General features: G+C 37.9%; 1 protein-coding gene across 3 annotated transcripts; it reads left to right on the forward strand.

Annotated features, from left to right (window-relative positions):
- Nucleotides 1-14,872: 14,872 nt before the first annotated feature.
- LOC131041817 (uncharacterized) lies at nt 14,873-47,282 on the forward strand. Of its 3 annotated transcripts, none has more exons than XM_057975035.2 (3): nt 14,873-15,360; nt 46,479-46,712; nt 46,913-47,282. In XM_057975035.2, the coding sequence occupies exons 2-3, from the start codon at nt 46,521-46,523 to the stop codon at nt 47,057-47,059; spliced, it is 339 nt and encodes a 112-aa protein (XP_057831018.1). In that variant the 5' UTR covers nt 14,873-15,360; nt 46,479-46,520; the 3' UTR covers nt 47,060-47,282. The 3 variants fall into 3 exon arrangements, with proteins under 3 accessions (XP_057831018.1, XP_057831016.1, XP_057831019.1); XM_057975033.2 differs by having other exon boundaries at nt 14,875-15,367; XM_057975036.2 differs by lacking the exon at nt 14,873-15,360 and adding an exon at nt 15,368-15,501.
- Nucleotides 47,283-72,089: the final 24,807 nt, after the last annotated feature.

The following is a 72,089-nucleotide window of genomic DNA, read 5'->3' on the forward strand; positions in this document are numbered from 1 at the left end:
TAGACACCCATGTAGAAATTTCTCCCAAATCATACTTTTGCTTCACGAAAATAGTAGCTTTGAATGTAGATTCTGACTTAGGAAGAGATTCACCAAATTCACTCAACTCAAAGGCAACAAGCTTGCCAATCAACATGTCTCTAGTCACATTAGTTACCATATGGATCTCCTCAATAGCAACAACTTTATGTTTGTAAACAAGAGGCAAGGATCTCAACACTTTAGCTACAATCTCTTATTCTTCCAACACTCCATCGACACATCTGACATTCAACACAAGCTCATTCACTTTCTACATAAAGGAGGTAATATTCTCATCTTTTTCTTTCTTTTTATTTAAAACAACATCATCTCGACATTGTGTCAAAGAGGGGCAAATGTAGACACCTAAAAAATGTCTCACTAATCATGTACTAATGATTCTTCTAACTAATTAAGTTATTATTTAATTAACCTAATTATTTATTCTCAATTGGCAATCATCATCATTCAATATTGTAATCATTCAATTTCTATCTATTAATCAAGTCATCATTACCCCCTTTCTCAAATATTAATTAAATATTATTTATTTAATTAATCATAATTTATTCCTTAGTTTTTTTGGTTTTTTTGAATAAAAGGGTAAAAACTTTATTGAAAATCAGAAAAAAGCATTACACAGAAAGGCAGAGACCCGAGGCCCCAGAGAAAACAACCAACCCAACCACAAATCAACCAGCTTCATAACCATCCATGTCCTCAGTGAAAATCTTCTGCGATTCCTGACAGTAGTCCCCAGAGAGATGCTCCCAACCTTCCACTTTCCAATAACTATCATGATCTGAGGCCCACTTGGCCAAACAATCCGCCAGTCCATTCCATTCGCGAGGAATATGGATGAAGGACACCTGCTCCATTAAAGAGCTAATTTGGAGAATCTGTTGAACAATCCCTGCCAATTGCCACTGAATCCCACTCACCTTCTTCTCAGACAACAAGTTAACAACAATTTGTGAATCCAATTCACAAATCACCTTCCTACAACCTAACGCCAAAGCCCGCTCTAGTGCATAAAGAATCGCTAAACCCTCCATAAAATTATTAGACTGCCATCCTTTATGCACCGAAAAGAAGAAAACAACCTCCCCCTTGCTGTTCCTGCCAACACCCCCTACTCCAGCAGGGCTTGGGTTACCCCTAGATGAGCCATCAGTGTTAATCTTGATAAACTCATCCTGAGGGGGTATCCACCTTCCCACCCTTTGCACCTTCTTAATAGCCCATCTACCTCTCTGGACACAAGTAGAGGTCGGAGATAGCTCCTGTAATCCAAGCCTACTCACAATATCTGCCTCATCTCTACCCAGCCAGAAGTTCACCTCACACTTAGCTTCCTCTGTCTCCTGAATCATAACAGTGATCCTATTCCAAACTTGTTGAACAAACAATTTGGCCTCACGGAAAATCCTCCTGTTCCTTTCGAGCCAGATTTGCCACAAAATGAAGATGGGCCCAATATACCAAACAGTTTGGATGAAGGAGGACGGAATAGGAGGTCTGCCCAAACTGCTCCAAAATTCCACCAGAGAATCAACATGGACACAAGGATGCTTCCACACCCCCCACCAATAGTGCCAGATAAGCATAGAGAATGGGCATCTGAAGAACAGATGAGAGGAATCTTCCTCTACATTACCACATAGAACACAGATAGAAGGCCCCAAGAATCCCCGCTCGCGGATATTGTCCCATGTAAGACATCTATTCCAAGCTAAAGTCCAAGCAAAGCAGTTACACTTCGGCCAATAAGCATTATTCCACACCTGTTTCCACCAATTCACTTCCCTTCCCTCGAGTCTTCGGCTCATCAATTCCCAGTAACCACTAGCCACAGAAAAGACGCCCTTAGGATTTGGGGACCAAGCAAGCCCATCCTTACCCTTAAGAGAGCTATAGTGTCTATTCATCAAAATGCCCTGCAGCTCAGCACATTCTTCCTCCATCCCAACCAGCAGCCACTCATTAGGATTCTTCCACCGCTCCAAATCCAGCTGACCGCACCTATAGACAACCTTAAAATCACTCACCCTTGACCATCTCACGTCCAAAAACCTCTGGCACAGGTTTCCAAGGTTAGGAAATTGTTCAAGGATGGGAGGGTAACCATCCCAAGAGTCCTTCTAGAAAAGGACCTCTTCCCCCCTTTTGCCAATCCAAAAAAGCCTTGCCTTAATGAGAGAAGCCCCCCTCTTTAGCGTGTTCCAGATCAATGAGCCCTTTCCTTCAAGCAGATATCTAGGGATTTCCTCCAACAGGATCCTCTGCATATATTTGTTGGCCAGAGTCCTGGCCCAACCTTGATCCTGCTCAACACACCACCTCTAGTATAGTTTAGCTGCAAGAGCCTCCCCAAAAAGAATAGACTGCCTTAGCCCAAGCCCCCCTGACTGCTTTGGGCTACACACCAGGTCCCAATTGACCAGACTCCACTTGGAAGAGGAGAGATTTCATGCCCATAAGGACTGCCTAGCCAGAGAGTCCAAACCCTTCAAGAACCACTTAGGTGCCACCTGAAGCATATATCGATAGGTCGGCAGAGCCTGACCCATCGACTGAATCAGTTGAACCCTCCCCACAAAGGATAACCATCTATGGGTCTAGTGATCAACCTTCGAATAGAATTTATCCAAGATCCCCTGCCACGACTCCCTAGGAGGGTTGCCAGGAGAGATAGGAATTCCTAAATAGGTCAAGGGCAGGGAGCCAATTTGGAATCTCAGAATAAAAGCAATCCTCCTTTGGATATCTTCTGGAGTGTTGAAAAAGAGGATAGAAGACTTATCCTCATTAATCAACTGGCCAGACGTCGCAAGATATACATCCAGGACCTTCTGCAAATTAGAAGCTTCGTTGATCCGAGCTAGCCCCATAAGGGTTGTATCATCCACAAACTGCAAGTGAGACTGCGGCTACAAATCATTGCCCCAATTCCAACCTTGAATATTACCCAAGCCCACATTATGCTTAATCAGCCTCCCCAGACCCTCAACAAGAAGAATGAATAAATAAGGGGAGAGGGGATCCCCCTGGCGGAGACCCCATCAAGCCCCAAACAGCTCAGTATGGTCCCCATTGATAAGCACCGAGAAAGAGGTGGATGTAACACAACTCATAACCCACTGTATCCACTCATCAACAAAACCAAAAGCCCTAAGGATCTTCTGAAGGAAGGACCATCGAACTCTATCGTATGCCTTGGCCATATCCAACTTGATAAACATAGCCTTTTCCTTGGAGGTTGCCATAGAGTGAATGGTCTCTGTAGCAATGACCACCCCATCTAGAATTTGGCGGCCTTCCACAAACCCACTCTGCTCCTCCAAAATAACACTCCCCAGGCACTTCTTCAATCTGTCTGCTATCAGTTTAGAGATGATCTTATAAATCGCATTGCAGAGAGAGATGGGGTGGAACTGGCCTAACCGGTTGGCCCCTTCACACTTGGGGATCAGAGCAATGAAGGTCGCATTCAAAGCCCTAAGCATCTGCTTATTTCTCTGGGACTCCTGGACAACATCCAATAAATCTAGATTAATAATATCCCAGAACTCTTGAAAGAATTCAACCGGGAACCCATTCGGTCCAGGAGCCTTCCCTTTCCTCATATGGAAGACAATCCTCTCAAGTTCTTCCATCAAGATAGGACGCAAAAGTTGCTCATTCATCTCCCTCAAGACAAGAGAAGGGATGCAAGCCAGAACCAGATTCTCCTCCACTGTTTCCCCCTGAGATTCTTCCCTAAAGAGGGACTGGAAAAACTGAAGGGACTCCCTAGACATCTCCTACAAAGATAAGCACTGCTCACCTCTATCATTAACCAGAACAGGAATGGAATTTTCGTGTCTCCTTGCTTTCACAGAGTTGAAGAAGAAAGTCGTATTCTTGTCCCCCTCCTTCAGCCAATCAATGCGAGCTCTCTGCTTCCAATAAATTTCTTCCCTAGTCTCCCATTCCTCAACCACCTTGACAGCCTCGTCTTCCTCTCTAAGCAATTCCTCCGACAACCCATGCTCTCTAATTTCCCTAGTGATCTCACTTAACACAATTTGGGCAGCTTTCTTCTCATGAAAGATGTTCCCAAACCCCTGACGGTTCCACTGTTTAAGCTGGCGCTTAACAAATTGCAGCTGCTTGGCAAAAGTGAACATGGCAGTGCCAAAGGCCGGCCTGCCTTTCCTCCACCAGTCCGCAACAAGATCCTGTAAAGAGGGGTCCCAAAGCCACATAAGTTGAAATTTGAAAGAAGGCGAGCGGGCAGCCCGAGCTGAGGATGAAACCAACTTGATGGGCCAATGATCCGACCCTCTCCAGTCAAGAATCTCAGAAGTTGTGGACCACCCCCCGCCAATCCAAAAGCAAGAAATAAAAAAGCGATCCAATCGTTCAACAATCCAATTCTAAACCACCCTCCTATTGTTCCAAGTGAACAAGCCATTGCTAGGCTTGATGTCAACCAACTGCAGCCTAGAGATACTATCCTGGAAGAGGACTGAAGACGGTTCCAACCGCATAACACCCCCCTTCTTCTCACTCAATTCCAGAATGGCATTGAAATCTCTTGCCATAATCCAAGGATGAAAAGGGGCCAACCTTCGCATACCAGCAACATGAGACCATAAGTTTTGCTTACCCTGAAGATCAGTGGGAGCATAGATATTTGAAAACAAGATGACTTCCCCAGTCTCGAGACTAGATAGCACTCCGGATATCGAGGATCTAGAAGCGGCCCACCAGACAGGGCGAAGCCTTAAAGGGTTCCAAAGACAGGCCACCCCTCCCGAGGAACCAGCTGCCCCAACACACTGACATTCGCCTCGCCCCCACAGCTTTGGCACAAGACCCATCATAGTCTCCACTGAAAGTTTAGTTTCTTGCAAGAAAAGGACATCAGGTGAATGATTCCTAATCAAATCCTGAACAACTTTTTGGTTAGGGCCGTTGTTCAAGCCCCTTACATTCCACGAGAGTACAATCATTTGGGAGGGTTGGAAAAGTGAGAATCCAAGGTCTTTACTGACCCTGACTCAATCAAATTCTCTCCCATCATTTTGATTTTATCCACATCTTTCTTTTTGCCAGCCTTTGAGATTTTTTCGGAGGCACTTTTCTTAATATCCTTCTGATGAAGACCCAGGTGAACAGAAGACTTACTAGTCCTAGCTCCAGCCGGTTCCAATTTCAAGGCTATCGGGGACCCCTCCCCCCCACCCAAATTCACCTCCGAACCAGGAATGAGTCCCAACTCAGCCCCTACAGCTTGCTCCATCTCCATTTGTTGGTTTCCAGTCACTACCAAGGCCTGGGAAAAGTCCTCCCTAACTCTTTCTGGTGCCCCCCTTGAAGCCCCCTGATCCAAAGGGGTTAACCCTAGATTCACTTCCTGTTGGCTGAGGTCGTCCAGCGCTTCAAATCTGTTAAAGGTATCCTCCTCCTATCTCTCCTGAAGGGACCTCTTCTAGCCTCGATTTCTGTTCCTTGTCTTAACTGGAACAAAACCCTCAGCACCCACAACATCAGTCACCATAGCACTTTTGCCTTTATCAGCCCTATTTTGACCCTGGGCCGGTTGTTGAGGTTGGTGCACCACTGGTTTATATCTAGGGCATTTACGTTGTAAATGACCATACTCATGGCACAGACGACAACGAAAAGGTAAAGTCTCATAGTCTAGCTGTTGAACCCATGAGTAAGAACCCACACACATATCTACAACATCTGGTAATGGTTTACTAAGATCAATTTCAACACAAATGCATGAAAGGTCATTACCTTTCTCCCTAGGGTTTGCGATGAAGATCCCACTGGTTTCCCCAACAGTGCTGCTAGCATCCGTAACACGTCCTCTCGACAACATTCCACTAGAAGACGTGGTAACCGAACCCATACAGGAACCCTGTTTGGGAGCTCCTTCGAAGGGTTAAACCCCACATGCCAAGGTTTGATGAACAACCCCACCCGGTTGTAAAAATATGGGCCTCCTTCAAAAACCCTATTTCGGTCCTCCATACAGTTGAAAGTAACCATGAAATAGTTGTTCGCCAGCAGCATAATCTCCATTTCCCCATCTAGTGCCCAAGACCTCTGCACCCAGTTTTCCAAGAACTACAAGGAGACCCTCATTCCCAAAAATTTGCAGTAGAGCAAGTGTTTTGAAAAGTACTCAAAGTCTTCCGCTATCATCTCCGGAGGAATGACCAACTTCGGCCTTTCACTGCATCTCTCCAGACACCCATTAATCTTCATAAGGCGAGAATTACCAGAACTTCCAGTCCTTGGTTCTGAGGAGAAAAGATTATTGGAAAATGTCTTCATATTCTGAGGTGGGGGTTTAGAACCCACCGCAACACGAAAGTCCATGGCTGGAGCCGCATGAGAGGCCTCACCACCAAAACCCGACATCGGAGCTCGAATAGATTTAAAAGGCGACAAAGGGCAACCAAGGACCCCAACCCGAAGAGCCCCTTATGAAAGCGCCACCCCTAAGGCTCCCCCCTTCCAAGCTCCTCCAAAAGATGCCCCCAAATGGACCCCCAAACCCCATGGGAGTCCCACCAAAAGCCCACTGCCCGCAACAGTCCGGAGCCCTTCCTCCCGCTCAGCCACCCCTTACTCCCGTGCAGCCAAACCTCCCCCCGACGACCGGCGCAGCAGCTCTATTCCCCCAGCCGCTCTCCCCCGACACCCTTCACTCCCCTCCCCCTCTGCACCTGCAATAAAAGCCTCCCGCGAGCTAGGGCTTCGAAACCCTAGCTCGACCGCTCGAAGACATCTGCACGCACGCCATCCTTCCAGGGTGATTGATATTTAATTTATTCCTTAGTTAAATAACCTTTATTATTTAATTAATTCTATTTCTAATGTTTAAATAATCTAATTTAAATTATTTAAATTAATTAATTTATTCCTCCAATTCCCCAAATGTGGATTTTCAATTAATTGCATCTAATTTCATTCTCTCAAATTCATATTTCCCCAAATGTGAATTTCATTTCTTCCAAATTCACATTTCACCAAATCTAAATTTCAGTAAATTTCATCATTCGAAAGTCCAAATTCAAATCCACATCGAAAATGAAAATCAAATTCAATTTCAAAATCCTACAACACATGTTGAAATCATAACTAATTGATCAAATCAGTTGACTAATTAGTTAACTCAGTTGACAAATTAGTTAACTCAATTAACTCTTCAATCACCCCTTTTCACTCCAAATCACTTTTTCTGACTAATCAATCAATCCACTTATCTCTTCAATTAATTTAGTCTTCTAATCCATCTATTCAGTCAACTAGCTAGTCTATTCAGTCTACTAGTTAATCAATTGAGTTCACTCTCCAATCAACCCTGTTAACAGACCAATCTATTGAGTTAACAAATCAATCAAGATGAGTTCACTAATCAATCTAAATCAGTTGGCTATCAATCAGGACTTGAGTTCAAATCCTCATCCCTTACGTGTCAATGCATGCGTGACCCCTTAGGACCACATACGACCCCTTAAGACACTATGTGATGAACTAAGAGGTATGTCGTTCACACTAGGATTTTATAAGGGGTCATATGCGGTTCTAATGGGTCAAGACCACATATGACCCCTTAGGACACTATATGATCCTAAGGGGAATGCCATATGTACAATAGGATGTTATAAGGGGTCATATGTGACCTACTAAGGGGTCACGCATGTGTCAATACATGTGTAACCCCTTAGGACCACATACGACCCCTTAAGACACTATGTGATGAACTAAGGGGTATGTCGTTCACACTAGGATTTTATAAGGGGTCATATGCGGTTCTAATGGGTTAGGACCAGATATGACCCCTTAGGACACTATATGATCCTAAGGGGAATATCATATGTACAGTAGGATGTTATAAGGGGTCATATGTGACCTACTAAGGGGCCACGCATGTGTTATAACACATGCGTGACCCTTCAAGACCACATATGACCCCTTAGGACACATAGGAAATGTCATATGTATAGTAGGATGTTATAAGGGGTCATATGTGACCTACTAAGGGGTCACACATGCGTCAATGCATGTGTGACCCCTTAGGACCACATACGACCCCTTAAGACACTATGTGATGAACTAAGGGGTATGTCGTTCACACTAGGATTTTATAAGGGGCCATATGCGGTTCTAATGGGTCAGGACCACATATGACCCCTTAGGACACTATATGATCCTAAGGGGAAAGTCATATGTATAGTAGGATGTTATAAGGGGTCATATGTGACCTACTAAGGGGTCATGCATGTGTTATAACACATGCGTGACCCCTCAAGACCACATATGACCCCTTATGACACATAGGAAATGTCATATGTATAGTAGGATGTTATAAGGGGTCATATGTGACCTACTAAGGGGTCACACATGTGTTAATGCATGCGTGACCCCTTAGGACCACATACGACCCCTTAAGACACTATGTGATGAACTAAGGGGTATGTCATTCACACTAGGATTTTATAAGGGGTCATATGTGGTTCTAATGGGTCAGGACCACATATGACCCCTTAGGACACTATATGACCCTAAGGGGAATGTCATATGTATAGTAGGATGTTATAAGGGTTCATATGTGACCTACTAAGGGGTCACACATGTGTGACCCCTCAAGACCACATATGACCCCTTAGGACACATAGGAAATATCATATGTACAGTAGGAATGTCATATGTACAGTAGGATGTTATAAGGGGAATGTCATACGTACAGTAGGAATGTCATATGTGATCCTAAGGGGAATGTAATATGTACAGTAGGATGTTATAAGGGGTCCTATGTGACCTACTAAGGGGTCACGCATGTGTTAATGCATGCGTGACCCCTTAGGACCACATACGACCCCTTAAGACACTATGTGATGGACTAAGGGGTATGTCGTTCACACTAGGATTTTATAAAGGGTCATATGCGGTTCTAATGGGTCACGCATATGTTAAGACACTATTTGATGGACTAAGGGGTATGTCATTCACACTACAATTTTATAAGGGGTCATATGTGGTTCTAAGGGGTCATGCATGTGTTATAACACGTGTGACCCCTTAGGACCACGTATGACCCCTTAAGACACTATGTGATCCTAAAGGGAATGTCATATGTACACTAGTATGTTATATGTGATCCTCTATGACCTCCTAAGGGAACGTATAGTGTCATCAGGGCATATGTGGTCTTAAGGGGTCATGTTGTGCATGTAATAGGATGTGAAAATGGGTCACATTGTAGAGGATTTATTTTGTCTAATTTGTTTAAATTTGTTATCTAAATTTTCTAATGTTTATTTAAATTAAAATTTATTAATTTTTCTAACGTTTAATTTATTATATTTATGTTTGTGACATTTTTCTAATTTTTTTTTTTTGCTAATGTTTTTCTAAGTTTTGATTTACTACCTTAGTTTTCTATGTTTTTCATTTAACAATTTTTTAAAATGTTGAAAAAAATATACATATATACAATTATGTAATTTTAAAAACAAATTGACACATTTCAGTCAAAACATTAAATTATCAAACATTTTTCTAAAATAATGAAAAACAATAAATTATCAAACATTTTTCTAAAATGTTGAAAAACAATAACTATATACAATTATTTAATTAAAAAAATAAATTAACAAACAAATTGTTTATTAATTTAATAAAAAAAGACATTATTAAACCAAACAAAGGGTTATTTTGTGCACCTGATATAATAAAGGTAGAAAATTGAAATATGAAAGACGCTAGCTGCTGCAGACAATTCTCGGGGACGTGATGCTGACGACTGGTTCGATCCAACCCCCACCAGACAGAAAAAGACAACTTTGATAATGACCCTTTAACTGTCACTTTCGCTATTTATAAAGGTTTTAAAAAACTCTAACTGAAAAATGGTTCGAGGGAAGGGGGGGTTTGCTTGAACCCATTAAGAGCGAACCCAAAGTCACTTGCGGTTTGAGCGAACCCAGGTCCGCAACGTGGTTCACTCGAACTCCCAGGGGTAGTTCGAGCGAAGACCCCTATTTCACTCGAACACCTAGAAAATCGAACTTCCCACTTTCGCCAAATTCCTTCGTTGGCAAAACTGGGAACCAACTTTGTGAATTCACCCACAACATCATTTTCACAAATCAGTCTAGAGTCACAGTCTTCAAAATAATTGTCTATCTTATGCTAAAGTTCAGTGCAACACCTGAGAGCCAATCAAACCAACAATTATGGAGGAGAGCAATGGAAGCCTTGTTACATCAATTGAGGGAGTTTAATTAGATTTAATTCATTATTCAGTTGATTTATCATTATTTCATTGTCATTTAGGAGTTAATTGTAATTGGGTTTAGAGTTGTGATTCACTCTTTGACATTTGATTATCTTTATGCTTAATTTACCTCTAAGAAACAACAATATTACATAAAGAAATTGGTTTGTAGTCCTTGATTGTAGCACAAGAAGCAAATTTAGGAAGAAGGGCAATAACCGTATTATTTATGTCTTTTACATACTTTTTATGTTTGTAGAAATCCTCCACCAATATCCATATTTCATTGCGCATAAAATGCCAGCATCTTTGAAAAAAATTGCCAGGAAGTCATTCGGTCCAGAATGCAGTTTTTAAACTCCTCCAAAGTTATTGGTTCGCAAAGCATTCTGTTGTACTCATCTAAAACCAGCCTTAGTATGTGGTTAATAGTTGTGCCAGAATCCAAATGTATACTACTATTTTCCATAATTCTTTTAAAGTGTTCCACTATTGCGAAGCCCACCTCATTGATACCTAAAATCAGATTCCCATCATCTGTGCTAATTTCATTAATTTTGTTTGTTGCTTTGTGGGCATTGGCAGAGGAATGAAAGAATTTTGTGTTTGCATCTCCCTCCTTTAGCCATGTTTCTCTAGATTTGTCCCTCTAATAAATCTCCTCTCTCAATAGTATCTCTTTAAGTTTTGCTTTCAATTCCTTTTCCATATCATAATCTTCCTTGAACATGCCAAGCCAGATGACCTTTTCATTTAGAGTTTCTAATTCTTTCTCAATTCTGGCCTTTTTTGTGAAAATGTCATTGAAGAGAGTGTTGTTCCATTCTTTAAGTTTTTCCTTGATGTATTGTAGCTACTTGACAAATTTGTAACTCCATGGGCCACCTATCCTACATTCTTTCAAATGCTTCAATAAGGACAAACAACTTACTGTCCCACCACTACAAATTTTTGAATTTAAAGCTTGTTCGTAGGCCGTTCAAGTTGCCACATAGAACTAGCTCCATTGGCTAGTGATCAGAAGCATAGAAAGGAAGAACCGTGTCATTTAAGGGAATAGGACCATTCATCCATGTCGAAGATACTAGAAAATGGTCTAATTGTTCAACAATGTTTAAAAAGTCCCTTCTAGGATTGGACCAAGTCTACATATACCATTTAAAGTTTGGCAATCCATTAGTCTTGAGTTTGCCACAAATGCACCAAATTCCCTCGTGTTATGATTGGGTCTGGGGCAGCCACCCAATTTTTCTATTACATCTACGATTGCATTAAAGTCACACCCCATAATAAACTTGAAACCTACATGTTTCCCCATTAAATCCAAGATGACCTACCATGTGGCTATTTTCTCACATGTCTACGTGGGCCCATACACACACAACACAATGAATCTTTCATTTAATGAGATGAAATATGTTTTAGCAGCAATCCAATTGGGGAAAGCCTCAATAACCTCCACATTCAAATCCCTATCTTTCCACAAGATACCAATTCCTCCTGCAAACCTTGAAGAAAGATGGAAGACACCCTTCCACCACTTATAGTAAGACAAGAATTTTGCACCCCCCTCATGATTTTCTCTTTAAAGAGGAAAGCCAAGCAAATTACATTTCTTTTTGAAGGTAGTCCGCTGGAAATTGTGAAAGAATACAAATATCTTGGCATTGAATTTCAAAGTAAACTTAGTTGGGAAACTTGTAGAGAGAAAATGATATAGGGGGATGGAAAGTGTCCTATTTACTTCAAAATAGGTGCAGAAAAGATGAGTCGTGGGATTGGAAAACCAAGAAAACTCTCTTCCGTTTGCTGGTCACACCAGTTGTTCTATATGGATGCGAGGTTTGGGGGGGTAGCATGTCAAATTATGGGTGGAGACAGTTAGAAAGAATTCAAAAGCACTTGATCACAAGCAATCTCAAAGTTAAAACTTCAGTGCCTTATGATATCCTTTTAGCAGAAGCAGGTACTTTTACGTTGGAGGCATCGACTATAATCTGATTAATAAGTTATCTAAAGAAGGTTGAAAACATGAGTAACCAAAGGTGGCCCAAGATTGCGATGGAAGAGGGTCTTAACCGTAGGAAAAAAACTTGGATGAAACAAAACAAAAAGTGGTTGAACAAATAGATGATCAAACTGCATGAATGTCCTAATACTAATGGGGAAATAAAGAAGCGCGTCATTGAAAAGTTTCAAACCGCCATGTGGACTAATCACATTGGTCGTAAAAAGGCTTATTACATCAAAGAGTTCAACCCAACTGGAGAACATGATGAGAAAGCATATTTAGGGACATATATTAAAGGGAAGGCAAAGCTGTTACTTGCTCAACTAAGGACTGGTTCACATCATCTCAGATGTGAAACAGGTAGGTGGTAAAGACCCAAAGAGGTTTGGGAGGAGAGAACTTGCTTGTTCTGCAAGGCGGGTGCTATAGAGACTGAAAGCCACTTTCTCATTGAGTGCACTGCTTACGATGATATACGTGCTCAATATGAGTTTATCTTGAAAGCCGACAACATGTATCATTTATTTGATGAGGACAAGATCAACCAAACTGCTAGCTATCTGGTCAAGATTCATAACAGGAGATATGACATGGAAAGGAATTCAAAGGGTCTAGTGCTATGATTTTCTTGGTCCCATAGACTGATCAGTCTCGTGGACGTCAATAAAATCATTCATTCATTCATTCATCCAACAATTTCGTTGGCTAAAGAAAGATTAGGTCAACAAACATTGAATGAATTTGGCGCTTGATTAGACGTTGCTTATCAGGGGCCTTGACATTCCAAGTAATTATCTTCATTGTTTCGTAAGGGAGGTCTCTCCTCCCTTGGTACTTGATAAGGATTTTTTTGATGTTGGTGTAGTTTCTATCAGAAGCCTCTTATTCCATAAGTTCCTTCAACGAGTTTTTACCTTTCCATTTCTTTTTGCGTTCCACTTTCGAGAAACCCAGTGATTTGGTTGTGGTTTGCGAGATGCATCTATCCTCGATGATGTTTAATTGATCCGCTGCCAAGTCCACTTCAGAATCATCGCCCAGCTCTACCATGTTATCCCATATATCGTCATTTTCCTTGGCCATGGTGGATTCCACCTGTTTCTCCTCATTTTGTGAATCTTTCATGTGATCTGAAGAGGGATCTTTATTCTGGATGATTGTGTCCACATGTCTACTTCAGTTCGTGGATCCCGTCCCTTTGGCAACATCATTTTTACTAGTTTGAAAAGGCAAGGATTTAGGGATCCATTTGTCTTTTGTCTTGGGGGAATTTTACATGCCTTGGTTGAGTGATTCCTTTTGCCACAACGCAAGCAAAAGAACCTATCTTCTTCTATCTCTATCAACTGTATCCAAACTGCTCCATGAGCCATCAATTTGATTGCCTTCAAAATTTTCCTCACAACCGTAATTTGCAGTTTGGCGTATAGGTAAGAATCACCATTAACATTGTTTGCATCAATGTCAACCAGAGTCCCCAAAGATCTACCAAATTTTTCTAGGGCACCTTTCAACCAATATTCCATTGGGAGATTGTTTAATTGGATCCAAACTGGTTTATTGTAAGGTTTCGAGTTTAAGGGATTGAAATTTTGTTGCTATTTTTGCATGAATATTGGGTGCGACTCAATTTCCTAGAGATCGCCTGTCAAGATTCATTCCCTCTCTTCTTCCGATCCAAAAAGAACAATGGAAAATCCCTTTGGGAGGAATTTAGTAATATGGGGAGTTCTCCAGGTTGTCTCAATTCATATTAGGATTTTGGAGCTTTCGAATCTTGGCCCAACAATTCGACAGATAAAGGCTAAGTCCTCAAGAAGACCTCGATCTTCCTCGACTTCCTTCGAAATCTCCATAGTCGACATTTCTCCTTTTGAGCGTTTTCCTCCATTAAAAATTAAAAATTAAAATTAAAATATATTTATAAAAAAAAATCACTTTATTTACAAGATTAAAAAATTTATTGAAAATAGACATTTATTTTTTAAATATAAAGAAATCTGAAAAAAAAACTATAAAATCTATCTTTTTTTTCTATAACACTAATTTTTTTAATCCAATCATATTGTGATGGGTACAAAAAATAACAAAAATAATAATCACTATTAGTTGGTGAAAAAATTGATTAATTAGACTTAAATTAATGCAATAATATTACTTACGACACAGCTAATTAGTTTTTAAATAATTTTTTCTTTATAGAAATTTAAAAATATATTTATTTTAATATTTTTTTATTTTCTTTTTTTAAAACTTAGAAAATAAAGATGAAATATCTTAATAAAAAAATAATATTAAAATAATTTTTCTATTAAATTTTTTTTGAATATTTATTTAATTAATAATATTAAATATATCTTTATTTAATTATTATTATTATTTAAATAAATATAAATTTAAGCATACAATTGAAATTAATTCTAAAATCTTAAATCCTTCTCCTGAATTTTAAATCGTCAACAAAAATAAACCAAAATTTTACCTTTTCCACCATGCACTCCTTTTCGGTGTACCCATTGCACACCTAGTGCAATTTCTAGTTAAATTTCTAGTTAAATGTTTAAAGGCGAATTTGCCCAATGCCGAGGACAGAATAAGGATGCGTGGGGTTTTTATGTATCATCGTGAGTTTTACCGGACATTTGCATATTGGGTCTAAGGTTTATCGCAGAATATAGGCGCTTTGCTGCCTGCCTACCCTACGAACAGGTCGTCGAAAGAATGAGCACATTGCGTAGGTATTCCAGGTCGCCAAGACAGGAATATTGGAGGCGTCTGAGCAGAGTATGATCTGCTACTCCTTGCTAAGTGAAAATACCTCCATTTGGACTGACGTGAGGATCCTTATAGGAGGGTTGAGAAATATTGCTGAGTGTTTATCAGCTCTTTGTTGGACGTGGACTTCTGCCAGCATTTCTTGAAGTCGTGGGTTTGATATCTGCCTGTGGGAGCCGTGGAACTTGCTTGGTCATTCGTTGACATCTGTCGCTGGTCGAATAGGAGATTCTGCTGTCTGCATATTGCTTGCTAAGGGTTGTTGCTGGTAAACTGTGAGTCTAAAATTGTGGCATTGTAATTCAAACTGTTCCAGTTCAATGCATACATATTTCACTCTGCCCTATGTGCAATATTTGATGTCAGAGGCCCAGCAATTTTCTGCTGTTCAATTCCGTTATTATTATTGGTAAAATTGTGATTCAATGAACAAGGATTTCCTCTTGTTTTTCTGAAATTTGTCAAAGTATCTGCTCTGTAGTTCTGAAGTTAATATTAGAGAAATAAACATTTATGAAATCTGCAAACCCTGAAACAAATCTAATCAAACCAAATATTATCAGATTCAGAAACAGACAAACACTTGACAACAAAATTGGGTGTCCAAGTGGGGAAAATTGCAGTAGGGATCTCACATTACAATTTGTTATTCCATCAAAATTTTGTTTCAGAAAACGTTCCCGAGGTGGCTACCATTTGGCATTGGGAGCTGACTTATTCTACTTGCCCCTTTAAATTAAGAAAATCTTGCATTTATTTAGCATGGAACACTCTCACGATTCATGAATTGGTTCTTTTCGGGAGTTTTTTCCATGCACAGTAAAAGGAATCAAGATATTATGATTGTCCCCTTGGACTAATAGGTTTTAAGAAAAAATTTAAATCAAGTCATTGAGATGTTTGGATTGTTCCTAGACCAATGAGTTTTAAGACTGAATTTAAACCCACGAGAACCTACTTGCCCTGCATTGTCATCTGCATTTGCACAAAACTTTGTTTGTTATAACAACCGAGTATGCAAGTATTTAACTTTTGAGCAAATGCAATCGCTGGAATAGCTGCAACGAGTATAATGTGTTATGTCCATGCCAAAGCAAATTTTAGCACCAATCCTGCGGAGAATGTCTTTTTGTTTCAATAAGTTAAGTTGTAATATTCAACCCTCGTCAAAGAAACCGTGGAATGCACTGTCATGTAGGGTTTGAATTTCATAATTCTCTAGTCTTTTTTAAGTTTCATAAAGTAAATTTTCTTCATCACAATTTATTAGAAAATCAGATATTGATTCTGAAAGGCACTGCTTTATACATTCCAACTGGAGGGAGCAGGTGCAGATAGAAGCGAATCAAAATGCATCTTATGGATCCCGAACAGTGCTCTTGGTTTTAGTGGTTATGGAGAATCCTTCATCTAAACGGCCTAGGTCTTTTTGGGTGACCCTACCCATTTATCCCTCCCTTCACATAATGTCTGTTCAATATTTATAATTCTCTGTAGACACAACCACAAATACTTTTGGGGAGATCCTGCCACCACCATTTTGACCCGTTTCTAACATATCTGATGTCATCAGGAGCATCAAGGTCAGGGGTATCTGAGTTCTTTTGGTGGGAGTCTGCCTTCATAGTTAAATATTATTTACAGGGCAAACACAAGCATCCCCTTACTGCAAATCAGAACACTTCCTAGCTAACAGTTAAACATAAGAATTTTTTGATTGATTTAATTTCTGTCATGAGCATGAAATGCTACCAGCATAAACATGCGGATGATTAATAATAATGGTGGCGCACAAGCAGCATGGTTGGAATTTCTAATCCTACAGTATGCCTACTTTTGTAATGCAAGGAGATCTTCTGTACTACCACTAGAGGCTACACCTTTAAGCCTAGCCTTAAACCTGTCTTTTACTTAGATACAGGTAGCAGCAAACCTCAGCTGCCTCAGTTATTCCCATTTGGATCAACTGCCTCTAGCTTGGTCAAGGAAATGATGCATCAGCAGCCATACTTAAGAAAATTATACTTGGCAGGCCTAAAATCTCACTCAGACTAAAGATTTGGAAAAGCTCAGGGAAATTTCCAAACATTAAAAAACAAATAAATCTATCAAATAATGTTAACAAACATGCATAAAACAGTAAACTGAATATACAGAGGTCATAAGTTGTTTTTCCTTCTGTAGATCGCAAAATTGACGAGATTGACAAGAGGACAAGGATCGATGACAAATCGATCGCAAAATGACAAGATGACAAATCGATCGCAAAATGACAAGATTGAAAAGGACAACGATCGATGACAAATCGATCGCAAGATGACAAGATTGACAAGGACAACGAGCGATGACAAATCGATCGCAAGATGACAAGATTGACACAAGGACAATGATCGATGACAAATCGATCGCAAGATGACAAGATTGACAAAAGGACAACGATCGATGACAAATCGATCGCAAGATGACAAGATTGACAAGGACAACGATCGATGACAAATCGATCGCAAGATGACAAGATTGACAAAAGGACAAAACCCTAATTTGAAAGCGATAAAAATGAGGAATGCAGGAGAAAGACTCGATGCTCGCAAATGATAAAGACCAAGTGCGCGACATAGAAGAAATTTTAATGCGACGCAAAAACCCTAAAATAAGGCAATGCGCAAATGTTAAAGTATGACTCCGCAAGCGTTGACCATTTTTAGATGTCTACATTTTGCCCCTCTTTGAGACAATGCAATTCTAAGCGTTGTTTCAAAGAACAATAATGAAAATGCCCCAGACAATGACAATGACAAGGATGGTTAAACGTCGGGTTCACCAATTAATGTAGATAGGAATTCGGAAATCATCAAAGCAAGTAAATAATAGACTAGCTCAATCACAAAACCAGATTGCAATGATAACAATCCTAAAAACATTCAATAGAAAACATGAAGACAAGATATTCAAAATGAAATTAAAGCAAACCAAATGCAGATATCTCCTCCATAATTCTCCATTGTCCTTCTTTCTCCTTCAAATTGCTTTGTTTGTGGATCTCACCTACAAGTGCATAAGCATAACATGAAAGCAAGATTGACAAGACAGCATAAAGATACTAGAAGCGTGATTGATTGATCGATGGGGGGGGGGCTATGATTGAAGAAATTCATCCAATTTATAGATAAATTGGAGAAAAGACAAGATTAGCATGAAGAGATTTGAAAGGAAATTTCAAATCAAGAATGACAAATATGACAAATTATGACAAAATTGACACTTTCTATGCAAGATTGATTGATTGACAAATTATGACAAAAATTGACAAAGTTGCTATGCAAAATTGATTGATTGACAAATTATGACAAATTATGACAAGATTGCTATGTCATTCCCATGAAATTAGGGGAAATATAGGAGAAAATTGATGAAAATTAGAAAATTAGGAATTAGGAGAAATTAGTAAATTGGAAAATTAGGTAAATTAATTAATAATTTTTCATTCATTAATTAATTCACAAAAAAAGGGAGGAATTAGTTAGCCAATTAAATAAATATTTAATTGTGACAAGAAGACTTAGGATAAATAAATAAATAATTTAACCTAGAGGGAAAATGACAAACAAGATTAAATGAATAAATCATAAAACCTTAGAAGATGAATTAGAAATGCAAGAACGACAATTAGGTCTTGACAAAAGATAATTGATGTCGATTCGATCATGATTCTGATTAACAAAGGACCAATGCTGACGAACGATTGAGATTGGTTGACAAATTGACCAATATTGATAAAGAGACCAAATTGATATGCGCCAATTGACGAGGGACAATGATTAATTGATCCAAATTGACACGATTGAAAAGGACAACGATCGATGACAAATCGATCGCAAAATTGACGAGATTGACAAGAGGACAAGGATCGATGACAAATCGATCGCAAAATGACAAGATTGAAAAGGACAACGATCGATGACAAATTGATCGCAAGATGACAAGATTGACAAGGACAACGATCGATGACAAATCGATCGCAAGATGACAAGATTGACAAAAGGACAACGATCGATGACAAATCAATCGCAAGATGACAAGATTGACAAAAGGACAACGATCGATGACAAATCGATCGCAAGATGACAAGATTGACAAGGACAACGATCAATGACAAATCGATCGCAAGATGACAAGATTGACAAAAGGACAAAACCCTAATTCGAAAGCGATAAAAATGAGGAATGCAAAAGAAAGACTCGATGCTCGCAAATGATAAAGACCAAGTGCGCGACATAGAAGAAATGTTAATGCGACGCAAAAACCCTAAAATAAGGCAATGCACAAATGTTAAAGTATGACTCCGCAAGCGTTGACCATTTTTAGATGTCTACACCTTCATTTATAGATAAATTAACCAAGTTCAATTCACATCATAGTGTAACATGATTATAAACTTAAAATTACACATTGTCTTGAAACCAAAATGGGGGTTTGGTGTGGCAGTACTGTTGTGACCATTTCACACATCGCCCCATCAGGATGGGGACCCCCTCTCTTTTTGTTGGTTTTGCTTTCTCTTAGCTGGGGTTTTCTTTGCTTGCTAGGTGTTTTGAGTGAGTTAGTGGTCGGCTGGGCTGGGTAGATTAGGGTTTCCTTTGAAAGGCTCATCCTAGGGTTTCTTTCAGAACTAAATTTAACTTGGGCTTGTGTAATGAACCTTTGCTGTACCTGCCTTGCCTTCTTGATAATTAGGGCCTGATCTATCCACCGAAGGTTGGATTTAGGGCCACAAAAGGAAATTACGGTTTCCTGCAACATTTAGATATTTTATTTTATATGTCAGCAGTAATATTAGATCAATGGCATAATTATTGCAGCACAAAATACATAGACGACCCATTCTAGATTTTGAGGATTTTCCAGGTTGGCTGGGCTACCCATCCAGACCCATCCCGTCGCTTAGGGCTAATAGGGCCACCCTGAGGATGGGCCCAACATACCCCTGGCTTGCACTCATTATCTTGAATGTACCAACAAACAGAGGATATCAGGAAGATAACAAATGCATACAGAAAACATAGATTCATGACTATATTACTTGGTTAACATTTATCCATTATATATAAATTTGTAGGGATTAATTCATTATATTTGTGCCTAGTTGCAGAAACATGACTATCATTACTTAGCATTCCTTTTCTTTACTTATTAGTTGTGTCTGAAAATGAATGAATTATTTTTATTCTATCTGTCACTAAAGTGTATTTTAATGCAACATACTAAACCTGATATTGCAGGTTACCTATCTGGCGTGAAGATAAAGTTCATTTTACCCTTTTGTACATTACAAATGTGCTTAGTTCATTTGGCAAGACATTTTTTAGGCATGAAACCAATTTAGCAATTAATCTAGGCCACTACTTAAATTATATTCATTACTGTTATATGAGGAATGAAAGCAGATTTAATACAACTTGCACAAAGACATACTTCATCATTTCGACATTTAAGCGGATTGGCCTGGGGACATACCAGCCTGTTGGCGATGGGGAGGGATGCTTACTAGGCGTTGTTCCTTCATCGCTGGGAAGAACCAGTACCTAGCCCTTTCATATCGTTTGCTGACTGATGCGTTCCCAGGGCAGTCCTCATGGTTGTCTAGGCATCATAAATTATGAAAACTGAAATAAATATTATTACTGAGTAATGAAGTTACCTGCTGGATGCTTCTCCTTGCCCTTCTCTTCTTGTCACCTCCTCTTCCATGTTTCCTTGGGGTATGGGTTTATACCTCTTTGAAACCACGCGATTCCCCTTGATATTAGAATAATATCTTTCTCTTTGTGTTATTAATGATCATTTAAGTTGTTTCTAATTTCGCCTCTAGTTAACGATTGTTTCTTTTGGAAACATCGTCTTTGTAACTCTATTTAAAGGAACTTTGTCTCCTTGATTAATTGAACAACATTGATTCTTTGAAATCCATTGCGTGTCTCGCACTGTTTTACTTGAAACATGGCGTCTATTCCGGAGGTGGCTTGGGAATGGACGCATCCTTTCATTACTCCCACTAGTTAAAATAAAATGTATTTTAAGCGATAAAAATAATTTATGTATTGAAAATATATATATTTATGTACATGTATTGTTTAATGTTTCTAATCATTGCGTGCTGTCTACATGGGAATATGACAGCTTGGGGAAGTCGTATGTTGTTTGCCTTGAACCCTAGGGTTATCTTAAATGGATCTTACCTTTCAGGAGATTGAAGATGGATAAATTGTGCAAAAGAGATAAAAGTCTCAAGTCAAGGTAGGTCAGGGTTGTTGGTTTTCATGTCAAAGTCTTGTCTTCTGTCGAGTCGGAGTCGATTAAACAGAGCCAGTGGCAAAGTGAGGATTCAAGGGGCGATTTTAAGAATTGTTGAGCGAATTGACAAGGAAATGGATAAGTTATGTATCAAGGGATGGGTCTGGAGGTAAAGTCAGGTCAGTCTTAGAAGAAATCATGCCAAGGCTAGAATTTCGCTCCTGACCCTTCCAAAGGGTCCAGGGCGAATTCCTCCACAAGACACTCCATCCTAACCCAAACTCTGAGCTAGCCCATTCCTAGGCTTGAAGGAAGGTAAAAACACTTGTTTGAATGAGGAGACGTGAAAAATGAAGTTAGAATCCTGGCCTAAGGGTGGATTTCGCTCCTGTCCCTTCCAAAGGGTCCAGAGTGAAATCCTCATTTGACCCTCAATTTTGGCCTAAGGCATTGAAAATGAAGACTTTGGAGCCAAGTGGATGGCAAATGGACTTGGATGTGGCAAGAGGAGAGCAAATTTGACCAAATTTTGAAGATGAACTGGATGAAAGAGGTAGGAAATCAAGCAAAACTAGGATTTCGCTCCTGACCCTTCCAAAGGGTCCAGAGCGAAATTCTTAGAAGGGACCTTTTTTCCTCTTTGTTTGCACTCAAACCTTGTTCCTTAGGCGTAGTTGGAAGGAGAGTGATGTGTCTTTGCCTTTTGAGGTGATAAAATTTAAAAGAGTGAAGGATCTTTGACCAAGACAAGAATTTCACTCCTGACCCTTCCAAAGGGTCCAGAGCGAAATTCACATAATCTCCATGTTGCTACTTGTTATGGCCAAGTTTTTGACTTCTAAGGCATGGTTGGAAAGGATTGATGTGTTCTTGCCTTTGAAAATTGGATCGAGGAGATGGAGTAGTCAAAATCAACCCAAAATAGGAATTTCGCTTCTGACCCTTCCAAAGGGTCCATAGCGAAAATCCTTATAACTCTCATTTCCTTCCTTGTTTTGGATAGGCGTTGGTTTCTAAGGCATGTTAGAGGGTGGATTGGTATGTTCTTGCCTTGAAAGGTGGTTGGACGCATTGAAAGATGAAGATTTTGCCTAAAAGATGAATTTCGCTCCTGACCCTTCCAAAGGGTTTAGAGCGAAATTCTTTATTAACCTCATTTGCTTCCAGGCTTAGGCCACAAACCTTGTTCCTTGGGCGAAGAGTGATGTATTTTTGCCTTGCAAAGAAGATTGGAATTGAAAAGATGAAGAGTTAGGCCTAGAATGGGAATTTCGCTCCTGACCCTCCAAAGGGTCCAGAGCGAAATTCCCCAAAACTTTCTTTTCTCTCAATTTTATGCCAAGACAAGTGTGGATTAGGATGAATTGAGATTGGGGATATCCTTAGGCATGTCTTTGAGTTGCTAGGAATCAATAAATTTGGAGGAATTGAGCAAAAACTAGGATTTTGCTCCTGACCCTTCCAAAGGGTCCAGAGCGAAATTCCTAAGATCACCTATTTCCCCTTCAAAACAAGTCAAACTTTTGGTTTTTATGGCCTAGGAAGGAATGGAGTAGCGTTTCTTTGACCTTTGAGGTAAATTGAAGTGGTAGAATGAAGGAATGAGCCCAAGAACAAGGATTTCGCTCCTGACCCTTCCAAAGGGTCCAGAGCGAAAAATCCTAAAACCTATTCTATCCTCCAAAATTTGTGTCAAGTCAAGCCTAGACCAAGGTGAGAGAAGTTGGGAGATGCCCCTAGGATTGTCCTGGAATGGGTTTTGGCCATCAAAAATGAAGATTTTAGGCTAGGACAAGGATTTCGCTCCTGACCCTTCCAAAGGGTCCAGGGCGAAATCCTAAATAGGTCCTGTCCCTGGCCATGTTTTTTTAGCGAAATTCTCCTTTCTAGTCATTTTGAGGCCAAGCAAGTGTAGTCATGTTGAGAGATGAATCCAAAGGGATAGACCTAGGTGAAGGAAAACAAGAGGGTCCAAAGCGAAATTTTCAATTCCACCTAACTTGCTGATGATGAAGGTCAAGTTGTGGATTCCTAGGTGTTGACGTGTTTTTTATGACCGCGTCAAACACAAAATAAAGTCACCAACGATCACCTTATCCTCTCTTGATCAAGATTAGTTCGTATGCTAGGATTACTTACATTTCAAACGGCTAATTCCCAAGGTTCCTTCAGTGCATGGATGTGACTCAGTTGTTTGATGGGTTTGCTGATAACCCAAGGGGCCTTACGTATGTTGAAGAAACTTATGCAAGCTCAAGGATTTTTTATACGGATGATTTGCAATAAAAGCTCTTAGTTTTGGATCTTTTGGATTTTGAATTATGCGGAAAGTAAATAGGAAAAGGGCAGAGGAAAACTAGACTAAAAGTAATCTAATCCTATGAACAAAGAGACGGGATAACTTGCGCAAAATCCAACCACGCTTCGCTTTGCCAGCAATGCACAACTCCACGAAGGCAGTGCAATCTTCAGAGGGTGTGTTTTTTCAAATCATCAAGAGAAACCATCAAATCGAACAATCTATTCTGATAATCGAAGTTAAACATACACATATAACGGAGGCTCAGGCTAACTTTGCACAGTATACAACAATCAGCTGCACACCAAAAGTATGAGCACGAATTTTGCAACAAATGATCCTATCAGATCCAGTTCGTCTAACAACATGAAAGCAAATCTAATCTGTGAAGAGAATGAGACCATGCGAGCTCCGAAACAACACAAGGACACACCAACAATTGAACAATGTATGAAGTGTTTGCTTCAAAAACTCTTAGCAACAATCTCTGATGATAGTCTCTCCTCCTTACAAATGAAGGGGTCACCCCCTTATATAGGCCTCAAGCCCTGATTACATGCAAAACCCTAATTAGGGTTTGCCCTAAAGATTCCCCACTCAAGGTGCAACAAGGTGGGAGTCGGCAATTAATAACCCATTATGCCCATTTACAATTAATTTAAAGAGCCTAAAATAGCACCCACTAGCACATTAAATGTGCCCCATGATGTTGATTATGCTCAGAATATAACCGACACCATCATAAATGCCCATCATTCTCCTAGTGACGGCGACATGCACGAAGAATTTGTCATAATGCCATAAATGTGACGGCTACATGCAAAGAGATGCTTCATTAATTCAGCGTTTGTTGACTCGGCTGCCACTTGGTGGAAAAAACCCTGGAGAGAGAAAACTTCAAGAGGGAGAATCTCTGACTCTGGAAGTATTTTCTTGAAGTTTTTGAACTTGCCTTGCTCTGGAAAAGTTTTTCAATGATTTTTCAATATCTCCTATTTTTTAGGAATTTTGCACAAATTAGGGTTTCAAGTCCAGGAGGAAGAGAATTCTCCTACGAATCCAAATCTGTAAAACTTTTGAAATTTGGATGTGATTTGATGCCCGAGAATGGATTTTTCAAATTTTTCCCTGGGGGGAAATTTCTTGTTATGGAGGAATTCTCCTTTGGAAAGAAATTTGTTCCTTACCCTGAGGAAGGAAATTCTTCATACCTTAGCCAATTTTCATGATTTCTAAGAACTATGTCCTGAAGGAAGAAATTTCAAACACTTAGTCAATTTTTTACCTTTCCTGGAATTTCTTCTTCTTGGGTGCAATTCTTCCTCGATGAAGGAATTCATCTCTTTGTGCACTGCTCATTCTGGCACCCTCCACAAGGTCGGGGCGGAAATTCCTCTTGAGGAAGGAATTCATTGTTTTGTGAATTGACCATATCTTCTTTTCAACGTCCCTATTTTTTAGGGATCCTCCTAAAATTTAGGAGCTAGGTTCATTGGATGGAGAATTTCATCCCGATTCCGAATCTATAAAATTTTCCATACTCCGTCGAAATTTGGTGTCTAAAAAATAGCAAATTCAAAAATTTGCCCGAGGGGAATTTTGCTTTTTATTCCTCCTTGACTCCTTGGATTCCATGCCTTACGCAAAATTTCAACTTTTAGCTTGGGCGGAATTTTCACTATGCCAAGGATTCATGGAATTTTCCATCTGTCCTTGCTTGACCCATTTTGGCGCCCAACTGCATCCTTGGGCAGAATTTTCACTATGCCATGGATTCATGGAATTTTCCATCTGTCCTTGCCTGATCCATTTTGGCGCCCAACTGCATCCTTGGGCGGATTTTTTACTATGCCATGGATTCATGGAATTTTCCATCTGTCCTTGCCTTCTTCATTTTGGCGCCCAACTGCATACTTGGGCACAATTTTCACTATGCCATGGTGTTGATGTGTTTTTTACGCACATGCGAACACAGAATAAAATACCTAAAGGTACCTTATCCTCTCTTGAATAAAGTCTCCGAATGCTGAAGATGTTGCGAAAAGGATCAATCGGGATGACTTCAAGGTTCTTTGTATGTAGGATCTCTACGTGTGGATAAGCTCTCTGTGGTATGATGTGATTTTGCTGGAATCACAAGGGGACTTACACTTGACGACCAAATGTCTGATTTGCTTTGAATGTTGCTAGAACACAGGATTTTACTGGCTTAGACTTTGAAAAAAAAGGAAAAAGGACGAAGGCGAGGAAAGGATCTAATTTTGATACTAAGGAATGTAAGAGCAATGAATGATCTTTGATGAAATTCTAACTAAGTCTTGTTTTGACATCCCAGGACCATCTCCACAAGGTTAGTGCGATCTTCAAAGGAAAGCTTTATGATGTTCAGATCATCACTACAGGCATAGACACCATCAGGCTGATGCATATCAATGAAGAAGCGACAATTGAAGTTAAGCTTAAGCTGAATGATTCCAGTTGACTACACAAGGCAAGTCTGCAATCAACAAACTGTTAGTAGTATGGATATACGAATTTCACCATCAATCAAACACATTTCTTCCACTCATCTAATAACATGAAATCAAATATGAGAAGTATAGAGACCATGCAAATTGTTGAATCGACCCATCAATTTCACCATTTCTTCAATGAAGTTTTACAAGTCTTTTACAACAACATCTTGGCAACAATCTTTGCCTTCTCTTTCTATTCTACTCTAATTGCTATTCTATCAACTGACCATCCACTATTAGCTAACTATTGACTAACTATTTTCTATTCACTCTCTTCTATTAGCCTTTACAAAATGAAAAGTCGGGGCTTATATAGTGCCCTTAATACAATTCGATGGCTAAGATCAATTTGAGATCAATGGCCAAGATTCTACAATGAAAACCCTAATTAGGGTTTGTTACAACAAACTCAATTCTGACCAATGAAATAATTGTATTAATTGGACATATGTCTTCTTTGGAAAATTCGACCAATGGATAGCTGGGGTAGGTACATTGAAGTTTGTGCCATCTCCCATGAGTTAGGTACATTGAATCTGGACATGCTGAGGTGGACCAAACCGACTGGAGAAGTGATGACTGGGATGCCACCTCGTCTGACATTTGTAACTTGGTAGATATTCAACTTGATGTTGTTGAGAAGCTAGCTTTAATTAACTCTTCTGAAACTATCTGCTTCTTCAACGAACCCTTGCTCTGACTTATTATGTCTTTGATGTGTAGGATGATGATGTACCCCGCCTTGGAAAGTTGGATTGGAAGAGGTTATTCCTGATGACGCTTGACCGAAGAAGGCCGTCCTTGTCGATGCTAGACTGGAGGAGGTCGTCCTTGTCCTGACTTGATCTTCTTTGATGAGGGTCTGCCAAGTAGTTGATCTTTCGACTCCGGGGTCGCCATTTGATGCCTACACAAAAGATTAAAGTTAGTCTTTGAGCATCATACCTTAAAGCATGAAATTTAAGACCTTTCAAGGGTACAACTTAAGATATTAATTTGAAAAAGTCATGATAAATCAAGAATTATACATTTTCAAATTAATTATGAATGGAAATTGGATTTTCAAGACTTGGACTTTACAAAATTGCTACGAAATCACAATAAGTCTTGAATAAGAACTTCAAAAAAATGATTCTTCATACCTCCTCCTTGAATGCTTAACTACAAAACCTTGAAAAATGATGAAAGAAGACCGGATTTTGATGAACAAGGCTTAGATTATAGTCCTCCCTTGGATGAATTACGCCTCCATTAGCCTTCAAAATGAATTTCACCTTCTTTAGTCTCCACACTTAGCAAAAATCGCCTTCAAACACCTTCCAAAATTTGGAATTATCCTCCAGCTTGCCCAATTTCGCACCTCCAATCTGCTCCTCTAAATTCGCCTAAGAAGGAATGAAAGAATGATTTGCATTTGCCACAACACCCCTCTCTTATAGAGCGCTCACCTTGATTTACCATGAGGCCGACCTAGCAAATAAACAAAAAAATAAAATAAAATCCCTTTTAGAAGGAGATTGACTTAATTATTTAGCCAATAAATGTGTTTTGAGTGCTCATTAACAAATTTTAATTCAAAAAATTAATTTTAGATGCCTCCAAGATGTCCCTTTTGATTATTTCAAGGTCAAAAATTAATTTATTAAATTAAAATGCCTTTAATTTAATGCGAATTTGATTTAATCTTTCCAAAGGCTTCGAAGTTAGCAATTTTGGGGGAATTTGAGGAATATCAACGCTTGACTAAGGTATCAATGAAGAATGCCAATAACTTCGCCCTGGACCCTTAGCAAGGGTTAGGAGCGATTTTTCAATTTAGGCCTTGAATACCCCATTTTTATAAATCCAAAATTTAACCTAGGCATTGTAAATGGCATCTTTTACTGGAGTTTGGGTTTGATTTCACTTGAATTTTGGAGGGAAAGTGCATTTAGGGTTTTTTCGCCTTGGACCTTCAGCAAGGGTCAAGAGCGATTTCTCAAATTTGTGCTTACTCCTCCATCATTTAAACCCCAATCTACCTCACAAGGTTAGGCAATGATCCCTTTCATTCATCTCATCCAAATTTGCTTTGTTTCTGCAAGGTGAAATAAGAGTTTTTCAAATTTTCGCCCTGGACCCTCAGCAAGGGTCAGGAGCGATTTTTCTTCCCTGGCTTAGAGTCATCAAGTTTTGGAAGCAAATCTTTATTCATCATGTTTTTGAAGGCCATTTTTACCCTAGGATATCCTTGCCTTAGCAAAAACTCAAGAGAAATAGGTTGACTTTGCAATTCTCGCCCTGGGCCCTCAGTAAGGGTCAAGAGCGATTTTGAGTTTTTTGAGCAAATTCTTGATCATTCCAACTTCAATCCACCTGACAATGCTAGGAAATATCTTTCTTCTTGCTCCCAATCCAAGTTTGATTTCGTTTTGCAAGGTAGAATGGGAGATTTTGAGATTTTCGCCCTGGGCCCTCAGCAAGGGTCAGGAGCGAATTTTCCTCTTGGCATCAAAACTTGTATCCTTAGCAATCCAACCCAACTTCAAGGCAATTCAAATGTCATTTTACACCCATGTCTAAGCTTGGCCTTGCTCAAACTTTGGAAGAAAAGATAGGATTTAGGATTTTCGCCCTGGACCCTCTGGAAGGGTCAGGAGTGAATTTCCTTTTCTAGGCTTGGTTCTTCCTTTTTCAAGCTCAAAATCACCTCAATTTGACCAAACGAGGCAAGAAATGTCTTCTACTAAGATTTTCGCCCTGGACCCTTAGCAAGGGTCAGGAGCGAAATTTTGGTTTTAGGCAAAATCCTTTATTCTTTTAAGTTAAAACTTCTCCGGAGGGTAAAGGGAGTTGTCCTTGTTTCATTCATGCCCAAGACTTGACTTTTTTCACTAAAAAATAAGGGAAATTCAAAATTTTGCCCTGGGCCTTCAGCAAGGGTCAGGAGCGAATTTACCTTTGTTGCCTAAAATTTACCATTTTTCATGCTTTCAAACCCTCAATTGCATCAAGTGACGTCCAATCTTCCTTCCGAGAGACCCTACACAAAACAAGTTAGCCAAAATTAGTGAAAAATAAGCTCATATAAAATTTTCGCCCTGGACCCTCAGCAAGGGTCAGGAGCGAAATCTTCATTCCAGGCTAAACTATTCAATTTTTTAGTTTCAAACCATTTCACAAGGCAAGGTTAGATCATTTTCAAGGCCAGGAACAAGGTTTCAAGCTCAAACAAGGTGGCAAATGAAGTTTATGATGAATTTCGCTCTGGACCCTCTAGAAGGGTCAGGAGCGAAATTCCTCTTCCAGGCTAAAATCCATCATTTTCTTCAAGGTTTTCAATCAATTCCAAAGTCCAAACAAAATGCCTTGCAAATCAAAATTTGGTCAAATAAGGCAAGAAATGAGTCCTAGGTTGATTTTCGCTATGGACCCTTTGGAAGGGTCAGGAGCGAAATTCGCTTTGGATCCTCTGGAAGGGTCAGGAGCGAAATTTGACTTTTTGAACTCTCCGTCAGGATCATTTTATGGAATATATACTTTAAGTTATATTTCATATATACTTTCAGGATGTTTGAGAGTGGTTTCAGACCTCCAGGAGTTATATTGCAAAATCTAGTTTTTTGGAGGATCCTTCAGTTTTCCAGACTTAGTCAAATTTCAAGATCGGGACATTCCAGACTTAGCCAAATTTCAGGATCAGGACATTCCAGACTTCATCACTCGTCAACTTGACCTCACTCAAGCAGGACCTGCTATCCAGGTGATCCCCTTGGCGACACTCAAAAGTTAAAGGCTAACAGACAAAACCCTAAAAGACCTAGAAAACAAACCCTAGAAAGCAAAAAGCAGGGGTCCCCATTTGCAATGGGGCGATGTGTGAAATGGTCACAACACATGGATTCATGGAATTTTCCATCTGTCCTTGCCTTCCTCATTTTGGCGCCCAATTGCATCCTTGGGCGGAATTTTCACTATGCCATGGATTCATGGAATTTCCCATCTATCCTTGCCTTCCTCATTTTGGCGCCCAACTGCATACTTGGGCGCAATTTTCACTAGGTGAAGGATTCATGGAATTCTTCGTGAATCCCTGGGATCTTCATTTTGGCGCCCAAGCTCATACCTGGGCGCAATTTTGACTAGGAGAAGGATTCGTGGAAATTTCCTTCTCTCCTTGCTTCTTCCATTTTGGCGCCCTAGTCCATATTTGGGCGCAATTTTCCTCTGGCCGTGGATTCACGGATTTTTCCTCTGTCCTTGGCTTCTCCATTTTGGCGCTTGGCTGCAGACTTGGGCGCAATTTTGCTTTGGCCATGGATTCACGGATTTTCCTTCTGTCCATGGGAATCTCATTTTGGCGCCTGACTCCACATTTGGGCGGATTTTTGCTTTGGCCATGGATTCATGGATTTTTCATCATTTAATCTCCTAGACTTAGAATATTTTGACCTCCTATAATTTTGAAGTGTTTTCTCGAGCTTTCCATTTTAATCATGGACTTCCAGCACTCGACCCATTTTTGGCTTTCTTTGTTTGCTATCTGACTTTCTGGAATTAGAAATGTCTGTGAAGGCTTGATCCTTGTCGCCTTGGCTGACTGATCCTGCCAGTACTGACTTTCCAAAAATAGAAACTTTCCAGGTGTCAGCGTTAGATCCTTAGACAGGGTGCAGGAATGACTTACTATAAATAGAAACTTACTAAAAATAGAAATTACTAAAAAATAGTAAGTTTGATTTTTGGCAAAATGGCGACATTCCGGGACTCGGAAAAATCCCTAAAAAATAGGGACTTTCTAAAAATAGAAAGTTGCTCCATTTGGGCTCAAATTTTACTGGGAGGTCCCTTGAAGGGTCCTGATTCCAGTCGTATGTTCAATTTTCCAAAACCCTAATAGGAACCCCTACAATCTAGGACAAAAGGTAGAAACCCTAAAAAGGGACAAAACAGGGCCTAGACTTCATAGAATTCGCTCGACAGAGAAGCAGATTAACTCTAACTGATCCCCGAACATCCGCAAAGCGGAGAGATTGAAGAGATTGCTACCAACACATAGAAAAACCAAGACCAAACGACCGCAAGGGCCTAAAAGCTAGGGGGTCCCTATCTGGGATGGGGTGATGTGTGATTAGGTCACAACACTAGGCTTTGGAGAAGAGAAGGCTAGCATATGCTTGTCTTGGAGGCATTTTGAAACAATAAAATGATGGAATTTGAGCTTAGTCAAGAATTTCGCTCCTGACCCTTCCAAAGGGTCGAGAGCAAAATTCTTCAAACCACCTATTTTCTCCTTGTGTGAAGCCAAGACTTTGATTCCTAGGGCGTGGTTGAAGGTGGAGTGATGTTATTTTGCCTTGCAAAATGAATTGAGGTAAAGGAAATGAAGGATCAAGCCTAAAACTTGAATTTCGCTCCTGACCCTTCCAAAGGGTCTAGCGAAATTCACAAAATATCATTTTTCCTTCAAGTTTGTGCTAGGCTAGGACAATGATCAAGGTGGATTGGACTTAAAGATTGCCACAAGCATGCATTTGAGTAGGTTGTGGGTGCAAGAAGTGAGGATTTTGAGCTAAGGGATGAATTTCTCTCCTGACCCTTCCAAAGGGTCCAGGGCGAAATCCTTTGAAATGCCTATTTTTCACCTTGTTTGAGCTAGGCAAAGGCAAGTTGCAAGGTCATGATGACAAGAGCATGGAATAGTGAAAAATCAAGATTGTGAAGGTATGGAAAGATGAAGTAAATGGACTAAAATGGCAAAATCGCTCTTGACCCTTCCAAAGGGTCCAGAGCGAACATTTCCTTGAAGAGAAGTGTTTTGCTAGGTGAGATGTTCAAGCAAGCCTCCTTGGGGGTGGTTTAAGCATTTCTCACATCATGAACATTCTATTGATTATGAAGGCTAAGTGTGCTTTCATCAAATTTTGAAGAAACTCTAACATCTTCTAGGTTTATCTATGTCTCTTTAAAGAATCCACAAGCAAATTTCTTCAAGGCACGTTTTGCCTATCTTAAATCACTCATTAAGCCTTATGTTTGAATAAATAAAGCAAATCCGCCTTAACGAAACAATTGTTAAATTGGCTAAATTGACCTTTGAGCTTTGAAATTCAAAAAATCTATTCCTTGGCGCCCAATTATATCTTTTTTAGCTTTATTGCTAAGTCGGCCAGCTTGGAGGTGATTTTATTTTATTTTATTTATGCATTTAAGAAGTCGGCCTATTGGTAAAATGGTGAAATCGCCATATAAAGGTAAGATGGTTTGAAAGCATCATTCATTCATTTGTATTTTTTCCTATGCGAATTGGAAGAGCAGAATTGGAAAAGCGAATTGCAGCAAGAAGGCGAATTTCTGATCTAGGAAGGCTGGTTAGGAATTGAATTTGCAAAGGCAAGCCTGAAGTGCAGACTTGAAACCTTTCAAACCCTTTCAATACCACTTGAAAGGAGGGTGAATCCGGCGGAAAATCTCCATTTTTATCCATCTTTTCAAGTTAATAAGTGGAAATCGAGGTAAGGTGTTTAATCTGATTTTTCTGGGCAAGCTATTGAAGATCTAATTCAAGTTTCTATTTTTTAAATTCTCTTATGGTTAGGTTTTCTATATCAAGTTTAATTTCTAGGTGATGCCTAGTTTGAGAATTCTCAATTTTTAAAAAGTTTTATCTTTTAATGAGTCTCAAGTCACCTAGTTAAAATTTTTCACTTAAACCTAACTTAAGCTTGTTTTTGTAGGTATCAAATGACGACCCCAAAGGCGAGTGGATCTGCTACCCGACAGGCTCTCATCAAAGAAGATCAAAAGAACGATGATTTGGAGACCAGGATCGTGTCCTAATGGAGCAATATCGGAGACACCAACTTAGGGAACTTCAATGTGAAGAAGTTTCGAGAAGCACCCTACATCGGCAAGCCATCACCCATAGCCAAGAAGATAATTGAGAGTGGCATAATCAAGGCTGCAGGCTTCCCTCCTGCAGTCAAATGTCACTAGTTGATGATTGAATGTGCCCGACACTATGATTCACGTTCAAGAACAATCATAGCTGAGGATGGAACTGTCTTAGCTTATCTCTCAAAAGAAGCTATAAGTGAAGCCTTTCATCTCTCGGAGCCGAGAGATATGATCTATAAGAGCTTGGAAGGAGCTAGGTCTATCTACGAAGATGATCCTGATACCTGTTTGAACTTCATCAATAAGAATTGGTTACTAAAGAGTAGGCCTCGCTTGAACAAGATACCTAATACGCCACATAGAATTGATTTCCAAGAGGAATTCAAGGACTTAATAACCATGCTCAATCGGGTTATAGGTGCCTCTCAGGCCTTCTTCTTTGACAAGTGGATGTTCTTCTTTATTCAAGTGATCGTCCAAGGAAAAGGAATGCTCAATTGGGCTAGAATCATTAGCAACAACCTAGACATGCAGTTGACGAGGCTAGTCCCTACTAAGTCATTCCACATGAGTTCATATGTTATATATTCCTTAGTTAGGAGTTTTGAGTATGCAAGGTTACCACATAGAGGAGTTGTTGGGAGAGGGACGGGAGAGATAAGAGCATGTGATTTTTATGTTCAATTGCATCATCCGCCAAGGAATGACTACAAGCTAGTCAATGACACCTTCACAATGTATATCACTAGGACATTGCAAGGAGGGATTCACCATCGATTGTCTCCAGAGGCACAGGAGCTCGTGAAGAAACATGGTACATGGTTCATTCAATTTCCAAAGTTCACCTACATTAGGGTCCATGGATGTCCTTCACCTCCCTATATGTTGCCAAGATATCCTACAGACAGAATGATATTACTTGAAGTAACTAGACAGTTGGCAGCTTACGCTAAAGCATCAAGACATAAGCATGAAAATGGTATCCCCGTACCTATTTTATTGGGAAATTCGATTGAAGTATGTCCTAATTCTCAGGCAGCTGAGGATGCAGAAAAGGAACTATCTCTGTATTCATTCACATCTTTTGCCTCAAGATAGAATTTCGATCCTCATGGTCATATGGAAGAGACAGTTGGGAAGAAGTACAAACATGAGTTTCAAGTAGAGGACTTCTGGATGAATGTTCAAGATGATGTGGAGGTGAAAAGAAAGATGTATTCTAGATTACCCTTGGATCTTATCAGGAAATGTAAAGTTTATAGAGTAGCCGATCAAGCCCAGAACAGTGGTAGATATCTCCAATCATCTGGTGAGAAGGAATATAAAGAAGTGAAGATAGATTGGAATGAGCAAGAAGTTGCAGACCTAAGAGCATTGATGGACCCTATTTTAAATTGCACTTGCAGATGGGTGGACGTACAACATAAAAAATTGAAGGAGCAGAATATAGCCATGACATTCACCCTAGAAACAAGAACAGAAGAAGGAGAAGCAAGCGTGAGTGAGAATACTTCTCATTCCAAAGGGTCGAAGAGAAAAGGAGGACCTGAGAAGAGGGAGCCCTCCAAGAAGAAACAAAAGGTGAATCCTGATCGTCCACCGAGTACGTCTTTTAGACATGAAAAGGAGATAAGTCAAGGAGAGGATCAAAGAGAGATAGTGTATGAAATTGATGAGACTATGGAATCCATGGTGCAAAATGATAAACAAGGCAAAGGACGAACACCTTAGCACTCATCAAGTCAATCTCTCCAGGTTGGTGCTAATGAACAAGAAGAAGAAAAGAATGATGATGAAGCAACATCTCCTTTCAGAGACGATAGACCTCTGCCTAAGGAAATACAGGTAAGGGAAAAAAAGTCTTCCATTCCAGATTGGCTAAAAGAAAGACCAACGAGGGTAGTTATAGTTGAAGAGGAAGAACAAGTATTTGATTTGGATAGTCTCATAGGAAACTCCCAAGAAGAAATCGAAAAGAAGAAGGCTACAAAGATTTCAAAGGTAATTTGAGATAATGTAGGATCTAGGAAGATACAAGTAGCCACACCAGTAGTGGACAAATATGAGGATGAGATTATGGCAGAGAAATATGATCTAGAGACATTTGATCTTGGTCCACTTACCTTCGAGCAGGCCATGGAAGAAGCGACTGATTCAGTGAGAGCACTTAATGACAAACTCAAAGAAGAAATGGAAAATAATAAGAGGTTAGAAAGGGAGGTTAGTGCTTGGAGGAATTATTTTAGCCACCTTAATCAACCATTAAGGTGACAGGATCCAGCAATATCACCTTTGCATGCACTTCCTCCTGAATCAATAAATGAGGCAGAAAGGATGAAGAACCTAGCCCAACTCATGAGTTCTTGGATTGATGAATCTTACAAGGTAGCCATTGAATTTGTAACAAGAATGATGAAGATAGTCCACAGGGCTATCCAAGTCCTTGAGATCATTCATAATCTATTGATAACTGTGGATGCATTCACTCACACTAGAGACATTGTCATCCCGGTCTTACAAGTGATAAGAAGGATGCCAAGGCAGATTTTAGCACAAGAAAAGATAATGGAGGGAGGAACCCATAACCTTCTGCAATGGTCAACTTTGCTCCAAATGAGAAGGAAGTTCTTTTCGAAGACATCAATAACAGATCCCTATTCAGGATAAGGTGTTTGATGTATTGTGTACCTTCCTTGACAGAAGGATAGAGATCGAAACAGATGTGGATGTCCAAGAATTGGAAGACAGGATCAAGATTATTTTTTGCAAAGAGGAGAACATGGTCACCGAAAAGCAGCAAGATCAGATGTATGCTACTATGTTCCTGATCGAGAAAACAAAAGAGCTAGAGCCTGGATGGGAGATGACCCTTCTCGCAGCTTTTGATCAAGTCCTTCACTTGGAAGAACGAATGAAGAACCTGCATGAGATTCCCATTGCTGAAATTGAGGGGATTACGTCCAGATTCATTGAATATGCCAGAAAAGAACAAAGAAAAGGGAACAAAATTCTAGATGTGAATTTGTTGTAAAATGATGTGGCAACTTTATTCCCATTGGGCTATGTTTCTTCGTTATTTGCGCCAATTTCTATTGGCTCTGGATTGATAATGTTTAGCTAAATGGGGTCTTTTTTGTAATAAACCCTAATTAGGGTTTAGGTGTCAAAATCTCAGCCTTTGATCTCCTTTAGATCCAGGCCGTTCATTGTATTTGAGAGTGCTATATAAGCTATCACTCAATTCATTTTAGAGGGTTAGAGTTAGAGAAAAAAGAGAGAAAAAGATTAAGATTGTTAGCAACAGAGAAAGAAGTGAAGAAAGAAAGTTGAACAATTGTTGTTTTATTTTGCTATGAGATCAATGAAATATTGAAGTTATGGTGTTTTATTGCAATCCTTGTGGCTATTTTCATGGTTGTTTATCTTCTTGAATCACTCTTAGTAGAGATAGTACTTAAGTTTTAGAATTAGATTGAAGGACGAATGTTGTGTTTGATCTTTGGTAAAACTCATAGTCCAAACCACTAGCTCCTTACTGATTGTAAGCACATCTTGTGTGGTCAACTGAAGATATTAAGACTGTTTAAGAGTTCAATCATTATTGGAGATATTGATATGTATCTTCGTGATAGTATCTATTCCATTGATGATTTGAAAATCATTGAATCCCCTTAGAAGATCGCACCAATTCTAGTAGAGTTGTAATCTTTTGGCAATACTGAAATTGGTAGAGTTTTATCAAGACCAGTCCCCATTTAGTCATTCCTAGGATTAGTTTAGTATCGCCTCCTTAAAACCCTTATCTTTTGCCTTTTTTGAAACATTAGTTAGTATTAGGAGAATTCAATTTCCTCATTGAAAAGTAGTTGCAAGAGCAAGATTTCTCAGAAAGTGCGTAAGGCCCCTTGTAAAACAGCAAACACAACGACCACTGGTGCTTATCCATGAGTAGAGAACCTACCTAACAGAACCTTGGAGTTTCTTCGATTGATCCTTCTGCAAAATCTTCAGCATTCGGGGAGCTTTATTCAAGAGAGGATAAGATACCTTTGGGTATTTTATTCTGTGTTTGGTCGTGTACAAAAGACACATCAACAAAATTGGTGCTAGAAGGAGGGCCAGCCTACTTTTCTATACAAAAGTTTGATCATCAAGAGGAACAAAACTATCTAGAAAATCCTGCCTCAAAAGAAATTCAGCAAATTTGAGATGAACATGTATCACTATGGTGTTGCCACATAGAGGATCAAACGAGGTAGTACAACCCAATTTGGAGATAGGCAACATTCAAGAAGACAATATTTTTGGATTGAATGACCTAGTGTGGAACTTGAGGAGAAGTGAAGCTGAGTATACTAGAGTTAGAATTATCTTGGAACAAGAAGCAGATAGAGCTGAAGAACGTCAAAGAGTTGCCGCCAAGGAACTTCGTAACCAAAGGGACCTGCAATAATCCTCAAAAAACAAGATCTTCATGCTGGATTGTATTGGTTCTTTCTCACCCGAAAAGCACCAAAGGATATTGAGGTCTACACCAGGCACAAAAAATCTGACTGAACTTTAGTTCACTTCAAGATCGAAGCGGGCTAAGAGAGAAAATACTTCAAGAGAACCTGAATCAAGGTTAGAAGGTACTTCTGATTTATTACAAGCTCCATCGCTTCAAGAACAAGTACAAGCTGCAATTCAGGCAAGTATCCAGACAATTTCTCATCCAACAATTCAGGACAACTCATCAAGTTCTCAACCAAGTTTCCAACCTTCAGGAAGCACGATGGCTCACAATGCTCCTCCTTCTCCTCCTCCTGCTTCTGCACTCAACGATGCTACATGGATGATCGATAATCCATCACCATTAGAATTTGCAGTATATCATGATATGCCTAAGAATCCGGAGAATTTTTGTTCAAAGTTCAACACTAATGATTTCAATCGTACAAAAGAAAATCATACCAAAATGTTCGAAGACCTTCTTCGCAACAAGTGAGTTGAATACGGAGACGTAGCTTGTAGACTTTTTCCCTATTCGTTAGGAGAAGAAGCATACTTTTGGTTCATTCATCTACCAACAGGGTCAATTAGAACATGGGATGCAATGAAAGATACATTTATTGCAAAGTTTGGCATTCCAACCACGCTTGCTGAGTTATATAGGCAATTTGTTGAAATCAGAAGGAGAGAGCATGAGCCTATCACTTCTTTCAATAATAGGGTCCATAGAGTTTACACGATGTTGCGACATCCATATCTAATTGCTGACCTGTTGTGACGTCTTCACACATCGCCCCATTGCAAATGGGGACCCCCACTTTTCGCTTTTTAGAGTAGAAGTTTTGCCTAGTTTCCTAGTGTTTGCCTAGTGCTGTCTAGGGTTGTTTTGAAGTTATAGGATCAAGTTGCAAACGTTGATATTTTAATGATCCTAAGTTTTGTCTAAGTGTTTGACCTTTTGAGCATTAACGTGTTTTTAAACACGCGCATCAGTGATTTTAAAGTGCCAAGGTATTCCAAGACCTTTTGGAGTTGTTTTCTCACCCCTAAGGTATTATTTAAGTTGGTTTCGCACTTTATTCCAATATTTTCCTAGCATTTCGCTCATATTTTTGAAAAATTTGCCTAGGTCTAGTGTAAATTTAATGTTTCTAAATGATTTTGAGTGGTTAAAATGATAAAATCCGAAGGGAAATCCTTATTCCAAGGGTTAAAGGGTCAAATTCCATGCTAGAGGTGCTTTTCCCCTCACATTCCAGACTAGCCAACCCATTCCCCCACTCAAAATCCACACTACACATGGGTTTCCCCTAAAATCCATACTAGCTACTATTTTCCCCAACTGTTTATCCAAACTGCCATCGAATTTCCCCTGGGAGTGCTAAAATTTGGCTAAGTGTCAGGATTTATCCAGACTGCCATCGATTTTCCACCAGGAGTGCGGACTGGAATGCAGACAACGTTGACGATGATTCCATGCCTGGGTCTATTCTCCACCAGGATATTTGTGACAACTAAGTGCGAATTTTTGTCCGGATTTTCATTCAGACTGAGGTCGAAATTCCACCAGGGAGGTTTTTTCCAAGTTAAGTGAGTTTGGAGTGTGGATTTTTCAATCCAGACTGCCATCAAATTTTCCCTGGGGGTGATTTTTTGCAAGTAGAGTGTATTTTTGTCCAAGCTCATATCGATTTTCCCCTGGAGGCTTTTGTGTGCAATTTTGATGAATTTATGCATGGATTTTTGTCCAAGCTAAGGTCGAATTTCCCTTATGGGGTAAATTTTGACACTTAATGATTTTTAAAGGGATTTTTCAATCCCAACCCAAGTCGATTTTCCCCTGGAGGCTTAATTTGGATTTAAATTGCAATATTTAATTAATGAGCCCCATTTTTAATTGCTTTTAAATAATGATTAACGATTATTTAAAATTTTAAAAGCAAAAAATTAAATAACTTGCAATAATCATTTAATATTTTGAACCTTCTAGAGGCAAGATAGTTTTTACCAAGCAAGTATATATGCAAGTGTTTTATCCCACATTGCTTGTATGGTGAAAGTGAAAGGTAAAAGCAAGTGTATGAGAGGAGTCTCCAACATTATTTTATTATTAAATTTGCCAGGTGTCTCCATGAAAGGTGATTTTTCTCCCTTATTGGCGAATTTTGGCAAAGTGCTGAAGTGAAGTGTTGGGTTGAGGATTCTTTCCTCCATTTTTTCCAGCTTGGCTGTTCCAACCTCCATTGTTGCAGATCCGAGCTGCCATTGAAGACATTTGCAGAATTTTAGAATGGCGCCATAGCTGGGAAAATTTCGATTTTTATTTGAGAATGCTTTGTGCCGTTGTTTGGGGTGATTTTCTTCATGCTTGGTGGCTGCCATTATTTTCAGACCTTGCTGGGTGCCATTGCTAGGAGTTATTTGACCTCCATTGTTGGTTGGGAACACATTTTCAGAATTATTTTTCATTGCCCAGCTCATCCACACTAAGGTGATTTTGGTTAAGGGCTGTTTGGAGGAGTTTTCGGTGCATTTTCAAGGGCTGCCATTGTTGTTACAGTCTGAAACTCCATAGTTGCAGGTTGTCTTCAGACTGATTTTCATTTCCAGCCACTTGCCAACTTGGAAAATTTTACTTGGGCGTCATTTCTTATGAGTTTTTTTGGCATTTGGTGGAGCTTCCATTGTTGATCTAAGTCTGAAACTCCATTTTCAGATTTGTCTTTAGACTTAGATATTTTTTTACCAGCCTTTTGTTTGTGCCCAGATTTGACAAACTTCACTTTCAGAAGGTGAAATCCATCAAATATAGGTGTTTCCTATGACTGCGACAAGTTTAAATCACTGATTTATTGAAGTTGCAAGTTGTCTTCAGACATTGGGCAGCCATTGTTGGACCTTGGAAGGGTGTCTTCAGACTTTAAGAACTAAAAATCAGACTTTTCCACACCCTTTTCCAAGCATTTTCAGAATTGTGGTATACTTTTGGGCACCATTTTTTGACATTTTTCTGAGTATACCAGGTTGTCTTCAGACTGAAACTTCATTTCCAACCACATAGCTGTGCCCTGATGTGACCATTTTTGAGTTTTGAAGGTCAAAATAATTCAAATGCAAGCATGTCACATGGCTGTGACCACTTCTAGCCATTGATTTTCATCATTTTCAGAAGGTTTTCAAACTTTTTGGAGCCATTTTCAGACTTTCAGAGGGTGTATTCAGACTTAAGAATGAGAAAATCAGACTTCAATACACCATTTTCTGAGTATTTTCAGACATTGGAGGGTGTATTCAGACTTTGTCCTCAGAAAATCAGACTTTGTCCTACAACTTTGATATAAAAAATCAGTCACTTTCTAAGTGTTTTCAGACCTCCAAGTGATTTTTCTAGACCTGGACATTCATTTTTGGGCTCCAAATACTTGATTTTTTGAGTTTACATGGATGTCTTCAGACTTAGCAATTATGATCAGACTTATCCTAAGTCTGAAAATTGGTTACCTTGAGGAGAATTTTCCAGATTTCATTCCCGACCTTCATATTTTCTAAAGTTGGTGTTACAATTTTCTAAGACTACCTATCACATGTTGGGACAAATGTCAGGAACAAAGTCCTGATGGTGTCCAGATTTCCACTCCATGGAATGATGATCCAGTCAACACAAGATTTTCAAGGACAGTGAGTCTGGATGAGGGTCGGATTTCCACCGCAGGGCAGAATTAAAAAGGAAGGAAGTTGTCCAGATAGGCATCAAATTTCCACCAAGTGAAGAATGGACAAGGATAATGCGGATGGTTTTGAGGAATGATCAGTCCATATGCGGATGGATTTCCCACCAAGGTTGAAATCAAGTTTATCACATGGGTGTTTGATTCAATGCTTGTTTGTTTTGCAGGACTGTTACGAGGAAAGGAAGTACGATGATCAAGGCTTGAGGTGAAGGAGGATGCATGCAATGAGGATACAAAATATCAATACTTCAAAGATTGGATGGGGATTTCCGGATAGAGATTCTAGAAGGTGAAGATGAGGACTAGATCAATCATGAAGAAGACTTCACTTTGATGGTGAACAAATGAAGGAAAGCAAGTTCAAGAAATGAACATAAAGGATTTTACACCAAGAAATCCAAAACTACAAGGAATTTCAATATCAAAGTGCGTCAAGGAAGGAAATATTTCAGGATTCCAAGATTGGGAAATTTTCCAAACATAAGGAGGGAACAATTCATGAAATTCCTAAACATAAGGATGGAATGCAAAGTATCATAAAGGATTCCAAACATTGTGAAGATGAAGAATGTACAAGGCAAATTGATTAAGTGTGCAAGGCAAGCTGAGGTGGCATCCTAGTCACCATCCGTTCAACCAAAGGGTGCCAAGTCAACATTCATTCAAGGAGGGAATAGGTGACACATGGCGCTACATTAAATATTATTTATCTTACCTACCCTCTTTTCTTATTGGCCAATGTAATGGCAGTTGTACAAACCCTAATTAGGGTTTTATCTTGTAATCTTGGTCGTTGATCTTGGATCAATCTTGGCCATCCATTTTGTAAGAGGCTCTATATATGCTTCCTTGTCTCTCATTTGTAAGGAGAGTTTTTGTAGAATTGTTGGTATATGCTACAACTATTTGAATCCTAATCATTGTTCAATTGTTGGTGATTTTGCTCTTCAAGTGTTGTATTTGCATTCATGGTTCTCAATTCCTCCAAGTTAGATTAGAATTTAGATTAGAATTTATTTTCATGTATGTTAGATTGAGTGGAAGATTTGTTGAATTCATTTGTGTGGAATCCTTAATCCATACCACTAGCCTCTTGCTGCTGGTAAGTGCGCCTTGTGTGGTCAACTGGAATTTGAGTAAGCATAACTTCAACTATTACGCGTCTGTTGACAAGCATCAACTTGGATGGTGTCTACGTTTGATGGTGATAGCCTGAAAATCTTTAAGTATACCTTAGACGATTGCACTAAGCTTGTGTCAATACCTGATTGTGAGACCTTGCCTGGTTTGATTCCACTAAATCCATTCATCATTTCCTACATTCCTAGGCTTAGAATAGATTTCTTGAACCCTAGTCCTTTTGCTCATTTTTTAGTAAGAATCAAGTTCGGAGCTTCATTGCCAAATCCTCAGTTATCGGCATACTTATCCTGATCCATGATAAGATTTAGCATTCATGTACAACGTAAGTCCCCTTGTGATTCTAGCATTATCACATCAAACCACTGAACTTATCCACAAGTCAAGACCTGACATTTCGTAACCTTGGAGTTGTCTCATTTGATCGTGAAGCATAGCATATGAGAGACTTCAAGAGAGGATAAGATACCTTGGTATTTTATTTTGTGTTCGCATGTGCATAAAAAACACATCAACATGACCCAAGAGAAATTTATTATGGAGCCTTAGATCATCTCACTGCCATGTTTGTGAGGGCCTATCCTATCCCAAATGATTTAAACACAACGTATGCAAAAGCTATTGAAGTCAGTAAGCACATGGGGCAAAATATTACTGGCCCGCTACTTCATATGGGACCTACTGCAACACCAAACCAAATTCAAGCAGTTGGTCTAGCATTGGCATATCAAACCCCAGTCATGAATCCAATTTCGCAAGCAACATATCTTGGCGTGCAACCGTCAAACTAGTTGGTGCTTCATCTTGGAGTTTCACTTTCACAAGCCCCACCAGCACAACCTGTGTACCTGCAAAATGCAACAAACTCCTCAAGAACACAGAAAGAAAAGGACGAAATGAAAGAATTGATTGAACAAGTCAAGAAGTTATCAACTGAGGTGACCCACTTCAGGAATCAAAATAACCAACTGCAAAGCATGCAAAGAATTAATCAGGGACAACAAGTGAACAATCAGAACTTTCAAGGAAACAATAATCAAGGTTTCAGAAACAACAATCAAGGCTTCCAAAGGAGAACATGGAATACGGCTCCTAATAACGGAAATGTGGTGACGCCACTAGACAACCCATCAAGTTCACAAAATCAAGAAAATCATCCTACCAGTAAAGTGTTTCTAGCAGAGGCAGCCTTATCCAGCTGGCGTAGACTTCACAGTACAAACCAACATTCTGAATTGCAGTGTCCTGAATTCAAGATTGCAGCTAACATATTTCAGCAGGAGATGCGTAGCAACGATGCACCCGAAAACCCTCCTACAACAGGATATGAAATGGTCCCGACCACTCGGTATGACCAAGCCATGGTTGTGGAAAGTTACAACCATTCACCGAAAGGAGAGAACTACCAGGCTCAAAATGGAAGATTTCCGCCGGAATCAGCTAATGGACCGATGGTACCTTCTGGTTCCCAGTTCCCACCTGCTTCAGCAAATGAACCTATTGGAGACTCAAAATATTATTTCCCGCCCTTGAATAATAGTGTCTTGGTTGAAGGGATAAAAGAAGTATTCCACCAGTCCTCAGGAGGCGTAGGTCCGAGGGTATACCAAAGAAATCAGAGAAATCAGGAACCTCTAACAACATCCATTCCTCCAAACAATTTCTCTACTCCCCCAGATTGAAAGTGACGAGAATAAATAACCTTAAAAAAATTCAAATTGAAGAATCACCAACAAATATAAACACTCAGTTAAGGCTATAGAAGATTCAAACAATACCTATTACTGAATTACAATCTATATTAAACCTTCTAGCTGCACTATCAAAGTGGTTTTGCCCTATAGATTGAGGATGTAAGTGCTCAGTTTTACAACATAACATTTCATTCAAGATTTCTTGCTAAAAATGGATTGGGTGTGATGCATTTTATAGATTTGTAAGGATTTGATATGTGGGACGAGTGGCAAGAGGGGTAACAATTTTATAGAATAATTAATTAGAGGCTAAACCTTAGGGATAGTTGAGGAAATAATTTTTGATGATGAAGTGTAATATTGAGATTAATGAGGAAAATCAATTAAATAATAAAAATATCATTTGTAGTTGTTGGAATATGGATAATTGATCAAATGTAAATAATCAATTTTAGAAGAATGATAGGAATTGACAAAATGTCAATTTTATGTGTCTATAGGAGCCGCCACTGCGAATCCCAAATTAAAGCATTGAAGACCACATAAATCTTCATGGTGCATGCCATTTTTCAAATGAATCTGAAAAAATCTTGAAATTTGATCAATCTCACTCAAAAATTACACAAATGCATCTGCAAATGATTGCCGATTCTTATTCTTTCTATGAAGGCCAAGTTTTTCTTGCTGACTTGTAAGTTATTGGTGAGTTTTTAGTTGAATTTTTAGGCATGTTTGGAGAGGACCCTTGTGAAACACACCAAGGTCAGATGACAATGGGTGATAATGAAAAAAGTGATGACAAGCAATTGTGAAGCTTTTTCACGTGACAGCAGGATTAGAGTTGACAGACCATGCAGGCAGGGTGTTAAAGTGGCCTAAGTAAATTGTTTTTCAGCAGCTATTTTCTTTAGTCATAAACTTATAATTTGCTTTGTGTAGTTGTTTTTCAGGTACACGTAGAGGTGGCTTGATCTAGGTAGATTCTCCAAACACACTCCAGCAGGTTGCTGCCTCTTTTTTGAAAGGGGTGGAACCCCAAAATGAGTCAGATTTCTAGCTTATTTTACAGAATTTACAGCTTCTGTCAATTTGGATTTCACTACTCACTTCGCATCTCCTGTAAATTTACACGAAGAACGTTCACACCTCACCTCACAGCTCTCAGGCATTCAGGATTCCACCTCATCTTCCACCTACTGCGAACCCTCACTTTATGCAAACTTACCACCCACATGTTGGGGTCTATGAGCACTAAATTACAAAGCACAGTGTCCACATAGTCCTTCACAACATTTTATATTTTTCATCTAGCATCAACCAAGAAGGAAAATGGAATGGTTGGAACACAAATGATTTCTGTATTTGTTTGTTTTTGTGAGCTGATTCTTATTTAATATTCTTGATTGCTCATTTGGAAAACATAGATGGATCATAGTGTAGTCATAGCTTTCTTTTCTAGTTCTATATTTTTTCTATATGTAATTCATTTAATTCTTATTTGCAACAGTCTATAGAGAGCTGTCCTCCAGATATCTCTTGGGCTCTGGGTAATGGCTGTTTCTTAGCAAGCTTATACATGCATTTGTTTGCTTTTATGTGGTTCTACAGTAACCTGTCAGACCCATTAGGCAGCTACATATGGCATTTTTTTAATTATTAATATACCAAGCATCCTTATCAAAAGAAAATTTGAATATAAATTGAAGAGCCTTGTCTATGGGTTTCTTAAACTTCCCCACAAATGCTATGGCATCGAACCTCTTCTTTAGAAAGTTTTTTGGCAACACTTGCTCTAGATATGTCTAAAGGAAGAATCTAAATAGTTTTAGATCAAAATGATGACGTGATTGATCAACTTGGGTTTGCATTTTGGTCATCCTCCCTTATTCTTTACATGCTCATCAAATCACACCTGAAGTGAATTTTGAGAAGGAACAACTTTAGACCTTGGAAAAGAGCCTCTGAATTATTATTGGAAGATACACTGCATCTTCCTAATTAAACTATTAAGGAGCTAAGCTTATTCCTTACCATTTCCAAACATATCACTTGTCTTGGTTGGGCGTGGATTTCCTGGAGATCTCCTTCAATATGAATAATCAACCTATTCAACCTCACTGGCTGATAAAAAATCAAGATTAACAATCCGTTTTTTTGTCTGAAATGTCTGACCAAGACAAATACGGTTATGATTTTTAGTTATTTTTATCTTTTATTACCTACCTTAAATTTGCGCTGAATGACAATTTAAACTTTTTCGGAGCATGGAATTGGCTCTTCAGAAATATCATTAAAGATATTTTTCCACATCAAGTGAGTGTTAAAAATATGTTTGGGTTCCTTTACAGGTAGATAATAATAAATAGTTTGGTAGACACTGAAGAGCAGGGATGGGGGTATATAATGGTACCAAGGCAGCTGCTCCCATAGCATGGAGTGCACGACTTTATATCACTCTTGTAAGAGGACTCCCTGGGACAAGGAAGCTCCACAGACGAACTCTTCAGGCTATTGGACTTCGAAAGTGCCACCACACTGTAGTCAAGGACAATACACCTTCAATTAGAGGCATGATTAATCAGGTCAGTTCCTCCCTTTTTTCTGATTGGTATTTATTTTTTTTATCACTTTTATTTTAACTTTCAAAAGATGTTTTGGCACTTACAAATTTGCTCTATCTATTTATGAATGTTTCTATAGTCTGTCCAGATCAATGACTATTTTACATTATTATCCAGAATGATTTACTTATCTACTCTTATAACTTTGTTTCAAATTTCAGGTAAAGAGGCTTCTTGCAGTAGAAACTGAAGAAATGTACAATGCTAGATTGCAGAGAGAAGCCTCATTGCGAGCTCTTAGGTCTCCTATTGTGGTCCAACATTCTTATCCTTCTCATTCAATTCCCCAGCAATCCAAGCAAACCTAAGGGGAAGCTTGAATCATGGGAAGCTAGTTCTAGGTTTTATGAGGTAGATAATTGAGGCATTGAACTTCTGGATAACATACTTTTGTCCTGTCTTATGTGGAGGCGCACCATATGGTTAAAGATAGTATAGTAATTTTAAGTCCAGATATAGTTTATCTCTGAGGGTGCTAAACCTAAGATTTTTTTCTTAAATTGAGAAATTATAAAAATTTTCCTTGGTTTCTTTTCTTTTGAAAATTTTTATATTCTTGCTTGGTTTTACTGTTTGGATTAAATGGTGGAAATTAAGGTATCTTGTTTGATGGATTGAACTTGAAAACTTTTATTGTGATAGACATGATAAAAAACTCATCTTTCTAGATTTAGTGAAACAGCGATGGAGTTCAGCTCCAACAACTTGCTCTCAAGCTACACTGCAGCTCAACTTTGTCTGGCCTCACTCTGATATCATACAGAGAAAACTACACATAGATAGGAGAGAACACTTAAACTCAAACGACCACACAAAAACTAGCTGTAATTTCATCAAACTTCATATAGTTCACGGCAGTGTGGTTTGAAGTACAAAAATCTTGTCTCTACATTAAATCACCATTCCAAAGAACATTTTAAAGATTTTTATGAAATATATTTTTTACAATCGGAAAAGCATTGGAAGAAACATTGTGGCTATGATGTAATGTCCCCTTTTAGGATTTACCTTAATTTGGTCCTGATGCAACAATTCTGACTCAATGTGAGAATTGTAAAATATAATCTCATCAATTCTTAAGACATTTTGTTATAATATTTAATTTATAATAGTAAGAGTAGTTTTAAAGATAGAACTAATCTTGCTAGTTCCCTCTGATCTGTATATTTGAAATATATGCCTCAACGTATAAATTGTTGCTGTTCTACTGGGTTTGTAATCTCCCTTCTAAGATCTCCTCTGATTTATAGCTAATTGAGTCTTTTATGCTACTAGTTCTTATGGTCTTGACTGGAAATACGTGATGAAAATATTGCCATGTAAAACTTATATCAAGCATACTCCAATAAGTACCTAATTAGTGAGCCTGAAGTGTTCTTTCAGATTGTAATATGAAATTCCTTCTGTAGTAATTTCTGATACCAATTTCTATGTATCGTTCTAAGAGAACTTAGAACATAATCTTAGTAATATCAGAGGCATCAAATGTAATGTCCCTCGTTAGGAGTCCCTTTAATGACTGATTAATAACATACAAACAGATTGATGGGATAATCCTTAGATGTGTATAATCATTCTGGAACTAAAAATGTGAATCTGGCCCACAATGTATGTCTGCATATGGATGGAATTGTCCTCTGATATGTATATATATATACACTAAACTGAAGATATACTTTGATATACAGAATACGTATATTGGATCTGAGTGTATACTGTGCTTGATTACTTTCATTTGATAGCAAATTGGGCTTCCTTCAGTCTGCTGCCTTAACGTGGTTCTCTCCTCTAATCTGTGCAACCCTATATGCGCCGAAAGCAGAGGCACCACTAGAGCAGATTCGAATACGGGTCTAAGTAAACCCCTATCATGTTGGACAGAATATCGGACGTGGACTCGGGCAGCCCTCCTAGTATGTTCCGTCTCCTCCTTCTTTCATTCATTAAATATCCTTGGTAACGAATGGTTGTATCGTATGGAGAATAAGCATGTCATTTGATGATGATTGACATCGCACCTCTCCATATTTAACTCGATACTGTTAACTGCTTCCTTATGAAAATTCATATTATTCTTTAATCGCTACTACCCATAACTGATGACTATTTATCAAACTAATCATCATCTCCACTCAAACGGATATTGCGTAAGTCCCTGTCCACTCATTAATCAATAGTTGCCTCAGTTGGTATCCTTGAATTGGTATGTGTAATCGACCTTCAAAGTTCTTCCTTTGGAGTGGTGCTATGAATTCTTAATTACTTGTCGTTTTTAATATTTGTTGCTTCCTTCATCAATCTAAACGTTTCCAACACCATATATTACAATTCCTAAAGCTGTGATAATCTCGTCTTCTAAGGGAGTCGACGAATGTTTTTGTTGCCCTAGCATACGTTGTAATCCCTATTACTTATATTGCCAGTGTTGCTAGGGAACTATCATATGTACGTCAGCTTGCTCAAGATCATACGTATACTTTCTTGTTGGGTCTTTCTTCATCATGCCTTAAGATATAACTCTATTTATTTATGTTATTATTTTATTTGAATATTTCAACTAATAAGTATTAATTATAATAGTATAAATAGATAAATTTGGAATAATCATTCATTAGTAATTATTATATTTAATAATAATAATAATTGTTTCTTTTAGGATATATATATATGATCAAGGGGGGAACATGACATACGATCACAAATTTGTCCTCATAAAATATTTCTCTGTTGCTGGGACAGATATTTTCAGCAAGCCTGGCTTGTCTAACAAATCATTTGCCTTCAATTTGATTTTATGAACCCATATACCTAGTTTGATAATCACCCAAGTTTTGTTTCACATCAAAGCATCATACTTAGCCTTCATGGTTGTTCCCTGTTTTGATTTGCTTTGGCTTCCTTATAAAAACTCACTTAAAAAAGGCTCACCCTTTCTATTAACATAAAAAATAAGTCATCACTAGCATCATATATGATAGAATAGCCAACTTGCCTTAAATTCCTTGATGTAGTATGATGCCACTCATGACAAAATGAATGTTGTTTCAATACAAAACAGAGATGTCAATAAGGTATCTGAATCATGTTTGATTCTGGCAAGGATTCTGCTTTTTTTTTCTGTAATTGAGTGAACAAGCTGTTATGTAAGGAAGCAGAAAGAAAATCAAAGTGGGGGGCAAGCATAAAGATTGAGTATGATGTCTGTTTTCATGTGAAACAATGCATGGGTGCTTGTATATTTGCCACAAGATACAAGAACAATCAGCTGCAAATGGGTATATGAAATGAAGGGAAAGCAAATTAAGTGCAAGATAAACATAAACTAAATTGAGGCTTTTAGAGATTGAATTTTGCCAACAAGACGTAGATTACAAGTAGACATTTGCAGCAGCAACCATGATGTATGTAAAATGTATATTTTGAGTAGTGACTTAATAGAGACAGAAAAGTTTACAGTACTTCCATCAAAATTTGCATCTTTATAGTAATTTGATTATAAGTTTCAAGATTTAACAAATGTACCATAAATTTATGTTAAAAAATATAATCATTGCTGGTTCTTCATCGCCCAGTGCTTGGTTGCTGGCTGTTAATTGATCATTTCTCTATAAACATCAACAGATGCTGTTGATGTGTCTCTCCTTGCAACTTGAGTGAAAATCAAGCTCCTCAAATGAGAAGCACTTGCAATGTTATATATCTTTTATTCCTTAATTTCTTCGACACCTTTTTAGCATATTTGAAGCTTGAGTCTTCAACCATCTTTTCATCCACAACATATGAAATGAATGATACGAAAATCTACTTCTTTTCAACAAAGTCTTTAACTCGATTTAATGCAATCTCCTTTTTTTCATTATAGCAATAAGTATGCATTACAATGGAATAAACTAAGAATATACAGTAGTAAAAAAAAAGAGATTGGGTCCAGGAGATGTAAACATCAATTTTTATGATTGTCGGACATGAATTTCAATTGGCCACAACTGCAAATATAATATATTTTCAAGGACCAGTGATTTTCAATAACGATCTGCATTCAAGTATCATCTGTCACAATATAAAACTCAGTAGATCAAAGTCTACAAAATTTGGCGGCAAACTGCCTGTCCAGACAGGACAGGGGCTTGAATCAACACAACATTTAACCTGCGGTCTTAGTAGGTGACTTGTGCCATCATTTTCAAGGAGAGGGGAGGCCAGGCCAGGGTGAGAATAGAAAGAGCATTTGAGGGGGACAGATGTTGTGGATGTTGCTACTCCATGAAACAATGAATACAGACTTAATGGCATAGCGTTTGGGTATCAATTGCTTATTCTTCTTTTCTCTTCACTGTTGAATTTGCAACCTATTCAATTAACCCTAGCAAATTTGTGAATTAGAAGTCTCATGCAAGGTTATAAAGAAAATATTTGGCAGGGATAGAGGCAACGCCTCCACTACACTATAATTTGAAGACTCATGTCACCTGGTAAATGTAGCAGTCAACAATGACTCATCAGCCAGAAATACTGTCACATTATATAAGCTGTAAATAGAGCAGGCATTCTACAAATTGTCACCAAGGTTGTCAAAACCCATAGGAATACAAGAAGGAAAATTTAAACTTGGATGATGGTTTGGTTATTGAAAAATTAATGGGAGAGCTATTAATGTCTCTGTCCAGTCTTGTTGATGTGTTTTTTATGCATATGCGAACACAGAATAAAATACCAAGGTATCTTATCCTCTCTTGAACAAAGTTATCCGAATGCTGAAGATTTGCCCAAGGATCAATCAAAATAACTTCAAGGTTCTTATATGTAAGGTCTCTACGTGTGGATAAGCTCGTGGTATGATGTGATTATGCTAGAATCATAAGGGGACTTACATTTGATTGCCTGAGTGTTTAATCTGCTCGAACTCAAGTCCCATCTACTCACCGTGATAATAAAGAAATAGTAAAAGGTGAAAGGCTCAGAAAGTCTACTCTAAGACCTAGAATGCGAGAAGATGGATGAATGACTAGTTGGAGTCCTACTGGGTTGGCTCTCACCATCAGGCTGAACAATCCGACACCAACTCAATGCAATCTTCTAAGGGATGCTTCGAATATGTTCAAATTGTTACACCATCAGACCTTGATCACCATTCAAGTTAATGCATGAACAATAGACGCATAACAATTCGAGATTAAATTCATTCAATGTTAGTTGACCACGCCGGGCGCACTTACAATCAGTAAGAGGCTAGTGGTTTGGACTAGGCGGATTCCACGCTAGTGCATTCAATAACTTCTTTCGTTCAATCTAATTAACCATCATCTAAAATGAAGATTCAACAAGAGACCATGTATATTGCAAAGAAACGACACATTTCACCATAACTTCGATGAAAATGGAGTTTAGATTAGGAAGAGAAGACAAGAAATTGTTGCCTTGATTAATCACCACTCACTATTGACTAATAGCTAATCTAACCACTATTAGCTAACTATTAACTATTGACTAATCTCTAACTATTAACCTTTACAAATGAAGAGTCAGAGCTTTATATAGGGAGCTCTTTACATTTCAATGGCTCTGATTGATTTACAATGAATGGCTAGGATTTCAAGATGAAAACCCTAATTAGGGTTTGTTATAACAAACTCTTTTAGCCAATGATTAAATAACATTTCATGAGAACGAACCAATAAATGTCAGGGGTAGGTGCCTCGAAGTTTGTGTCATCATTGGTGAGAAGGTACATTGAATCTGGAAATGCTGAGGTGGAGCCATCTGACTAGAGGAACAATGACTAGGACGCCACCTTGTCTGGTACCTGCTCATATCTCTTTTGATACTCAATTTGGTGATGCTGAGAAGCTAACTTTGATTAACTCTTCTGAAACTATCTTCTTCTTCAACGTACCCTTGCACTGACTTTGGTTGATCTTCTTTTGTCCTTGATGTACTTGATGGATGACATACCTCTCCTTTACCCTCCTGTGTTTGATGAGGCCTCTTAACGGTCAAGTCACTCCTTCTCTAGTAGCATACTTCGCCTTGAAGTGCTTGTAAGATCCTTCTTCTCTGTCATCCTGTGATTTTTCCATGTGGTAAAATGAAGATCTTGAGGATAGCTTGCAACTCCTTGAACACTTGAAGTCTTCCAACACTTTAGAAGCACGTTGAGTCCTCCTCCATGCATTTGAGGTGTCTTTAATGATGATGGAACTTGAATAGGTCGTCGTTGTCTGTTCTTCCTTCTAGCCCAGTCTTGTTGATTTGCAAAACAAACAAAAGATAATTAAGAATATATGATATATATTCATTCTAACATCGCATTTCTTACCTTAAATCATCAATAAGAAGATATTTGAATCAATTTGCGAATTTGACATTTGTGTTCAAATTCATCAAGTTTACTCATTTCTACTAGCTCAAACCATGATTATAGGTCCTTAAGGCTTGGATGAGGTCATTCTTCCTTATGCAAAGTTCTTGAACCAAGGGTTCTACCCAAACTAGAGGTGAGATGTAGATTTTGAATGAATTCGCTCCTCTAAGCTCAATTCATACTCCTTTTCACTTAGCCTTGTCTTAGACTTGACCTTTCAATCCCTCTCTTCTGAAGACATCATTGATTTGACCTCCAAAAAGGCCTAAAAGAAGGATTTCGCTTTGGACCTTGGCCAAGGACAGGACCTATAATGAAATTCGCTCTGAACCCTCAAGAAGGGTCAGGAGCGAAATTTGCAATTATGTTCAAATCATCAACTTTTCATCACTTCACTTTGTTTCACACATCAATTCTCTCTTCACAACGTCATAAGGACAAGGTTTATGAGGCAAATTGAGACCAAGAAGGGAGATATTAGGAAATTCGCTCTAGACCCTTTGGAAGGGTTAGGAGTGAAAATTGACATGTTAGTCTCTCCGTCAGGATTCATGTATGGAATATAACATTCAAGTATAAGAATGTCAGTTATACTTTAAGTTATATTCCATGTATATTGTCAGGATGTTTGAGAGTGATTTCGGACCTCCAGGAGTTATAATGCAAAATCTAGTTTTTGGAGGATTCTTCAATTTTGCCAGACTTAGTCAAATTTCAGGATCAAGATGACATTCCAGACAACCAAATTTCAGGGCATTTGAGAATCAGGATGACATTCCAGACTCCTTAAGGCAAATTCACTCTGTCCTTGATGTAAGGGATGGGACCTAGGAGGACATTATGCATTCAACCAAGGTTTGATTTAGCAACTTGAAGAGCGACCGAATAGTACATAAAAAACACCCTAGGAATGATCTAAATAACCTTTAATCACTTAGTTGACCTGACCTCTTGAGGAGATCCACTTGACTCAATCCCTTCAATGCAAAGGCTAAGACACTAAAACGACTAACAACAAAACCAAAAGGGCTAACCCCAGAAAGCAAAAAGTGGGGATCCCCATTTGCAATGGGCGATGTGTGAATACATCACAACAAGTCTATTGGCTGCTCAAAGGCTGCCTCACTGGCTGTCCACAAACTCACATTTGCAGAACCAAATGCCATTTTATCCTTTTCCGATGGATTGTTTCCTGCATGGGAATTATGGGAATTCACTTAATCTTGTAGGTTGTGTTCTTTTATATTTTTTACTTGTTCAGTGTTATATCTTTTTAATGGCTAAGCCAAAGCAAATGTCTGAAGAAAGCCAATTTTCAGATTATGTAGTTTAACAATAGAAGCAACAGTCATGACATGGAGGGTTGGGAGGGTGTGAAAGAACAAATATAAAAAAAAGGTTTAAGAATTTAAGGCAATCTATCTAGCCTAGCTTCAAATTTGTGTTACCAATAGTATTTGCTGTGAGAATTAAAACTCTCAGATTTTTTTGGTCTAAATGCTTTCTCTTTGGACCATTTCTAATACCAATGGTTGAGACATTGTCAAAGTGAACCAAAGGCAAGAGTTATGTATTGTGTCATATTCTAGAGTCGGAACCAGTGAAGGGTCCCTTAAGAGTTCAAAGAGCACAAGCTTGAGATATTGAATCACTGTCTAAGTGTAACAAAGACAAGTATTTTTTTGTCATGTCGTATATAGAGTAGAGCTAGTGAAGGGTCATGTTGTGTTTTCACACATCACCACATTGCAAATGGAGACCCCCTACTTTTTAGGCCTTTTCGGTCTTTTGGCTTTGTATTTTTGGGTCTTTTCGCAACAGTCTCGTCAGTCTCTCTGCTTTGCAAGTGTTTGGGGGTCATATTGGTTAAGTTTACTTTTCGTTTGAGCAAATTTGGTGAAGTCTATGACTCGTTTTGTTAATTTAGGGTTTATGCCTTTAGCCCTAGATTTTAGGGTTTTGGAAAAACTAAGCTTAGAACTGGAATCAGGACCCTTCAAGGAACCTCCCAGTAAAATTTGAGCGAATTCTGAGCACTTACTATTTTTAGTAAGTTTCACTGCCTCCCGAATTGGTCTAATTTTGCCAAAAATCAAACTTACTATTTTTAGTAATTTCTATTTTTAGTAAATTTCTATTTTTAGTAAGTTTTCCTGACCTATTTTGTCCAAACCCTAACATTTTGAAACACTTACTATTTGGGAAAATCTATTTTGGCAGGTTCATCCCTGAAGACGCTGAAGACTGAATGTTCCTGAAGATCATTTCTAAATCCGGAAGAGTCGGAAGGCAGACAAGTTGGATTAAAAAAATGGTTAAGTTTGGAACTCCTATTCCTAGAAGAGGAAAGCATGCAAAATCATCCAAGTCTGGAAATTCACATCTATCCACCAATGTCATTCTGATCCGAAAATAGCTTGAAATTTGACTAAGTCTGAAAAACTTGAAAGATCTTCCAAAATCCAGAATTTGCATTATGATTCCTAGGGACCCAAAACCACTCTCAAACATCCTGACAATATATATGAAATATAACTTAAAGTACTTATACTTAAATGTTATATTTCATATATATCCCAATGAAGAGAATGAGGAAAACTTATGAAAATCCTTCCCCAAGTCAATTCAGCACCCAAGGGCCCCAAACAAAGGAGTCCATGGAGAACGTGGAGAATGTGAAAATCCTTGCCTAGGTGGTTTTAGCGCTCATACTTCACCAAGGGCACCAAAGTGAAGTTGACATGGAAAGCATGGAAAATTGTGAATTCCACCACTTAGTGAAAATTTCGCCCTACCCCAAGGGAGGGTGCGAATGTGGAGTGCTCAAGGAGAATGGAGAAAGTTTAGAATTCCACGCCTAAAGAAGATTAGCGCCCAAGCCATGATGAAGGCGCCAAAGAGGTGTTATCCTGGAAAACCCTCAATGCGATGAAATTCCTTCTTCCTAACAAAATTCCGCCCTAAGACATGGAAGGGCACCAAAGTGGATGATGCATGGAAAAATGTTGAACTTAAGAATTCCTTGCCTTAGGGATAATTGCGCCTAAGGAAGGTACCAGGGTGCCAAAACTTGATGGTCATGGAAAGCTTCAAAATCACAAAATTCCTTACCAGTGCAGAATCATTGCCCAAGTCCAAAGGCAGGTACCTAAGTCCAGGTTTCAAGGATGAATGCTTCAAGATGAGATTTCCTTCATCAAGGTCAAAATTCCATGCCCAGTCAGGAAGTTGAAGAGAAATTTTCTGAGGCATGGAAATAATGAAATTCCTTCACCAAGCTGGATTCCAAGTTCAAGTCAAAGAATGAAGAGAAATTTTTTAAGGCATGAAAATCCAAGGGGTCAAGGAAGAATGAAAAGCATAAATCCCCTCGAGAAATTTTTTAAATTTCCATTTTTAGACACCAAATTTTATCAGAATCCGAAAATATTTGCAGATTTGGACTTGTGGGAGAATTCTCTCTCTCATGGACCTGGGTCCTAAATTTTAGGAAATTTCCTAAAAAATAGGAGATGTGAAAATTGGTTGAAAAACTCCCCGCAAACATGATGAATTCAAAGAGCACAAAAAATTCCTTCCTCGGGAAGGAATTGCGCCCAAGAAGAAGATATTCCAGGAAAGGTGAAAATGTGGCTAAGTGTCAGAAATTCCTTCCTTCAGGACACAATTCCAAGAAATGTGAAGAATTGACTAAGTGTTTGAAATTTCTTCCTTCAGGACATAGTTCTCGGAAATCATGAAAATTGGCGAAGGCATGAAGAATTTCCTTCCTGAGGGGTAAGGAACGAATTTCTTTCCAAAGGAGAATTCCTTCACAACATGAATTCCATGTCGAGATGAATTGAAGGTAAAAAAAACAATTTCTAAGGCAAGGATGAAATTAAGGATGAATTGAACAAGAAATTCCCCCCTAGAGAAAAAATTGAAAAATCCATTCTCGAGCATCAAGAATCATCCAAATTTGAAAATGATGGTAGATTTGGATTCATAGGAGAATTCTCTCTCTCCTAGACTTAAAACCCTAATTTGTGGAAAATTCCTAAAAAATAGGAGATGGTGGAAAATCATTAAAAATATCCTCCAAAGCAAGGAAAGTTCGAGAAACTTCAAGAAAATTCTTCATGGATCAAATTCTTCTCTCTTGAAGTTTACTCTCTCCAAGGTTTTCTCGCCAAGTGGCAGCCGAGTCAATGCACGTTGAATTAATGAAGCATCTCTTTGCATGCAGCCGTCACATTTATGGCATTATGGTAGATTCCTTTTGCATGCAACCGTCACGTTCCGAAGATGATGGTGCATTTACGACATCATGGGCGATTTTTGCATGAGGGTACATTCATTGCATAGTGGGCACTTTTTGAATGTAATGGTTAATTAATGCTTTATGGGTGCCATTTCTGGCAGAATTGTAATTAATTGTATATGGGCATAATGACATTTATTGTTGATTCCCACCTTGTTGCATCTTGAGTGGATAATCTTCTAGGGTGAAACCCTAATTAGGGTTTGCATGGCTTGAGGCCTATAGAAAGGGGTGACCCCCTCATTTGAAAGCAGGAGGGAACCTTGTATGAAATTGTTGCGATAAGTTTTGAGATAATAACAATGAAACATTGTTCTCTGATGGTGTCCACTTAAGTTATTTTTTCAAGACTTGCATGGTTTCACCTTCCTCACTTAGATTAGAAATAGTAAAGTGTTTTGATTTCAATGGAGAATGTAATGGTGTCTGATGAATTTCCATGCTTGATACTTTTGCATCTTGTTGATTGTAAGTTGCAGTGTAAAGTTAGTCCGAGCCCCCTAAATTCGTGCTAAGTTCGATTGTGGATAGTCATTTGGATTGCACCGTTTTGGGTATTCAAATGTACTTTCTCGATTTGAAAATCCTCTAGCATCCCCAGAAGATTGCACTGGTTTTCTCGGAGTTGTAGTTAAACTTGGCGAAGCAGAGCTTGGTTTATTTGGAAATTGTCCACCAAAGCACTATTGATTGTTATCACTACCCTTAGGAGTAGATTTAGATCCTTCTAAACCCTTTCCCTTTTACTTTCAGTTCATTTTAGTCCATTCGAAGCAGAAGCATCGCAGAATTGCCATATCGGATGATGGAGTTCCAGCCACAACAGAGAAGTGAAAGAACGATGCAAACATAAGGCCCCTTGGATTACCATCAATCACATCAGCCAACTGAGTCACGTCCACGCATTGAAGGAACCTTGGAGACGATTGTTTGAATTTCTTGCAATCTTAGCATGCAAATTGCACTTTGATCAAGAGAGAGTGAAGTGATTGTTAGGCAACTTTATTCTGTGTTCGACGCTGTCATAAAAAACACATCAACAGGTCACTTGAAGTTGAAGAAAAGCATAAGCTTTGGACCTGTTTTACAATCAAAAAATCTCACATGGGAGAGATATATGGATATTGGAGGAGGAATGCCCAATCTCCATAACAGATTAATAATTAGCGCAATATTTAGTGACTGAAGCTACTTGCATAAGTGTGTCAAAGAAACTGAACGCTTGATGGAATAATGTTGATGATTGCAGCCTTCTGATCCCAAGAATTTTCCTCTTCAATAAAGGAAAGAGCATTTTACTATTGTACTATCCAGGAATTTCAAATGGAAGCTATTTGATGCCTAAACTACCTGCAAATTATGGATGAAAATTAAATTCTGAGAGGATAACAACTATAATATGGCAGTGCATGCATAGATACTATGTGCAACAAGTGAATATTTGCGTATCATCATGCAAGTTTGCCTGTGGTAAAGAATCAAGCTCACGACTTTAGGGAGGATGCTGTTGTTTTTTCTAACTTCTCATTGCGTAAGTCATGGAAATGACAAATTAGTTTGACATAGCAGAAGTAGCAAAAATTTCATCTTTCAACTTTTCATTCTTTTATTCCTGTTAAATACCAAGCTTCCCCTGTAAAATAAAGCTGAATAAGGGCTTTACTTTTTCTGGTAGGAAGAGAATAATTTCTCCTCGAACATATTCATTGTAGATCAAGATGCAATTTGGTACCATGTAAGTGCTCACTGATGGTTGCTGTGCATTTTGTGTATCGTATAATGATCGATGATTAAATGTATTTCTACGTGCTATATTGAATTCTGTGATTGTGAAAATTTTGTTTTATATGAGGGGATTTTTAACTAAACTTGAAGTAAATTAACGCTAAAAAAACTGAAAATTAAATTTTGATTACACGACAAATTCTTTGCATCAACTCAAATATCTCTTCAGACCCTCTAACATGTGTGACCTTACATAGACAATATATGTTGGCACAATTGGCATGCTCGCCTAAGCTCATCAAATAATAATTAATGTGCGCCAAAATCTCATTATAATATTTTCAATGCTAAAACATCGTAGTGCAAGTGCTATAATGAATGCTTTTGTCCTTCACCACTCACAAAAACTAGAACGGAGTTAGAATTGTTAGTGCCCCACAGTAAGCATCAACACTTAGTGTGTGTCTGTTGGCCCATACCACAATATGGCTACTTGATACGAAATATACATTATGCCAACCAAGCACTAGTTAGTGAAAGAGATGGAGATCCTTTACAACATAAGCAAATCCTCGTTAGTGAATTGGTTTGACCAATTATTTGAATTTAGTCCATCTTTTTCTTGCTAACGAATTCCTTGGTTTGCAACGCAAAGTGCAACTATGCATAGGTTGTTCCATATGCTATTTTGTAGCTCTATGAACATTAAAAGTTCTATCTATCATATTCTTTTGAAACAATTCTTCAATTCCAATGCACAGAAAATTAAATACTTAAAGCCCATGCTCTGCATTCTCTTCCATTCATGTATTTGGTAATTGTCGAGTCTCCCCTTACTTAGACCTTCCAACAAAAGTCGAAAGTAGCCTTCAACCAAAAACTATGGTTATGGCTTCGACCATATTCGCTGATTCCAACCCAAAATATATTGCCGAAATAAAAATAGGTTGCCCCATGGGATCTTGGAAGACAAATCTACCTTCTTTATGTCCAAGTTTTTGTTGTTTGCACCATCATAGTTCTTCTCTAGCCACCTTACTTGTAGGGATACCAATTTGTCCTCTTTTGTATGGTTTTACATCTTTTGAGCTTTTGAAAAGCTAGTGCAACATTGGCCACTTAGTGGCCCAATCTATCTCATTTGGCTGAATCCCACTCACGCCCTTTTCTTTATACACTAATTTCAACCAATAGATTACCAGGTCATTCCATATGCTCTCCAACTATTTGGATATTTCTTAAAATGCTCCTTTATTCCTTTCAAGCCATAGATTCCATACAATCAATTGAGGTAGAACATCCCATATTAATTTGAGAATAAAGCAACTTCCAACCTCTTCAAAGATCTAACACACAAGCTAGTAGAATCCATTGCAAAATGAAATATGCAAGCAACTACATGAGTGTGTGCGCATCGGGTTTCCATCATGCTAATCATTGTCAGGTGGCTAGTAAATTCTACCTCAACCAACTTCTCGTCTTCAACATGTTCCTACATTCATTTGCACTTAGATTCTCATCAATAGGTTAGTCCATAAAACCATAGCCGAAGCACATTTCATCATCATTTCAATTTCAATTTCATGCATTTAAAAATAACATCTAATTTAAAACACATTTATCGATAATCAAACATTCAAAACATGTTTATCTAGTCTCAATCAATTTATTGTATTAATAATGCAAGCAAAATAACGAGATGTGACAACCACATACAAGACAATAATTAATATTTGATTGCAAATGATTTAATATAAACAAAACGATCTTCCTCGCCCTTGACACAAGTCAATTTCAATGCAAAGGAATCAAATTTTGGGTACTACATCTTGTGTGACTATCTTAGAACATGCAATAAATATTTTAACCTACAAACCAATGGTTCTTTGTACATCACAACGAAACCATATAGCTATCACATTTAAATCTTCCCCTCAAAATCCCTATGTGAAGAAGCAATTTAAACATCTTATTTGCTCAATTTAAAATCACAAGCCACAAGAATATATAAAAGGAATCTAATAGAAGATAACCTAGCAATTGGAGAGAGAAACTCTAAAAAGTCAACTCCCTCTCTTTGGGAGTAGTCCTTGGCCATCGGTATGGCTTTATATCATTCTAATCGATCAGCTACACCAAATTTATTTTCATACACCCACTTTCAACTAATAGGTTTTCTTCCTTTAGACAAACTAACATAATCCTAGGTATCATGACTCTTCAAGGCCATCATCACACCCTGCACCTTGCATCCAAAATTCACTATCCTCGGAAAAAAGAGCCTCCTTGTAAGATCTAGGTTATCATTAGTACTTAACAAAGCAATTATACAAGAAAAATCTAGTGGTATATACCTATCAAGTTGATTTCATTGTCTTGTGGATCTTGCCAATGTAGGAGTAATAGGCTTTGCATCTTCTTTTGTATGCTCATCCTGCACATAATTTGAACTATCGAAACTTGTTTCATCTTCTCCATCCTTTGATTCATCTAATTTTTCTTCCATGTACATCTTTTTTCTCAAATTTTGTTGTCAAGTACATTATTTTGGTTCTTTATTTTTCATTTGGATGTTCTTCACCTAAATAAAATCTAAATTACTTGAAAATCATATCTCTAGAAAAAAATCATGTTTTAGGTTACGAGATTTCAAAGATTATAACCTTTAAAATTCTCACCATAATCAACAAAGATACATTTCTAAGCTTTTGGATCTATTTTTAGATTACTTTTCTTGAAGTACATGAACATAATCCTCACAACCAAATACCCTTAAATGTGAAATAAAAGGTTTCTTGCCTATCCGCACTTCCTAAAGAGTTTTTCATCAACAAGAGTTGAACAAGAAGATCTATTAATCAAATAACAAGAAATATGTGCAACCTTTTCCCAAAAGAATTTATCTAGATTTGTACCACTCAACATACTTTTGTCTCTTTCCATTAGGGTTTGATTAAATTATCTTTACTATCCCATTTTGTTGGTGAGTATGAGGTGTAGTCTTCTATCAACTAATACTTATAGTCTTACAGAATTCATTAAACTCCCTAGAAAAATATTCTTCACCTTTGTCAAATCCGAACACCCAAAACTTATAATCCATTTGCTTCTCAAATAAGGATTTAAATTCTTTAAACTTAATGAAATCTCATATTTAGCATGCATTAAATTAATCCAAGTTTATCTAGAGACGTTATCAATTAATGTAACATAATAATGATATTTACCAATAGAACCAACATCTACTAAACAAAACACATACTAATGAGTAAGTAGAGACCTAAATTTATCCATACTTGACCACACTTGAATTTACCTCATCCTAGTCAATTATATAAATATTTATTATTTTATTTTATTTATCTTTTACCTTTGATTAAATAAATTCATATTTATTTAATTAAGTCCAACTTTATCTCTCAAATCCTTCAACTAAATCAAATAATTAGTACCTACTTAATTGATTGATTTAGACTAATTAACCCTCGTTGCTATTTTCTCTAATATTTATTTCTACCTCACCCTCAATCCTTGTTCACTCAATCCTAGTCATTGAATCTATCTACATGGATCAAGATCTAAATTTTCATCATGTGACAAGTGTCCCTACTCACCTCATGCTCACAAATATGTGAGCATGCAAAGTTCACATCATAGCCATCTCATTTCACCTCTTGCACATGTTATAAGATAATTACCCTAAAGCCCCAAACCTTGAATGTTATAATTTGTTGGTGACACGTTGTACTAGGTTGTCTTTTTTTAATTTATGACTTCGAGTTTCCTTGTATCATGGATTTACCAACCTCTTCCCCTATGCATCATATTTTCCAATTCGAAGATAATATTTTATGAGTCCATAATTGGCTATGAGGATAGCACAATGATTGGGTGCATGGTAACACAAAGACAAAAGTGTCAAAGGTGACTCAATAGTTTCATGGGCACTTAGAGTGTTTGAGTTGCTTTGTATCATCGATTTACCGGAAAAGGAGGTTTAGCAGTCATAGTGTTTTTCTGGGCTTTGCATACTTTCTTTGTTGGCTATATGTGGCTCCCATAGATTGTTTGACCTCATAGACATTATTAAGAACATCCATTCATTCCCCTATTCACCAATTTTTCCAATCCAAAAATAATATTTTGTGTCTATAGTCAACGCAAAGACAAAACTGTCGAAGCTGACTTGATAGTGTGATATTACAGTATGGTACCATGTGTCCTAATTCCACAATGGTCATTCGAGGAAAGGGAAGGCTTAGCACAAACCTACAATGTGAGAATGGTGGGACACTATTTCAAGCAAATCACCTAAAGGCACTTGAATGTTTTTGCCTAGAAGTCGGAATGCAAGCTAAAACTAGCAAGACTAAAGTCATGATATTCTCTCTGTAAAGAAAGAAAAAACAAATCACCTTCATGTTTAAAGGCTGCCCATTGGAGATGGTAGATGAATACAAGCACTTGGGAATTGATTTCCACAATAGGCTCAATTAGGCGACTTCTAGATCAAAAAGGATAGAAGGAGGTTGGAAGGCCTCTTACCTCTTGCAAAACAAATTTAGGAAAGTGAAATTATGGGACTTGAAAACCATGAAAACTCTCTTTGGTTTGCTGGTTTCACCAGTTGTTCTTTATGGTTACGAAATTTGGAGAAGTAGCATGTCAAACAACAAATGGAGACAACTAGAAAGAATCCAAAAGCACCTAATCATTAGCAATCTCAAGGTCAAATCAACAATTTCTTATGAGATTCTTCTAGTCAAAGTAGGAATGTTCCCATTAGAGTCCTCAACTATAGTCTATTTGATAAGTTATTTTAAAAAAATTGAAAACATGGATGAACACCATTGGCCCAAAATGGTGGTTGAAGGGGAATTAAAACAAATGAAGAAAACTTGGACGAAGTAAAACATCAAATGGATCAACAAGTGAGACATCAATTTGCTAGATTGTCCAAGTAATAATGAGGAGATTAAAAAGTTTGTGTTTAAAAAAAATAGAACTACCATGTGGACAAAGTAGGCTGGTCTAAAACAAACACATTATATCAAAAAGTTTAACCCATTGGGTGAGCATAGTGAAAAAGACTATCTAAGGGTGCCAATTAAGGGAAAGGCTAGATTTCTTGTTGCTCAAATCAAAACTAGGTCCCACCATCGAGGATAGTTCCAAAGGAGGATTGGGAGGAAAGAACTTATCTTTTTTGCAATAAAGGGGCAGTTGTAAATGATTGACACTTCATCTTTGAGTGTGTGGCATATGAGGACATTTTGAAGGGGTGCAGTCTAAAAGCGATATTTTAGGAGGAAAAACTTCACAAGACCGCTGGCTTATTGATCAAGATCCACAACAGAAGGGTTGATAATGAAAAGAACTTGAAGATTGTTAACGATGCTACTCTTGGTCCCATAGACTGACGATCTCATGGATTTCATTAAAACTCATTCATTCATTCATTCAAGCATGGGATAGCGAAATATGAACATGTGGAGTCGACTATGTGATGTAGTGTAAATTGGATTCTTCATTAGCAATTTGTGATTGATCTAAATCTTTCAAGGCCACAAATGATTTTCAAACCTGGTCAGATTGATCTATATTGTTGATCTTTCCACTACTAACTAAAATCAATAGCCAACATATAAACTTTCAAACGGATAATTGCAATTGATGTGTTTGAGCACACAAGTTGTAATAGTGAGGTAACTACAATTGGCCAAATTCTTGGTGGTTGTAGCAAAATAAATACTACATATTGATCTCCACAACAATTACTTTTAATTGCATTCATAATTTTCAAGCAATTTGGGCTCTCTGCAAAGTTTGTGACGCAACTAGGGTTTATTGTAAATGACAAGTAAGTGGTCATCTTGTACCCAAAGTCATCCAAATTTTATGAATTTTAGTCTTGTAATCAAGGGGAGGAAAGCCATTGGATATAAATAAATATTTGAAAACAAAATTTAGAGAAGATGGTAAGCAAGAGAAGATAAAGGCCTAGTTAGTGGCAAAAGGTTACTCTCGAGTTGAGGGAATAGATTTCAATGAGATTTTTTCTTCTGGAGTTAAGCCAACTTTATTATATTCATTTTGTCAATTATTGTTGCTTTCAATTTATAGGTGGAGTAAATGGATGTAAAAATTAATCTTAAGTATTATTATATTGACCATTGAAGGTTCAATATAGTTTTGTGGTGAAGTGACAAGAACAATTTATTTGTAGGTTAAAGCAATCTTTACACAATTTGAAGTAGTCACTAAGAATGTGGTATAAGAAATTAATTGTCTTTACATTGAACCATGAATTTATTAGAAGTGAAATTGATCACTGTGTTAATTCCAAATTAATTGATGATATAGTATTAACACCTGTCTTGTATGTTGATGATATGTTATTTATTAGAAATGATAAGGGAATAATTAAAGAACATAAAAGTCAATTAGCTAAAACTTTTGAAATAAAAAATTTAGAAGCTACAAAATAATTTTGATTATAAAAATCTATAGGTATTGAGTTAAGAGATGACAATATTTTGGGGCATTTTATCATGCAAAATTGTAAACTAGTTAGCATCCCTTTCTAATTAACACTGGGCTATTTCTATAGCAATGTCTTAGAACAAATGATCTCGGAAAGTGCATAATTTTTTTATGCCAAAGCTATGAGAAGCCTATGCCATGGTTTTTACAAGACCTAGTATTACACAAGCAATGGAAGTTATGAGCGTGTTTATGTCAAACCTTGGTAAAGAATACAAGACTTCCATTAAAAGAGTTTTCAAATATTTACAAGGAGAAACATTAAATTTGTTAACATGAAACTAATGATGTTGTTACAATTGTTGATTTGATTTACACTCCTTTGTTGATTATAATTGAGCCAGTGACCTAGATTGCAACAAGTCCACTAGCAACTATATTTTTACTTTGTTTAGAGGAGCAAGTAGTTGGATGAGAAAACAACCTACAATCATCTTGTCCAATACAAAAGAAAAGTACATAGTTGTGGCACGTGCATGTAAGGATGTAGTTTTTTAAAAGTTATGCTTAAATATTGGCTTTCAATGTAAACATGAGAAGTAGATATGATAAAGTACCATCTATTTGGCTAAAATCCCAATGTATCATACTCTCATAAAGCACGTTGATGTTCAATATCACTTTGTTTCAAAATTTGGTGAAGGTGAGTCATGCTACAAAAATTGGACACCTCAAAGAATGTTGCAAATTCGATAAGTCAGTAATCACAGATAAGTTTGGTTGGTTTAGAGAGACCATGCATCTCTCATCTTCGAAGCTTAATTGATTGTTTCCTAAATATATTGTTGCAATGTAAATGTCTAAGTAAAAAATATTCATATTAGGTATCATCCACCTTGCAAATCTTAGAAAACTTATGATAGGTTTATAAACATTTTTCTTCTATTGATGGGCAAATATTTTCTCATGTTGCTAGCTTTGTTGTTGCTCATCCTCCCAAGGATAAATCTCGCCCTCTTGATTGTGCCAAGACCTCTCTTGTTGTGATTTGTGGTCAAGTAGTGGTTGACAATGTAGATTTCTACCAGCAATGTGGGTTGGTGTGTAGATTTGTTGTTATTTGTCCCTCTCTCTCGAATCTACATTGGTGGGTGGTGGGCTCTTGGAAGCCCTTAGTTATTGGTAACATTGAACTTCTCTCTTGTGCCAAGGGTTTTTGTAGTGTCCTAAATTGTACTCCCTTACAATTTTGTTTTCATTTGGACCCTCACCTTGGCATTCATTTCATGAGGCTTGATCAAAGCCCCGAATCTGCTCACATAATGCACCAAACTCATTTGTTTTACCACCTATGCTTTCTCCCCCTATTTTTTGTGTCCCTGATTGGTCATGACCAGAGCGCTAGCGCCCTGGTCCTCAGGGACCATAGCGTCCAATGCTCCGGTCCTTCCAATCAAGGCCCATTTTGGAGCCCCTTAATGATCATTTCAAATGAGTGGGAACCGAGATTGCATGTCGGCTCATGTTGGAAAATTAAGTTGTTTTTCAACTGGCAAGTATAAAAGGAGGTCTAACCTCTCATTTTGATAGATCATCGATCAATTGGAAAAATTCAAGCCCTCAAGCATTCATTCAAATTCAAGTGAGCAAGCAACCAGTCTTATTTCAAGCATTGGAGTAGAAGTGAAGTCAAGATTCAAGCATTGGAAATGATATCCATGTTCTATGTTTATGAAGACTACATGAAACTTTAATTCCTTGTGAAGACAAACAAAACTTCATAAAAAGATATAACATTAGTATTTCAAACATTTTTTAGCATTTCCCTAAAAAAGAAATCATTTCCATTACAGTAATCCATTTACATTTCAATTCCATTTCATGGTTCATTCTGAAACCGGGGTTTGACCTAAGGAAAACCCCTATTCCCAACCATTTTTCCTTCTCCACTGTGTGCGAGAACAGGTGTAAAGTTGTAATTCTCAAGATCGGCTTTATTCATAGAGACAAATATATCCCCCTTTCGACAACAAAAGGTGTGAAGAACCAAAGTGACGTGAATTCTAGTCTCGACATTTCAGGATGATCTTTTGGGAACAGATCCAAACAATCACATATTTCTCAAATCCAGGTTTGTGGCTCTATCCAACAATTGTAGCTCACTGTATATGCAGAATTGCCTCAATTTCAGCACATTTACCTTAATTTTAGCATTTTCACAAATCAATTTAAAAGAGGGAATCCAAATCCTAGCCAATGAATCCCATAAGAAATCTCAACCCTATTCTAGTAGGTTTGAGGCTAGATCTATTGGATTCACCCCTCTTTAATGTAGTGGTTCCTAAGCAAAAATCAAGGATTTTATTATATCATTTGGTGATACCCTAATTTTTCACCATTACATTTTGGTGAACCCAACATCATACACCTTAATTTATAACTTATGTTCTCAGATCATATTGTTCATGCTTTTACACATTCAAATTTACATTTACAAGTTTTATTTCCAATTAAATTACATAAATTTAGAGGTTAAATTCACAAAAACCCTGATTTTTAATTCTACAATCAAACTTGTGGGTTGTCTAATTTGGATCAATTGTTTCAAATCTGATTACTTATGCAATTTCAAATTCAAATTTGCACTCATATATGTAATGCCCCGCCAGGAAATCCCGAAGGGGTTAAACTAAACACTAGAAAAGTGGAAATAATTTTTTTTTAAAACTTTAATAAACTAAATGATTCATTAAGATAACATAACATTTAATTTGCACAACAGAAAACATAAATTAACTTAAACCCCTAAAGGGTTTCCCAACATGGTTTACATATTTAAACCAAACATTGCTTAACGTTAATTAATCCACTTAAGATGATCTAATCATAAAGACTCAATTACACTATACAATGATTGTTTCATACGATTACATGTGATAACATTAACATGTCTATGTTTCATTCACGCCGATTCTTTCCATTACATTACATCAGTGATTTTAACAAAAGATATACATTTAACTATCTAATACTCATCAATACATCTCCTTAACATTTCAAGGTTTAAATAATATTACATTGCACATATTCACTAAGTCTCGTAAGAACACATAAAGTTTACATTAAAAATTGCATCTCGCCATGAAGGCATACATAACCAAAAGATGCATTTGACCACATGAGGTCCAAGAGATACGAGAATGATCCAAGAAGAACAAAAGAGGATCAACTAGTACAACAAGATGAGCAAACCCCCAAAAAGGCAAGTGGAGCACCTGAAAAGCTAATCCTTTGCAAGAAGGGAACAAACAAAACTCTGATGGAAAGTGGCACTACCACTCGACAATGTGGCCCCAAAAAGGAACCACCCCTCCCTGCTAGGAGATAGAAATAAGGCCCTTAAGCAAACCGCTATAAAGCATCACATGGTCTAACATGTATATCAGATACTCACATAAGGCAAAAACATACAGATATGACTCCCACAAGGGTGCTCCAAACAAAAATCATCACAAGACTACACACTAGTGAGCATAAGGGAAGAATGTCATCGCATAGTTGGTATGGGTTATTTTGGCAGGCCTCCATAGGCCCCGACCCCCATCCTGGGTCATGATGGTAGCCTCTCCCGAACCCCCGACCCCCATCCATGACTCATGCGGACCCAACAAACCTTTCGTGAAGACAAGGTAGTTGGTTTGCCATTCTAGGCCTTCCCATTGCATCCCGAGTCTGTACTAGCACTCAACCATGAGCGAGACACTATTAATCTTATTTAATGTTTGAAACCCAAACCCCCCAATATATTATTATGTTATCACTTAATTATCCAACTTATGAGGGGTTATCCTGGTAGCCACTTTGGGCCCTGACCCCCACTTAGAAGCCACTCTCCCATATGACACTACACAACCTCCAGAGAACTTCAGGGTAACCAAAAGGCCAAGTAACAACATGCAGAGTTTAAGCACAACTGAACAAACAATAAGGTTACATGATTCCTCTACCAAGGTGTAACCAAACTGGAGGTATTACAACACAATTTGGTCATTCCTATGACATGACCACATGAAGGGACAAGCAATAACAACCACCATAAAGCACTTAACCAAATAACTTGCATTCAACCATATTCCGACACAAACACAAGGATAATGTCTCTTTTCATAAAAACACCAAAATACTCCAACAGAGTAAAAGAATATCCCATCAAGTTCACTTTCCTTAAAAAATAAATAAATCAAGATACAATTAAACAGAGGGAACAACAGGGAAATAAAAGTTAACATTCAACCAATTGTCTAGTCAACAAAGAAAATAACTTGAATTCAAAACATACTCAAATACATATGATAATTTTCCTTTTTTCACAAAAATTGGACCAATAAGTCACCAAACCCAACATGACTAAAAATGGGTACATTGCAATTAAAATTTCTAATTAAGTCCAAACAGATGCATCAACCATATAATTGAAAACAAAACCATAATATAATACAAATATGGATCTTTTCCAATTAAAATCAATTGAACTAAATTTTAGCCCATGCTTACTAATAAAACTCCATATACAAAGTATCCAATCAACATTCATATTTAAGTCAAAATCTCCAATTTCAAATTACATAATAATATATGCACACACACACACACACACACACACAAATAAAAAAGCAACATATATATTTGTTTATTTTTATATAAAATCTGAGAATGTTTCCATCATAGAATTTCACTAACTATTATCTTTTTCTATTCATTTAAAATTACGAAAATTGAACAAATTAAGTTTATTCATTTTATTTATTTTTTTCAAATACCAATTTTGGCTGGCAAACTAGCTGGGACTGAGCCTTTTTGCCCACTACCAGCGACTATAATATTTTATTTGACCTAGGTGAATTTGTTTATTTTTTTGGTTGCAAGGGAGGGAGTTTATGTGGGGTTATGCAGCCCCACGCAGTGGGACTACAACCCACATTCATGGGTTGCCCACGTATGTGGGTTGCAGCCCCCACTACGTGGACCTGCAACCCACCTACATGGGTCTACAACCTATCATGGGTTTGCAGCCCACAAGGGGGTGTGGGGTTGAGCCACGACTCCCCCATATCACCCCCAATTTAATAAAAAAAAAACTATACAATTTTAAAATAAAAAAACTAAATCAAAATCTATTGATAATAAAAAAATTTAACAGCAAGCAGATAGTAGGGTAACAAAATTTTGCCCAAAAACAGGGCAAACAATTTAATTGAATTTTTTTTTAAGATTCAAATTCATATATACAAAATTTGAATAATGATTTTGACAAACTATTTTATGAAATTTTTCCACTCATCCATTTTCTCAGACAATCTATTCTTCCTAAGATTGGGAAAATTTGAAAAACCCTCCCTTGCCCAAATTCACAAATTGAAAGAGAATGAGCTAAATAAGTTTTCTTCAAACTTAAGTTGCTAACATTTAAAACCCAGCTGAAAGGAATTTTTCACAAATAACAATTTCTTCAACCAGACAAAGAAAGAAACCAATATTCTTACACACTCACAAAAGAATAAAAATAACCAACCAATAGTTTGAAAACCAACCTGAATTTGCTTTCCTGAAGAAAATTTTGATGGAGAGCAACCAAATCCTTCCCAAAACAAGAATTTCTTCAACATAGAATAAGTTTTCCCCAAAATGCCCAGACTCCCATATCAGGCAAAACTCCCATAATAAAAAGAGATCTTTCCAAAATCTTTCGAGGTCAAAATTTCTTTTTCTCCAAATAATACTTTTCCAAAAATGAAAAATTCAAATCCCTCTCATGCAAAGTTGAATACTTTTAAATTTTAAATAAATATAATTTCCTCATATACAAAAAGTCAATATGAAGATATTTTATTTTCAAACATTTAATTTACCTTTTTCTAAAAAAAACACATAACAACAAATTAAATCCCATATGATTTATATATATTGACCATTAATTTAATTGGCAAGATTGGTGAAATTGATTATTTGTTTTAATACTGTAAAGGTCCTCTTCGATTTATCCGTAATTAATTATTCATGATAATACACTTTAACCCAAAATTACCCTACAGATTAATAATTAATTTCACATATAATACACTAGAAGGATATAACAATTCACAAAACGAAAAAACACACAAACTTAAGTAAACATAATAAAGACACGACCCGCATACCGACATTGGCAGGCTTGACAGAATACTTACAACGCCCACTAACGAGCAAGGGTAGGGATGACATTAGGGCCTTAAGACTATCTCCTCCACTTCCATCGGATTAACTAGGTATACTCAGACCTGTGAATCCAAGTGGAGTCGATACCTTGTACCTGCATGATACTTGTACCTGCAATTCCTGCATCACCGAACCACACATACATATATGTCTTCAAACACGATATACACATCGGTGAAGGAGAATCACGATGTTTTGTGTCTCACCAAAG

This window comes from Cryptomeria japonica, chromosome 7, assembly GCF_030272615.1.
Source record: "Cryptomeria japonica chromosome 7, Sugi_1.0, whole genome shotgun sequence".
NCBI lineage: Eukaryota > Viridiplantae > Streptophyta > Pinopsida > Cupressales > Cupressaceae > Cryptomeria > Cryptomeria japonica.

What these genes read in the sequence shown, in the direction of transcription:
- LOC131041817 (XM_057975035.2), top strand. Translation starts at nt 46,521, where the DNA reads ATGGGGGTATATAATGGTACCAAGGCAGCTGCTCCCATAGCATGGAGT. An exon ending in TTAGAGGCATGATTAATCAG is followed by an intron (nt 46,713 to 46,912) that starts GTCAGTTCCTCC and finishes TTCAAATTTCAG; the next exon opens with GTAAAGAGGCTTCTTGCAGT.